This window comes from Telmatherina bonti (genome assembly GCF_933228915.1).
Source record: "Telmatherina bonti genome assembly, chromosome: 4".
NCBI lineage: Eukaryota > Metazoa > Chordata > Actinopteri > Atheriniformes > Telmatherinidae > Telmatherina > Telmatherina bonti.
The window spans coordinates 13,804,762-13,876,850 of NC_136622.1; the positions used below are offsets into that span (position 1 = coordinate 13,804,762).

General features: G+C 38.5%; 3 protein-coding genes across 3 annotated transcripts; 1 reads left to right on the forward strand and 2 right to left on the reverse strand.

Moving 5' to 3' along the window:
- Positions 1–3,619: 3,619 nt before the first annotated feature.
- Positions 3,620–19,030, reverse strand: tti1 (TELO2 interacting protein 1). Its single transcript, XM_079239853.1, has 14 exons — positions 18,901–19,030; positions 17,717–18,474; positions 17,288–17,625; positions 16,912–17,197; positions 15,149–15,326; positions 14,750–15,042; positions 14,146–14,565; positions 13,243–13,402; positions 12,745–12,912; positions 12,400–12,551; positions 11,429–11,569; positions 10,867–11,071; positions 5,496–5,583; positions 3,620–3,971 (listed from the first exon to the last, which is right to left on the reverse strand). The coding sequence occupies exons 2-14, from the start codon at positions 18,440–18,442 to the stop codon at positions 3,752–3,754; spliced, it is 3,375 nt and encodes a 1,124-aa protein (XP_079095979.1). The 5' UTR covers positions 18,443–18,474; positions 18,901–19,030; the 3' UTR covers positions 3,620–3,751.
- Positions 19,031–19,841: 811 nt separating this feature from the next.
- On the forward strand, positions 19,842–24,795 carry zgpat (zinc finger, CCCH-type with G patch domain). The gene is made up of 7 exons (XM_079239855.1): positions 19,842–19,973; positions 21,258–21,907; positions 22,217–22,350; positions 22,469–22,627; positions 22,733–22,855; positions 23,640–24,051; positions 24,342–24,795. The coding sequence occupies exons 1-7, from the start codon at positions 19,947–19,949 to the stop codon at positions 24,478–24,480; spliced, it is 1,644 nt and encodes a 547-aa protein (XP_079095981.1). The 5' UTR covers positions 19,842–19,946; the 3' UTR covers positions 24,481–24,795.
- Positions 24,796–34,685: 9,890 nt separating this feature from the next.
- On the reverse strand, positions 34,686–46,854 carry chrna4b (cholinergic receptor, nicotinic, alpha 4b; the record flags this gene model as incomplete). Its single annotated transcript, XM_079239854.1, has 6 exons — positions 34,686–34,811; positions 39,954–41,385; positions 43,094–43,203; positions 43,287–43,331; positions 44,465–44,616; positions 46,803–46,854. 6 exons carry the CDS (start codon positions 46,852–46,854, stop codon positions 34,686–34,688), a joined length of 1,917 nt encoding a protein of 638 aa, XP_079095980.1.
- Positions 46,855–72,089: the final 25,235 nt, after the last annotated feature.

Consider the following 72,089-nt stretch of genomic DNA (forward strand, 5'->3'; position numbering starts at 1 on the left):
AGTACTCACGCAGTGTTTCAAACACTACTGTATGTGCAGGGGCCGCAAACAAAAGAGCCAGTGACTTGGTTTGGAAAGCTCTGAGAGGCCATTGTATTTTTACCATTTTTAAGTCTGCGATAAACTCTTTGCTTAGATGCTTGTGCAAAGCTTGAGCCTTGTCTGTAAAGTCGATAAGGAGCACACCGTGTGAGGCATACTCCCAAAAACTTCAGTCTGTGGGGATCGGTCAAATTGATGCTAAATAAAGCCCTGAGGAAAGAGGGTGAGATGTGAGATGAAGATGTTAGCGAAACATTGAAATCAGCTTTCTTTTCTGCTTCACATCAAAGTCCTCTGTCTCAAAGCTGTGAGTGGTTTTACCTCTCTCCTTTCTGTCAGAGGAACAACAACCCTGCTGTTACTGTGGGTGGCCGCTGTATGTAGCCTGCAGGGTTGAGGTGATCAGTGTGACTGGGTCTTTTTCAACCAGTAACTTTGATTTGATGTTTTGTAAAGAAGAAATCACTGTCAGAGACATGAGGGGAAAATGTACATTTCTGTGAGAATATTTGGTCCCACACTAAATGTATGCCTTTATCAAATGAAATAAATTGTATATGAAACAGCAGATGTCTGGTAAGTGTGATTATTTAAAGATGGAATTTGTAACTTTGGTTTTACAAACTCGTTTGGCGTTTTACTGGGTCAGATATTAGTTTCTGTTTGGTTTCATTTCTGAGTCAAAGTTTTTATGAGTGGAAAATCAATAGAGGAAAAACAAATTTATCTGATTATTCTTTCACTTTAACTAAAATTAAAAAAATAAAACGCTATCAAGTCGCTTAAAATAAGATAGGTGCTCTAAATCTGATCTTTTTGACAATTAGCATCAGGCTCGTCACACTACCATTTACAGTAATCAATTAACACCCCTGCAATCACACAGTAACATTGTGGCCCTTTTAACATATAGATATAACGCTGTCAGTTTACAAGTGATTCTCATTTATCTGCCACTGTTCCCACTTGGATATGAGAGAGAGGCAACTCGTGGTTGCATGAATACACACACAACAAATAAACATTGCATAACCAAAAAGTTACTACAACACACAATGTTTAAACAGCCTTTTACTAACCAGTCTGGATATAAAGTTGAAGCCCTGCATCACATTTCCTCTTTTCCATATCTTACCTTTTCTTTCGCTGAAAGCGTGTTTTTTTTGTGAGTTTCTGGCAGTAAAGGTACATTTGCTTGCCAATAACTTCTGTCAAGTTTCTCTACTGCTCTTTGAACCGACTTCTAGTCATAACTGGGCTCTACTTGTCCAAGTGTGATGGCACTAGCACTGCATCGTCCTGCAAACTGGACACAGCAGTGACTCCTGTCCTGTTCAGCAGTATTACAGGGAAACATGGAGCACCCAGGTTAAACGTCTCAGCCTCACAGAACATAAGTGTTTTGTATAACATTGTAGATGCATACATCAAGTTTGTTTCTAGCTAAAATTGACATATTGCTGTTTCCAAAACCTCTAAAAGATGTAAGAAAGGTGAAAAATTCTTCAACACATTGTTTATTCCAGGGTGTATTCTGTGTGTCTGTCTGTCCGTATGCATTAAGGAGGAACAATGTTAAGCAGCTGACTGCATGTAATGGGTGCTGCCAAAGGCTCCCCTCCCATTGCTGCTGATGACTAATGGTGCTCTTGTCAGCACTGGCAGCAGGATAAATAGCAACAGCACAGGATGAGATAAAGAGGCGCTGTGCCGTGCTTGCTAGCATTAAGCCAGGCCAACTAAATACAAAACACGTGGTGATCTTGTTTTCCCACACCTGAAGCCTCATACATTCATTATGGAGTGGTGAGGTGGGGAGCCTCGAGGTTCCCTTTCCAGTGAAGGGATACGATCATGGAGAGGATTTTCTGTTTCCTTCATTTACCCGTCTCATGAACTTTACAAGCCTTTGAAAAGAGTGACAGATTAGATACGCTCTCCGTCTTTATGTATTAGATTTGGCCAAAGTTACACAATCCTTTTCCTTCGGCTGTCCCTCAATAAGAGATGCTGTGCATTTGTTTGTTTTTTCTTCAAAGAAAGATATGAATATAAAGTATGTAAGTCGCTTTGGATAAAAGTCTGCTAAATTACTGTAGAATAGAACAGAACAAAAAATACAAGTATATAAATTTAAGTTTAGACTTAAAAGTGTCTCATTCTAAAGAATGGTTGCAAAAACAATATCATGCAAAATGACATACTTGTTCTCACATTAATAACAGGTATGCATTGGTAACAGTAGTAGATTAATAAAATCATCACTGAAAGTTTACAAAGCTGCTTTTATCCATCCAAAAAAGGGTTACACAGTCAATGTGCACTAAACGTATCATCATATATTGTTACAATAATGTGAGAAAGCTGTGACTATTAAATTATAAATTATATCATGTGCTATCCCATATTACGTGTTGTGATTTATTTAGTCACCGTCTTAGACATGTTTGAATGAAGCATGAATGAGATTGACAGAAAAGTGGCCATAAACTAAATACCATTGCTCTAACAGGGGGATGAGGACATTCATGTCATGAAATGAATGTACTTTTGTTATATCATCACTGGGAAATAGGAACATAGAAGACAGATAAAAGTTGATATTATGAAATGAATTCCATTTATTGTTGTTGCTTTTACTGCTTTAATGTGTGTACATGAAGTAAAGCTTCACATATATTATCTTATAACTTACTCTATAATAACTCTATAATTACTCTTACTCTATAATAATGCCATTTATCATATTCACAATGCTAATAATCTTGATAGTTAATTGTTAAAAAAAACATTTTCTTCTTTGTAAACCAGTTTATTGATATGTACCTGTAATTGCCTAAATGATAACAGCATGTCAATATACTTAACTGTCTTATAACCTACAAGACAGGCAGCAACGGGCAGCAACCTGCCTTGCTGCCCGTAAGAAAGTTTTAATTTATATCCCAATCAACCAGCCATTACTACAGAATCTGATGTGAGCTATTTTCAGCCCTGACGCCTTACAAAGTGCTTCGCTCTTTTCCATATAACGTGAATGAACTTGTGAGGCACAGTGACGATGTGTCTACAGGTGACTTTTCTGATAAAAGAGGAGCTCTTATCCACAGAATTAAAAATAATATCCACACTATTCTTAATATAAAATAATTACCCCAGGTGTGCTCCAGATGTCTCTATTCAGACACTCTTGGGATGAAACCTTTATTAAAATGTCAACATACAAATGACAGATTTAGACTTCTCTTCACTAGACAAAGTCAGATGATTACACAAATATTTTCTGTTCATGGGAATCATATTTTGAGGGTTATTTTTACAGTTTGCAAAGCAAAATCAGGACCGCTATCAGCTACATTTGGGAGGTTGTGTAAGTCAAGCAAGCAGGGTAAGCCAGAATAACAGAATAAGGCATCTCTTCGAAAAATAAAGAAATGACATAAAGAGAAACAGTAAATGTAATATTTGCATGTTGTACATCTGCTGAAGTGAGAAACATGAATGTTGCGACTGCATGTAGGAAATCTGATGGCTTTGTTCATGGTTTGGCCAACAGCACAACAAATCTAACGTTTGTATTCCTGCCCTGCTGCCTGTAAGAAAGTTTTAATTTATATCAAAACTGGATGCTGTTTTTCAGCATGTTTGTCAGATTTTCTTCCAGTTAATCAACATATTGGAGTCAATGGTTGACATTTTTCTCAGCTCATTAGCTGACTGGCTGGTTAATTGTCCCAGTGACAGAACCGAATTCCTCCCGGAGCAGTTTCAACACATTGTCCGAGTACTCGTCTCTTGGTCTACCCATCCCATTCAGCTGCACAGGCTGGAGGTCTGGGTGGGGCGGGGTGTAGGGCGACGGGCAGTGCAGCTCATTAAGTGTGAACCAGAAGGTGTCCGGGTCCACTTGGATTAAGTGTCGGAAAACGCTGCGTAGAAAGAGAAAAGGTCCCAGGGTTAGCTCTATCAAACAACAATTTCATGTAATCCCAACTGGCCAGGTTTGCTGGTTTGCAAATATTTGATATCATTTAATGGGTGACAAGGGAATTAGGTATCCTACACGAGGCATAAAAGGCATTTCTCAAACACACTGTAACTAAAAACATATATATCGTGTAAAATGAAAACACGAAACACTTCTCTGTTCGCTGCATACGGAGCTTCGCTTTCAACAATTCCAACCACGTCGCATTTGTCTGACAGGAACACTACAGCGCTTACATTCACTAGAAAATGCTGATGCAGGTGCCACCAAGAGCTCCGCATTAGTCGCATCCATGGCAATAGGTGAGATCTGAACTCACATCTTGTTGTGCATTTTACCCTATTACAGCTCAGCACCTCAGACATGATATAGTGAAGGAGGACATTTCAGACATGTCACAGTGTAAGAAAGGACCCACAGGGGACCGGTCTGCAAGTCTGAGACACTGACATTTGGAGTGGATTTTGTCGTTATGTCTTGGTTCATCATGTCAGGTGACCATCTGCGAGCAAACCAGTAGCGCAAATTTACTTAGACATTTTTAAAATGAAAAGCAATTTTTCTAATGAAGCTTCAGCAGATTAAAAAGGATCCAGTGTCAAACCTGAAAATCATCCCATCTAATGCCAAAAAACCTTTATCTAGGTTCAAATAAAAAGAACAAAATAAGGCAATGTTAAAAGATTAAAAATAATTATTATTCCTGTCACTATTGTATTTATCACTAAAGACTTGAATGAAAATTTTCCTTCAGGGAGGTTTGAACAGTGGCCTTTCTGTGTGGAGTGTGCATGTTACGTGTGTGTGTGTGTGTGTGTGTGTGTGTGTGTGTGGGTTCTCTCCAGGTACTCCTGCCTCCTCCCACCCACAATGCACGTTAGGTTAATTGATATGGTTGATTCATCACATCGAAGTCACTTTGTAAAAAAAGCATCTGCAAATGACTGTAGAATAGAATAAAAGAGAATTTTACTCATTTTTCAGGATGCATAACTGCTTTCATGCATCTGCAGCACAGACAGCTCATCAAGCAGAGTCCAGGGGTTTCCATCCTGCAAGTTCTAGTGGTTCCCTGCTACAACCTCTTTGATTCATATGAAAAGGTTCACCAGCAACTTGTTGTCATCTTCTGCACCTGCACATTAATGGCAGGTGCAGATGATGTGTCCCTGCTGCAACACACCCAGGTGTGTTGCATTAAAACCTGCAAGATGGTAGCGCTTAAGGACTGGAGTTGGAGATTGCTGGTCTATTCTGATATTTACATAAAACAGTCCAAGATTTTATAAAACTCACAGCATCCAAATAGAAACATGATGCAAACAAAAGAGAATAATCAATAGATATAAATTATAAAACCATAATAAGAGAAAAACGGGTTTTAATTTGGTGAATTCACCACTGTGTGCCAGCTTTTTTATCCAAATTCCAAACAAACTGAAAATAACTTTAATAAAAGTCCTACCTTAGGCAGGCCTCCTGCAGTCTGATGGGCTGCCTGCAGCTCAGGTAGGGAAGACATGCTTCACAAACAGCATCGAGATCTGCTTCACCTGAGCCAAGACAACACAAGACCTTCACTGGATTTTTTTTTTTTTTGAATGCAGACAATAAAATGCATACAGCTTTTTCATGAAAACAAACACCTATAAAACATAATTATGGCAATGAAGGCAAGGTCTGGAAACATTCCAAAAAAACAGCTTGATTAATCCTCTGCTTTCTGGGTTTTAATGAATGTGTGGCTGCGTGAAATGAAGCTAAATAAACTGTCTCAGTTTTGAGAATACTGGGTAAAAATAGCAGATTGGAAGGTGGAAGGATAATAGAGGAGGAGAAGAAGAAAAAGTAGTCCAAGCCTGGACTTTACCTGTGCTAACTCCTAATGAGCTGAGAGAAACTGCTGAGGCAGCTGAGGAAAAAATTCACAGCAGGTTGTCTGTACATCTCCAGATTTCACACATCCACTCTTAATTGCTGGGGGAAAAAAAGAACTTGCTTTCTTTCCTCTATCCATTTTTTTCCCCCATCTTTGTTTCCTGAATGCGAGCATCTTCATGTACTCTGACACACGGGACTCTGTTCCCTTCTCTGCCTCTCTTCCTGCTCCCTCCATCCAACTCACTTCTCTCTACTCTTTCATCTTCTCTTCCCATTTCTCTCCCTCTGCCTCCATCCTTCCCAGCAGACATTTAGCCATTCCCTAAGCGGCAAACTGGGCTGCCTTTCAAGCCTCATTTCAAAACATGTCTGTCTCCCTCTCTGCTTACTCTATTTACCAATTCAAGCCACACTCAGCTTGAGCAGGTCTGCTCACTGTGAGTCAAGAATAACAGCAGAAGTGCACATTTCAGAGTTAAATGGGATTATTTAGCAACTGCGTTTATCCCTTTTCTTCCCCTCTTTCTGATGCTGCACTCATACCCTGTAGTCTTTTGTGGAATCGAGGTGGTTGTGGGGTGAAGCAGAGAAGTGAGAAATACCATGGAGGAGAAGGCCAGGTGTCGTTAGATTTGGTGGAATTGAAGTTGAAGGTAGATCTGGGGTTGAAATGTATCACTGGCTTCGTCAATCCGCGATGCTGTCTTTCTCTCTCTGTGACTAAGGTTGGTAATTGGCTTGCTGCAGGCATCCCAGAGGTAAGCTGTAGCCAAATCGGTATTCACACGAGTGAGGCTGCAGCCGCCGACTGTTTCTCTCCTGCTCTTTCGCATTCTCTTCATCTCTAACACCAAATCTCTGTTCTTCTGATACAAAAAAGGAGAACTGCAGCAAGATCCAGAGAAAAAAACTAAGTGGATGAACATTAAAAGCTACAGACTATTCCTTCCTTAATGTAGTAGAAAAAATAAATGGTTCCAATAACCTCCTTTATTTAGAGACCAACTTTTTGATTTGGTTTGAATCTATGAAGCCGATTACCAGACATAAATGGTTTTCAAGTGCCCTCCTAGATGTCAGTGAGTTATTGCAAATTTCTAATGAATTAATAAGTAAATGAAACAAACCATGTGTTGTCTTAGTTTAAAAAAAGAAAGAAAGAAAGAAATGACAGGCTCAGGTAATCTAAACAGATGGGCCCATATTAGCCATTACCCTACAGTGGTTTTTGATCAAATCTCTACAGCTAGCTAAAAAATGTTTTAATAAAAAAAAAATAAAATGAAAAAATATATATTTTTAAAGCAAAATTCTAATGAACAAAAGATACAGATGATTTTAGAGTTTAAATCGCGGATGCATTTCTTATTTTAGGCCATGGTTTGTTTTTCTTACGAATAATTCAAGTTAACTTAGAGCTCACGATAAACCAGAGTAACGATAACATGTCCCCGATTGAAGGCCATAGCAGTAACAGTTTGGAAATAGTTCATAAGAAGCTATTCAAATGTGTGATAAAGGACACAGTTAATGTTTTCAAAATGATCTATAAAATGTTTTGTATAACCGACTGTAATGATGACCCATTCAACAGGGAAAAAAAAAGCTCGGAAACAAATGCTAGTCATCTTCCAAGATGTTTTCTGACTGGTGGGGAGTTTCAGGCATTCATTTACAGCCACTTGTGGGTCATCATTACTCACCAGTCTCATATGAATCATTAACGATACACTTTTAATGAATCCAGGTGTGAGCGACGTGGCTCTTACCAGCTCGCTTCTCCGACCACAATGCATACTGCCATGCTGTGAACACATATTTTTAATGCTCCTAAACTGCTTTAAACACTGTGACAATACCAAAGAGTAATGTGTAGGTTATCCTGACTTTATCAGATCGCACAGCAAATCTCACAAACATTTTCACTGCTGCTAAAGACATGTACAGATGGCGCACTTGGCTGCTTTTCTCACCCTTCCTTTGCACATTGTTTAGCAACTCCAAGGGTGAAAAGCTCAGAAAAGCGCAGTGTGGTTAGAAATGATAGCTTATTGCTGCCTACTGTGTCAGTACATGGGAGCTTTTTGTTCCAGACACCGCACTTTGCCACTAACTACCACTTCTGCTTCACTACTGCCGAGTCGGGTCATTTCATGTTAAACAGAGTCCTGAACTGAAACTGCATGCTCTTAACTACATGAACAGCAACTTCACAGAGCAACACTTTTATACCCTAGGATTGCAAACAGATGTACGTTGTTTATGTTTTTCTTCTCAGCTTCTACATTTAGGGATAAATTACATTCTGTACTGAATGGATGAGTTTTCTGCAAGATTTAAGGTCATATTGCACTGCATTTCACAATATACTTCATGTATTCCAGTGTGTAAAACACACAGATTTACCTTTTAAAAGAATATTGAAATCCATTTTTAAAGGCAAATTTTCCTACAGAAAATCCTGAATTCTGCAAAATTCTCCAATTTGGAGAGCCAAATTCCTGTTTCACTGCATTCCACACCATTAGAACCAGTGTTGGCTGAGCAGAGGCTGCAGACAATCCTGCCACCTCAGTGATACATGGTGTCACCAGCTGATAAGTTTTCATCTGTCGGTGATGAGCTCCAGCTGGTGGGTGTTACAGTCATGAACGTAGCGCTATCATCCATTTCACTTCCCTGCTGTGTGAGTGACCAGCCTGGTGAATCCACAAAGCAAAATCAGATCCCAGTTTTACCTGAAAACCACACCACATCTATAATCTGGTATTTCTACAGATTTGCAATTTGTTTTTCTTATCTACGCACCAGCTGTACATTTACGCTTCTGCTGCAACCCTCCAAATCACTTTAAAAAGTGTGAAACAGACATATTTATTCTTTACAAATGACTGTTGCATGTGTTTCATATGGTATTTCTCTGACATACTATGATCAAGTAGTAAATATTTACACACAGAGGATAGGAAAACAGGAAAGAAGCAGTTCTAACCTACATGAAGAGGCTAGTAGTTCCAGTGGGAGTACAGTATTTCCCTTAAGCAGCGTTGGATAAACTGGACATCTGAAGTCAGTATGACTGTTACAAGGACGTCACTGACTGATGAAAAATTAAACACGCTGCTTATTCAAACCTCAACTAAAAAAAAAAAAAAAAAGAAGTTGGGAAGCTGTGTGCAGCGAGACAAAAAACAAACTAGTGTCTCCAACTCCGTTTCAAGAAAGATACCATCCTGCAGGTTTTAGTGTTTCCCTGCTGCAACATACTTTGCCCATATCAGTGGTTCATTAACAGGCAGGTGCAGAAGATGACAACAAGCTGTTCGAAACCTTTTCATTTGACTCAAGTATTAAATCAGAGAAATACTAAAACCTGTTGGGTGGCAGCTCTGGAGGACCAGAGTTAGTGACCCTTGTCATAAACAGATATTTAATCAGAGAAAAGAACATAAAACACAATAATATCAGCTTATCTAAAAAAAAAAAAAGAGCCATTTTTGCTACCCACTGTGTGACATTGTCATTTGTTTAAAACCTGAAAATACATAGAAAGTGAGGACACCTGCTGCTGGACTTCTGAGGGAGGAATCTGAAATGGGACTAAACCTGCTTAACAGTCCTGGCTTTTCTTTGTCATAATTTAAATTTTATGACGCTCCAAACTTTTTCAGTTTTTGAAAAGTCTGAACTGCAGGCAGACCAGTCCGGCACCCAGACTATTCTCTTACAAAGCCAGGTCAGCATTATCGTGATCAGTTATAAAAAGCCTATATCTCCCCCTCTGCATGAAGATGTGGATCTCCAATGGTCACCAATGCATCAATACAGTTAGAGATGCAGGCTTCAGTCTGAGCACAAATAACAAGTCAAAGCTTTCACCTGATTAATGGATGACACGGTGAACTGTATTCACAGACAATGACTTTTCATTAATGTTCCTGAGAAATGGCATCAATCTCATGAAAAAATACATTCCTGAGGGCTGAGAGACAACAGGTATTTGATAGGACTTTTTCCTGTGTTCCATTTGCACAGAGATTTCATTTTCTCATCGTCTGTTTTTCTCTATTTTAGACTGTATATTATTATAAAGTCAGTCTTACAATCTTAAGTTGAGGAACATTATTCTGTAATAACACCATAATTTTAGATATATATTGGCAATTTGCTAAGACTGTCAAACTTTACTCCTGAGGGACTCTTCATCTCTAGGGTGCTCTTTTATATCCAATAATGTTACTGATCTGTTGCCAACTACCTTTAAACAGCTGCGTCTTCTCAACAACACTTTCTGGATTTTTCGTGATGCCCTCCCAACTTATTTAAAATAGGTTCCTATCACAAATTTCAAGATGAGAAAATATATTTATTAAAATGGTAAAATAACACGAAGCACCTGGCAGGTTTTCTACGTTCTGTGAAAAATATATTGGTTTATGAGATTTGAAAATCATCACTTTTGCTGATTTCACAGTTTACAAACTTCCCTTGAGCTACTGTGGTGAAATGGGGTTCAAAGAAGAACCGTTGCTTGGAAGGATGCAGCACCACCCTGTATCATCTCATTTTTCTTTAAAATAAGTTGAATCCAGTGTCACAATCACATTCATAACAACTGTCTGAAATAACAAAATGGAAACAGTGAAATGAGATGTACTGACTGATGTGATAATCAGTTTCCAGTGTTATACAAGACTGTCACCTGGTGGTGAAATAAGAAATAAAGTCACAGGGTTGGGAATGTTTCTGAATGTTTTTTCCCTGGTAAACTGTGTGTGCAGAATTCAAATGCATCTTTTTTTTTTTAAAAACAACTCTGAAGACTGCATTTCAAAGCACTAAATCATTCACTACAACAATATATCATACTATAAATTCTATTTCATACAATCATAACAGATGCCTCCACATACTGCCTTGGAAATTGTGTGCTTGTGATGTTTCTGTTCTCTCACCCAGATCCAGTCTCTGGCATAGTGAGCCAAGGCCCTGCAGTACAGCCAGCTGCAGTTTGTATGCCAGGGTGTGTGTGTAGACCGGCCCAGCCTTGACGCTGATTGGAGCCTGCCTTGCCAGAGAGGAGCTCAGCTTGGGAAGGACATCCTTAGAGACCCGTCTCCTCAGGAAGTCTCCACATGTTTCACCCAGCGTACACAGGACCTGATGCGTCACATTCAAATTCAGACAGTGGTTAAAAAGCAGCAAGGCAACCGTTTCACACGCATGACCAATGAAAGACTAATTCATGCCCAAATTTATACATTAAGAATAAAATAGGAGAAGATATTAAACAAATTCCAACTTCTGGTGCTGGATAAAAAAAGAACCTGAACCTAAATATGTAAAAAAAACAACAACAACAACAACAACAACAACAAAAAAAAAGCCTTTAAGTCTGCAGGCTTGGTCACAACATCAAACTACAAGTGTTCCAGCAACAACTTTCTCTTCAAAGATATGCAGGAAAAAGCCATTCTGAAATCCATTTCAGTGTAAAGACAGATTTGTTTTACAAACCCTGAAGGCTCTGAGGACTGCTAATGGGTCATCAGCTGTGAGTCTCTGCAGGAGGGCTGGCCAGCAGCGATGAGCCATGGGCAGAAGTTCATTTTCTTTCTCACTCAGTACATGTACACACAGCTCGATCACATCCAGAACCTTTGGACAAAGACAAAGCGCACACCCAGGACTGATGTATCTTTGGTTCACACATACATACAACAACCTGGGAAGGTTATATCCGAAGCCCTGAACACAGACACACAGTCGGCAACTGTTTGGCACAGACAGTCTGCCCTTGGCTTGTAATCGCTTGAGTTTGATCGCGGTAATTTGTGTAGACCTCGTTTAGTAGTGATTTTGTTTCCGACAGTGTTAAGACTGTGTGGTGCTGTGTTCTCTTTTGTTTATTCTTTTTAGTGAATAGTCTTAAAGCCCTTTTGGCTCCATATTCTGTCCGCTTATAGATGGTGTTTTAGTTAAAGTTAGAATCTGTTGGGTTAGTTAAGGATTTCTGTTTGCATAGCTACTGCCACTGCTTCACTTTGTGTTTTAGCTTAGCAGGCCAGTTTTGTTTCGCACATTTTCTACTTTGTTTTCCCCTTTTGAACTGGTGGCTTTTTTGAGTTGAGTGTGTATCTACAGATGTTTTGTTGCTTTCTTTTTCATTAAGCAGCTTGACTAAACCCAACACTTGTTATATTACCACCATTTGTTTGGTCCCCATCTCCACTTGTAACAATAAACTCTCAGCACTTCCACATTGAACACCTGTCCACAGTTCTCATTTGTTACGCCTCACATCCCCTTGCAAAGTGGAAACGTAACATTTGTGCTTCTGGTTCTTCACAGCTGAAGGATGAATTGTGCTTAACATAGAATACTATCATCATGCTTCAAAGCTTGTGCATTTTGATAATCAGAACAATCCTATTGGATCTTTAATCATAAAAATCCAATATCTATCAAAACATCCCATTATTTGGTACCTTTAGTCGAAGCCTAAGGCTGGGGTCAGACAGCAGGTGAATACATCGCTCCATAACATCTTTAGTGATGCTGAGGTGTAACGGCAGCTCTGCTTTCACATCAGGACCACCATCATCTTCAGTATCCTCACATTCTGCAGGAGGAGGGATCTCTGGAAGGACAGTATGTGGCGATGAATCCCACAGCAGCCACCCAAAATATTTTATCTGTTTATGTTCAAATGCTATGTTCACAAGACCACTTTTCCCCTTGAAAAACAACAAACATGATCATTCTAATAAAAACTTCACAACATTACAGCGATTTTGCAGCTCTGTTTAGTCCTGGAAGAGACTCCAAATTACCAAGGTCCTCTGTGTCTTCCTCCTCTATCCCAATACCCTCTGCCAAGTCTTTCTGCTTGCGATAATCCAGCAGGAACTGGCGAATGTTGAAGTCTTCCTGTTCAGTGGAGGCTTGCTTGGAACTGGCAGACTTACTGATCCTGCTGCACATGCAGGGGAACCATCTTGCTAAAGAGATTAGAAGAAGAAGAAAACAAAAAAAAACAGTATGACCTACTAATGTAGCTTAAATTTAGTTCAGAATAAATCAATTTAAACAAAAGTTTTTATTTTTCTGTTAGTTAAAGATAAATGAGGTGATACAGCTTTATGCCATGTAGTCCAACATGACCCCTGAGGTAGTGTGCAGTACAAACATTTTTATTGTTTCTGTGACATGTGAAGCAGACGGCTTATAACGTCCATGAGGATTTATAGCTATCCTGTTAACACCAAGAATGAGGCTGTATAAAAATGACTCGCTCTATGGGATAGACGACATCACTATGGAAAACTTACCCAGTGCCTTCATGAGCGTGTGCAGCACAGAGCAGAAAAGAGCAGCTGAGTGGTGATAGCTGAGATCTAGAGCCATCAGTACATCCTGAACAATGTCCCCGACCAGCGGCAGGAGGCTGCAGTCCGAGTGAGTTAACATCACTGTTAACACACGCGGAGCCTGGCCAGCACAAGAGAAGAAGATTTCTTTTTTTTTTTTTTTTTTTTAAAGTGAATCCTACAACTACTTTCCAGTGAAGTTTGGATGTTGAGATAAAAGTAAATAACAGAATACAAAGATTAGCAAATCCCTTTGCACCTATATTCAACTGAATCCTCAACAAACACCACATATTTAATGTTCAAACTGATAAACTTCATAACAGATGATATGATAAATGGAAAAAAGCTGACAGAGGCCTGTTTGCCACTGTCTTGTATCACCTTTCCATTGAACAAAATGGTGGACTTCACCCCCCCATCCTGGTCTGTGAAGGACTGAGCCTTTTGGAGGATGGTGCTTTTATACCCAATTATGACACTTATGTGTTTCCACTCAACTTGTCCACCTGTGAAATGCTCCAAACAGGTGTTCTTTGAGCATTTCTCAACTTGCCCCGTCTTGGAACGTGTTGCAGGCATCAAACTCGAAATAAGTGAATATTTGCTAAAAACAATCAAGTTGATCAGTTTGAACATTAAATATCTTGTGTTTGTCGTGTATCCAGTTTAATACAGACTAAAAGGATTTGCAAGTCATTGAATTCTGTTTTGTGTTTTACAAAACGTCCCAACTTCATTAGAATTGGGTTTTATATAACAGTCATTTTCATGTTTATGTATTAAATCCCTAATTTCTACAATTATTGTTGATGCATGCACTGATATTATGCTTTTTAGGTAAAAAAAAAAAAAAAGCTCTACCTGTGGGTGTTGAGTAAGTCTCTGCAGGTTTAGTGAAATGTCATTGAGCAGGTAGTCTGAGTTCTCATTGATCAGCTCCTTTAGGGAGGAGTAACCGCAAGCTTGACTGATGTCCACCATGGAGTTCAGCGCTGCCTGGCTGACAAGCAGCGTTTCTTCACCGGCTTTCTCCAGCACAGGGTACAATGAGGTCATCAACAGTGGACAGAAGTCCCGGCCCAGAGCCTGGGCAAAGCAGGCGATGCCCTCCAGCTGGATATACAGCTGCCAGATGTTACTGTTGAGCTGGTGTATGGTGGAGGTGGATGATGATGATGATGGTGGAGGTGAGGTAAATGCAGAAGGAATCACTTGGAGAGAACTTGCAGCATTGTTGCTGGCATCACTGGATATGGAGAGGAGTCCGGATGGACTCAGCAGCTACACAAAGAACAAAGATTTTAAACTGGTGAGTTTTGTGGAAAAATAGTCAATTCAAGCGTATTCACAAAATGAAAAAAATAAAATAAAACACTGATTGCAAATCCCTTTCCTCTGAAACGCTTTTAGATTTTAATGCGAATAACAAAGAAAAAAGGAGAATTGTGAACTTTTAAAATCTCACCTGCTGATCCTGACGGTCTCGGTCTGTCTCCACACTGACAGTTATCAGGTGCCAGTTGTTCACACTGGTATATTCCTCCATGATTGACGTCACTGCAGCTTTCAGGTCTTCTTTGGAGGCAGGATGTCCCTGAACTTCAGTGTCCAATCGCTGACCTTGTGTTGTCAAAGCAATGCCTGCAGCGCCTCGAACAATCTCATTTAGCACCATGGCAGCCTGCTTTCTGTACACCGAAGACTGGCGGTACAAGTCCAGGAGGTGATCAGTCAGCAGGTAGATGTTGCCATAGAAACCTGTAAATAGGAACAGAAAAAGCTAAAGCAAACTAAGTACAGTTATGCATGCATGAAAATAAAAAAATTTATGAGCAAAGTTTACAAATGATCCATGAGCGCACACCTAATGTCCGACAGATCTCCATGAGCACACAGAAGATCTTTTCATCTGTGAAGTAGAGAAAATGCTTCCTCTGTCTGTGAGCAGTGTAGGCATCATGAGAGCCTGAGCTTGTCCCAATGGTACCAGCGTAACTCCTTTCTTCCACAATACGAACATCCATCACATCCAGCTCAAGCACCTAAAGGCACAGACAAGAGTTTGATGTGTTTTTTTTAAAAAATATTTTACCGAGACTTCCTAAAGACCAGACTACAAAACAGGCAGGGCTCTACCTTATTCACACATTAACTATGACAACCGCTGAAAGGCCAGTGTCACATTTGTACTTGTTTTAGAAAAGAAATTATTTTGATGATGCACTTTACAATATATTTATACATGTGTCAACATGTAAACTTTTGCAGAGTGACTAAAAAGCGGGCAGCAGAGCTCAGGTGGTAGAGCAGGTTTATCATCGTCTGTGAGATGTCTGATAGATAAGCTCAAATGTAAACGTCTCTCAAATGCTGATGTTTTAATGTCAAAATGTCCTTAGGAACAACATGGAACTTACGTGCTGCCAGCTGCAGGAAACTGCCTTTCATGGCAGCTGCACAACAGCTGGTACAGTATGTGACACGAGAAAAGCTTCATTATAAGGCTGGTTGCTGCTGTAAGCTGGTCTCAAATATTCTGACTTACATGGATGAATGATGTGATATTAAGGGAAATCATGCAGTAATCTTTTACTTATGTAAATATGATGTAAACCTTGTGATAATGAATGTCAGTATAATGGGATTAAAGAATATAATCCGTTATCTGAGCAGTTCTCACCTTCTGTACTTGAAATCAAGCTGAATTATGGGATTTTCCTTAGTTATATCTATATCTATATATATATCTATATATATATATATAGATATATATATTTCTATATATATATATATGCTCTGTAGAACTTTATGGGGTCTTTTCCCCACATTGACAAAATACAACTATCTGTTGATGCTCCAGGTATGAGTATTTGCCAAGATTCTCTCAAGTGACAAAGAATTTATACACAAGAATCCACTTTCTGCACTTTAGTAAAACAAACACTGTCAGATATATTTTCCTGTCATATTAGATATGTTATGATGACTTTATTACAAGTAACTTATATTTTTACGTCTTAATTAATTTTTTTGGGGCATTATCAGAAGGCTTTCTATTTGCCTTCACATACACCTTACCTGGTTAAATTGCTGACTTCATATGATATACTTGGACATGACATGTTTCGATATTTCAGTGCATTAGGTTGAACTGCATCTGCATTTTCTGGTTTCTGTTCAAAGCTTCGTTCAATATTTCACTTTGTTTTAAGGATTTAATGGGTATCAAATTAAAAAAAAATTCAACTAACTTGAATGTTTCAAGGTTTACATCACAACTAGCTCCTCATCTCAAGTGTTGTTGCTATTGGCTTAGCATATCCTCCTAGATTTCCCCTCAGTGTACATGTTTGAATAACACCAGCATCATATTAAAAACCTTTATATATTTAAAACTGATAACCTCCAAGATGATGTAACTCAACATAACATGAAGAGAAAAAGAGTTGTGCTGATAGGAACAATGGGTTAAATATGGAAGGAGAATCATTCATGAGAAGACCAAATATGTAGAGATCATTGTATATTAAAATCTTACATTTAAATTCATGATTGCTGTTAAATAACACTAAAGGTGGGGGATTAATCGTTATTCAAATTCAAGGGGAAACCTGGCTGTGACATTACCTGCATCAGTGCTTTTGAAATCCTCTCCAGATGTGCAGCAGAGTTTAGCACCACAGAGATGAGTGGCCCCAGGATTTTTACATACCCCAGAAACACATTGAGGACAAACAACTTCTTCTGGTCGTCAGATGTCCTCATTAGTCTGGGAAGGGATGTTGCTAAAGAGTGGAGGTTCTCAGATAGGACATCGGTGAACGTCTGACTGCTGTTGTGCTGACTAGTGACATCACTGCTGCCACGGCAGCTCTGATTCCTCTTGGAAATCTCTCTGAGAGCAGCCTCACACCTTGAGGAAAGAACAGGAACTTTAGTAAAAATCTTGTGACAATTCATTAGGATTATTGTTATTTACGCAGCAACTGATGAGCAAACCAACCTCTCTCTGACTCTGTGTTCTTCGTCATTGACTGCTCCCACCAGTGCTTCCAGCAGCGGTCCCACACACTCTTTCAGTGACTGACAACACCTGGCTAGCAGGTGGTCAGCCAACTCCACCATCCCAAGTCGTACCCTCCAGTGCAGGTGGGCTGAGGTGCAGGAGATGATCTTCTTCAGTAGCAGAGACAACTTCCCTGTTGTGTTTTTCACCCAATCTAGTGTTCGCTGGACTACAAGCTGTCCAACCCTACCCAGTTCTGATGGGGGAGACTTCCATTGCTCATTTGTCTGCAGCTGGGCATCTTCCATTACCAACCCTACAGAGCTGGACCACACCTAAGTTATAACAGGAAGAAAAAAGTGGTGATTCCCCTAAACATTTAATTATTTAAGCTCCATTTAGTAGTTAATGCAACACTTAATGTACCTTGATGGCCCTCACTGTAACAGCATGTCCTTGTCTTAGATCTCCTGTGATGATCCTTGCCACAGCTGTAGTGATTCCAGGCAAGAATGAAGCCATGGTGTTCCCGACAGCATATCGCTCATCTGAAGTTGGGACTACATGGTCCTGAGCGCAGTCACACTGCAAAGCCAAAGCTTGGAGGCACTTCAAGGCAGCTACCTGTATATCCCGAGACTTCTCCTTCTCACCTAAAGCAAGCAGCAGTGCTACAGCAGAACCCAATCCAGGCAGCATGACCGGTTCGTAGAGTCTGAACACTATGTCACCATAAGCCGCGTGAAGCAGAGCATCCAGGCACCTCAACACAGCCAGTTTCAGCTCCTCTGACGTATCTGCAGGCTTCCCAGGGTCCGTCGGACAGCAGAGGCAGAGACAAAGCTCTGAGAAGAGGTCCCGGAGGGTTTCCCAGTTCTGAACACAAGTGTTCTCCAGAACATAACCCATGGCTTCAGCCACAGCCTGCACCAGCTTGTCCTTCTTGGTCCCAGGCACTTTAAGGCAAAAGCGAAGAGGAAACAGAACATATTCCAGGAGTTGCTGCAATGTGGCATCATTAACTTCTTTTAACTGGCCACTGAGCGTCTCCACATTGGTGACAGTGGGCTCACGGGTCAACAGGATACAGGCCGGTCGCAAATAGGCAAAAGCAATTTTTGGATCACTTATCTGAGTCATGGTTGGAGGCATCACAGCAAGGGCCACTTCTGTGAAGGAAGAGACTAGAAACACAACAGCAATTAGTATCAAGTAACTTACAGTGTGTCTTAATGGTATGATCACTTTTTTTTTTTTTTTTTTTTTTAATTATCTTTATGGAAAGATTCCAGTTTATAGATTCTAGTTGTAAAAATTATGGAGGGGGAGTTTTTGATTTAACATAATGCATTAAATTCTTTAAATTATAACCAGAATATATATTATGGTATGTATATATTAGCTAATGTACACTAGTTAAATTGAAAGACAGAAAAAAGACTTCAATGTATTTTGAGTTGCAAATTGTGATGGATCTAGAGGCGGGGAATGTAAACAACGCTGGTTTTAAAACTTCAGATCATGCCTGAGAAATGATTGTGTCCATGACAACATCCAACATGCTGCTGAAACTGCTCTGGAAAACCAGAGACATAAAATAAACAGCCTACCTTCACGTCAGCGGTGTCGAGATTTGTCGCTGGAAGGTCATTGGTGGGGTTTTACTGGAAGCTATATACGTGAAGAAATGTATAATTGCATGTACTGGTTAAGTTACTGGTGCAGTCCAGATAGACAACGTCATGACTGTGCGTCACCGACGCGCAAGTTTGACGAAAGCAATGCTTCCGGATATTTTCACAATAAAAAGAGGAGTATTTATTATAGACAGATTTTAAACTATATTGGCAGCATTGGTCTGTCTGTTTGTGAGCAGCCTTACTCAAATAGTTATGGGTGGAGTTTGGTTAAATTTTCGGGAAAAGTCAGAAATGCAATATGGCTGGAGTGATTAGATTTTGGGGGTTTCTTTATTAGTGGCAAAATTTTTTGCCAATGCTTCAAACTAAAAGCGACCGTCTATTATCAGTGACTTTGTTACATATCTATTATCAGTCTTTGTTACATATAACAGTTTTATAGCAATGCAAAATACACTACTACAGTGTGCGATGAATCAGGATCAGCAGCTTTACTACATGCCAGAATGTTCACTTTTGTGCACAATTGGAACACAGCTAAATAACGTTCTCTTACGTCCAAGGCTGGATTATCCCATGTGGGGCCCACATAAGGCCAACACCAGCAGTTTGAACATGAAAAAATGTATATAAAAACCAGATGTTACACCACAGTGTCTAGTGTATTACTACTGGTACTACTGGCTGAGAGATGTTAGAAACGTCATTTTGCAGTGTATCATTCACAATTTTTACAATGTTATGGTGTGGATCGGGGCCGCTGGAACACTCTGGGCCCAGGGGCCTGTGCACTTTTAATCCGGCCTTTCTTACGTCGAATCCAACCATGTTGATAAAACTTTAAAATTATTGCTTTATTATGAAAGAATATTTTTGTCAACGGAAGTCCTTCTTTTGCTTACTTTCGCTAACTTGCTATGAAGCTATCGTGACTATTTTGTCAAGCTTACTGAACTGCTCAAACGTCTCAGACGAAGCAACTTTTATGGTCCTTACTTCTTCTGTAATATCAATGGATGCCAGACAGGTTCACTAGTACTAAGGTAATGAAATTGCTTCTATAATCTGCAATAAAAGTTAGCGTAAAGGTAGCTAACAGCTAAAACAATGTTCTATTTCGTTACATTTCCATGATAAAACCATTGCTTGGTCAAACCTTTGGGGGGTATATGCTTGTAATCTATTTAATATCACTGGAAGATCTTTAAATATTTCAAATATATTTTCTTTTAACTGTCAGCACACCAAGCAAATCGTTCTATAGTGTGTGCATATACATGTACAAATGTATGTGTATATTTACATGTACATATGTGTGTGTATATATCTATATATAATAGTTGTGCTCATATTTATTCATACCCTTTCATTAAAGAAGGAAAGAAACAGCTGCCTGTAAAATGAAATTGACTAAAGTAATAACAAATAAAAAAATTTAAAAAAAAAAATCCTTACATTTTGTTCTAATTCTGGTTCAATAGAAATATTTTTTTAAAAAGCAAACAAATAAGATAATTTATTATATATTACATCACTCATAAACTAATATTTTGTTGAACAATCCTTTAATGTTTCCCCTACAGTCAGGTGTTTTCTCTTCCTCTCAGTCAGACTTGACAGGTATTTTGTCCCACTGTTCAACAGAAGAGTGCTCTAATTTGTCCAGGACTAATTTGGTTTTTTTTTCCTTTTTTTTTTCTCTCTTTCTTCAACTAAATTAAATGAAAAAACAGTGTCTTTTATTACTAAATTATATTTTTGCAAATTTTAAAGTTATTGTAATTCTCCAATTATTTGAGTGACTGTTGTAAATTTAGCCTTTCCTTTAATGAAAGGGTATGAATACATATGAGCACGACTGTATATATACACATATATATATATATATATATATATATATATATATATATATATATATATATATATATTTATATATATATATACATATTTATATATATACATATATATATATATACATATTTATATATATACATATATACATATTTATATATATATATATATATATATATATATATATATATATATAATATATATAAATATTTTGTTCATTGTGACCCAGTTTGGCTGGATGCGCGCTTTCCCTACTAAAATTTCAGACAATTTCATCCTTGTTGTTATCATATGGCCACCGAAAAATGACTGAGTAGATGGTGATCTGTCTGCGGATATGATGAGCAGCCCCTCCTTATCTTTTTGTTTACTCACTTTACTTTTCTACACTTTCCACAATTTCTAGACTTTTTGTTTTTTTTCTTTTCACTCAGGCCTGTTCGGTTGTTAATGCTCACCTTTCTTGTCGTACCCAGTGCCAAGTTGTCAGCATGGATGAAGAAACCCTTGAGGCTGCAATCGCTGCCTATGGAGCCCAGCTGCAGCAGGTGGAGATAGCCCTGTCTGCTGGCCTGGACCCAAGCCAGCAGCCAGACCTGCTCAAACTAAAGGAAGACCTTTGCCAGTTGATAGAGCTGACGGAAGCCAGCTTGGTGTCTGTGAAAAAGAGTCGACTTCTGGCCAGCATAGAGGACAGTAATGGACTGCAGGTACACGCCTCAGAAGACACAGCGGATACCAGCAGGGGAAATGATAGTCTGGATGCTGAGTTTGCTGCTTTTTACTCTGAAGTGGGAGAGTACTCTGGTAGTAGCTCTGACACCAGAGAGAAGGATACGGAAGAGGAGGAAAGAACAATTAATTGTGAAGAGGAGGATGACGAAGAAGAAGAAGAAGAAGAAGAAGAAGACGACGAAGAAGATCCTCTTAGTGGTACAAAAGTGAGAGCACCCTACAGGACGACTTGGGGAACACTGGAGTATCATAATGCTATGGTGGTGGGATCCGAGCCACCAGATGGAGAGGAGGCACAAGTAAAGGTGCTCTACATCTACCCCACACAGAAGTCTATGAAACCCTGTCCATTCTACCTAGAAGACAAATGTCGTTTTCAGGAGAATTGTAGGTAAGATATTGTTGGGTTTTTCTTTTTCAGCCCCACAACTGTGTCTATGTGTTCAATTACTTTAAGTGTCAGCAATCTGTGTAATTATTAGACAAATACACTCTACACTTAAGTATAGAGTTGCAATGTGTGTGTGTTTGTCTATTGGTCCCTCCCCTTTACATTGAAGAGTTTTGCTTTCGGGGTCATCCGACTTGGAATGTGATTTTATTTAGAGTCAGTTCCATCTTCTTTATTAGTAACTTTAATTTGTTTGAATGTCCGTTCACTCTACAAACAAGTTCTTAAGGTTTTATGTCGTCATTTAAGGTTTTCTCATGGTGAGGTGGTGTGTGTGTCTGAGCTCCGAGAGTTCTTGGAGTGTGACCTCAGTAATCTGGAAGAGGGCTCGTCCTGCTTGGTTCGACACGAGGACGGTATCTGGTACCCAGCCAAAATAATAGGTGTTTTATTCACAGATTTATTTATTGAATTGTTACAACTACGTGTTTATTCCTTAAAAGAACTTGCAAGTCATCTGAATATGGGATTTATTGAGGTGGATGTTTCCTGTCATTGTAGAAATTGACAGTGGTTTCTACACTGTGAAATTTGACTCACTGCTGCTGAAGGATGCTGTGGTTGAGGCCGACTGCGTTATCCCGCCTTTGAGGGAGGATGACCCAATTTCTTCTGACTCTGACGACGCGGGTGACGGTGACATTGTGGCGTATGCAAAAGGTATTTGACCTTTTTTTTCATGTGAAAAACCAACCTGTTGCAAACCACAGCTTTTTAAATCTGTCATTAAAAGGTAGTGAAAGGTTTCTATTTTTATCCTTCCAGTTCTAGACGCTGCAGCGGAGTCTGCCGTAGCCTTAAGCAGCGATAACTTTGGAGGCTGGGAGGCACATACAAGAGGAATCGGATCCAAGCTCATGCTTAAAATGGGCTATGAATATGGGAAAGGTGAGTGTAAATGTGCAGCAAATGGTTTATGTCTAGATTCACTGAGTTCTCTCCTGAGCGCAGTAATTTTGTGAAAGATTCCCTGCTAAAAAGCTGAATGTTACTGATTTGGTAACGTAGTGGGATAGGTAGCTACTTCTCTTGTCTTAGTATAGTCAGTGCGACTCTTGTTGAATAAGAGCTGCAATGTGGCATAGTGGTTAGCACTGTGGCCTCACAACGAGAAGGTCGCTGGTTCATGTGTGGATGTTCTCCCCCGTGTATGCTTGGTTCTCTCATGCATGTTAGGTTCATTGGTTGCTCTAAATTGCCCATAGGAATGAGTGTGAGTGTAAGGGGATTTTTGTCTCTGATGGACTGGCGAGCTGTCCAGGGTCCCTGTCTTTCGCTCAAAGACTGCTGAGATAGGCTCCAGCTTCCCCGTGACCCTTCATTGGATTAAGCGGCTAGGAAAATGAATGAATGAACACTAAATAAAGCATGAGAATGAAGCATTATGAGGTGTACCAGTATTTACTGTCCACTTAGATCAGCACAATATTCTAAGAATGGTGCTTGACAACAGATGTAGTCCCTAACTCTGAACGTACAACACAAGCAACCATGCAGTTTTTGAGGATGAGTGAGAATTTTTCAGCCTGAAACATGACCTCCGTGTGGACAATCTTTATTTTCAGGAAAACATAAACAGCAACTATAAACAGAAATTGCCAGACAGAGATTAAACCAAATCAACATCCAAATATTAAGATTGTATGTTCCTCTTGTTTCTCTGTCTACCCAGGTTTAGGAAAACTACAGGAGGGTCGAGTAGAGCCAGTGATGACAGTTGTCCTGCCGAAAGGTAAGTCTCTGGACGAGTGTGCAGAGCTCACCCAGAGACGCACCCGGAGCAAAGCTGCTAAAGACGGCACACAGACCGGCCGTCCAAAGCGGCGCAGAAAGCCTCGGATCACCAGCAGAGGGAGCCATACTGTCTTTGACTTTCTAAACCGCAAGCTGGGAGGCAGGAGCTCAGATCCTGCTGGTGGGGTTGCTCCTGCACCGATGGCGGCAACCGGTGTGGAGGCTTACAGGGGCGGCAAAAGCACCAAGAGGACTCTGAATGTGAAGCTTTTCCAGGCGGCTGAGCGGGTGTCCCAGACTGAAAGGGAGATCCAGAAACTCAATGAGTTACTCGGCAGACAGACGGGCAGGTCAGTCCTGGATTCTGAATAAATTACTGGAGTTTTATATATTTATATCTAATTTTATTTTGGTTTAGTTATGGAACTGATCACAAATGAATCAACATGTTGTGCGTAAATAAACTACTTACACAACTATTAATTATGAGTTCCATTATGATGTGACATTGTAATTATACGCTCTGAAGAATAGACCGAGGTAGTTGTGTAACTGTAAATAAATTGCTGATACGGTGAGGAGCCACTAAAAACAAACTTGACTTCCCTCCACCCCCACCCCCTCTTCCTTCTTTTTAAAGGGATGCATCCAGAGTGAAGCAGCTGGAAGAAAAACTGTCGGCAGCCCGACACCTGTTGGCCCAGCAGAAAGCGCATGAGCTGTCCATCCAGAAAGAGCACAAGAAAGCCGACACACACAAGAAGATGACTGAGTTTTGAGCTTGGCTTTTGTAAAGACCTGGCAGAGAAAGGGAAGCAATGCTTGCCTGAAATGATTTGTTCTCTCTTCCTTGTCCGTTTGCTGCAATACTATTTTCTGTTTCTTCTTCTTAAAAAAAAAGAAAGGTTTTAGCTTAATTTCTCACCATCATGGATCTGAGCAGGTAACAGGGTTGACTTTCCGCTGTGTGGCCCCGTGCATGTCAGATGTATTCAGTGAAAACGACTGATTGCATTCAAACTGTACAATTTGCAATAGTGTTTAAAAAAAAGTTCTTTTTTTTTATTTGTGACAAACTTCTTTTATTTTGATTTTTAAACCACAACTAAACAACTTGTTTGGAGAACTTTTTTTTTTTTTTTTTTTTTTTTTTTTGTATTTTAATTTCTTTGTCAAAACTACCCTGTACAAAACTGAACTACAGTGAAAATCAACCTGTGCCCCATCATTTCTAATGTGTTTTTTGTTATTCCTTTATGGGAGAGATTTCAGTCCTTCTGTCCAGTTCCTGCTGCAGCGCTTACTGTAGTTTACTTTGACTTTCATGCTGATTTTAAAATGACATCCTCAGTGGTTGGGAGACCTTTCCAGAGTTTTAAAGTCATGCCCACGCCTCACACGGCTCATACAAAGTATCTTTGAAGCTACAACTACAATATTTCTATTAAATAATACATTTGGGGAGCAGTTTGTCTGCTTTCCAACTTGGCACACATTGTCCGGAGGCGGGTCGGGTAATTACTGCATCCAACTTGCAGTCTTTCAAAAAGTCGGAATCCTAATGTTAGCCACCTGTATGTTCATATAACTTTATAACTATATTCATAGTAATATAGCTTCCCTTTTATTGGCTTTTTCTCATCTGACTGTAGTGGGATATAGTAGCAGGGTGACATTTAAATGCCCAGAACACCTGCACTTAAATCACTCCTTCCTAAAAGAATTGGGTATGTCTGACAGGTATGCCAGTTCGCTGCTGCCTGAGTCCATAAAAGGCAAGTTTGAGAAACCATCAAATCACTGCAGTTCTGCTCTTCCTCAATGGAAAGAGATAATACTAAACTTCACACTAAAGCAATAATAGCACGACTAAGATACAGTATGAGCCACCTATGAAGTGTGTGGACGGAAAGCCGAGGGTGGAAACGTGCAGAAGTAAACCTTCAGCCGTACCCTGAGGGAAGCTCCACTTTAGCAGCACAAGTTGTGTTGAGTGGCAGCACACTGACTGCCGGTGACAACATGGAATTTGCTGATTGTTGAGGAAAATTGAAAACTGCGCTGTGGTGGTGGTGATTTAATGGGATCCTTTGGGGGTATGTGGTGCACACTTCACACCATCTATACACCTGAGGTCTGAGGGAATTGCTCCCCCAGCTAGGCAGATTCATGGTATGTGTTGTCTGCGTTGTTTGGCTTCTGCATGCTCTACACACTCCTGCAGACGTCTGTCATATGAGTGGATGCAGACAGACCTGTTAGGGTAGTTTTCGCTGCTAATCGGCACTCATCAGAGCCTGGATTATGTGATTAAGGAGGTGTGATGGGAGAATTGATTGGGAGGCTACCTTCCTTGACAGGCATGTTACTTGGGAATTCTTGTCAAGCTGTGGGTTGCAAGGCTGTCAGGGTTAGTCTCAGATTGTTCTTAAGTTTTGCACAGAGCTCTGTTGTACATTTAACAAACCTATGGTATTGATTAGCTTCAGTAGAGTGTAAATTAATTTAGTAGCACTTAATGATTTTTGAAAAGAATGTGAACATTTCTGAGTTATCACTGAGCATGACTCGTGTACTTATCAAAGAAAACACTAGTAAATATACGTTGACCAAAACTGTTAAAACATCCGGTTGCAATTCCCCTTTAGCTTGACAATTATTAGTGAAAGTTATTAGGGCACCACAGATTATTAAATGATTAATTATATAGATAATTCTGCTGAAAATGATTCATGCAATTAAGGCAGCACTTATTACAGCACAGTTTCATTTTAATAGAAAGCTTATGATCAATCATACATCATTCAGTCATAGTCTAACTACGTCCTGCATGGTAATATCTGTCAGGTGGTATCCTATGTAATTTCATCTGTGGTGCTGCACGATATTCTTTTTATCTGTGTCCTGAATAATGTCCTCAACCTGGAAAGAAGCTTCCCTGCAATCTTCAATCAGTCATGAAATTTTATTTTCAGGATGAAGCACTTTTCATACACGAGTATCACAAAGTGCTTTACATGAAAAAAAACAAAAAAAAAAAACAAACAAACAGCGTTTGCATAATGTAAAGAATATAAAATAACAATTAAAAGTGACACCTACTCATACACACACACACACCTAAACACCCCCTCCCCCCATGTGTAATTGGTTCATAAAACAATGTGCCTTTTGGAAACAAAAGTGAAAAAATCACAAAATAGACCATTATACATATATATATATATATATATATATATATATATATATATATATATATATATATATATATATATATATATATATTAGTACATTATTAAATAAAATAAATAAAAATGACAATGAAATAAAATTGGAAAAAAAAAAACCCAAAACAATAAAAATAAAAGTTCAGTTAAAAGCTAAACTAAATAGGTTGGCCTCGAGCTGCTTTTTAAAAGCATCAACAGTCTGTGGAGTCCTGAGGGTCTGGCAGGCTGGTCCACCCTCCAGGGCCATAACGATGGAACAATAAGTTTTAGTTTTCACTTTAGGAACAACCAAAACGCTGTTACCAGAAGACCTCAGGGTCTAAGAGGAATTTAAAAGCAGATCAGATAAATAAGAAGGCTCAATACTGTTAAGACATAAAAAAAAAAAAAAAAGTCTTGTTCTTTTTTTCCCCTCCATCACTTTTGCCTCTTTTTTATGACAGCATAGTTGATCCCTATATATATATATTTTTTTAAACACTTTAAACGGATATATATTTTAAAAAAAAAAAAAAAAACATGCTGGATTGCTGTTTATTTATTTGATTTTTCCTCAGCATTTAAAGCTGTGCTTCTTTGCTCATTATCCGGGGGGGGGGGGGTTAGTATATTTGGAGCTGAATTAGAATAATAGATGGTTTGATACCGAAACAGATCGCGAAAGTTGAAGAACACTTTTTAATCACCTGTTCTATCTTCTGTTCCTTTGTCTCCTGGTTCTTCCATGATTTCTTCTCCCACCTTCTCTGTGTGCAGCGTTTCACACACAAAGATCAAGTTAGAAGTAAACATATTGAGACTTTATGAAAGTGTAGTCATTGTGTTTCTGCAGCTGAGTCCAGCAATGACAGAGTCTTTAATAAATGTCTAACCTGATGTGTTAGGTAGCCTAAATATGTAGAATGTTACAACCACAGATTTCATATCTAATCCTTTCATTCATGTTGCTGAATAATTTAAAAAAACATTATAAACTAAGCAAGGTGATACTTATCTGAATTCACAGAGCACATCATGAAAGTTGCCTCAGTGCTTCTCCTTTTCCAAAACGGAACTGGCATCGGGAAAAGTTTCATAGAGTCCTGCCAAGGGCTGCAGGCCCTTACACCTGCACTGGCTTATCTTACAGCCCCGAAGCTGAGCCCCAACCTGCTGCTGTCTCCAGCCTGATTTTTTTTTTTTCTTTTTTAACTTTTGGCCATTGCACAGCAAATGATTCTCTTATGCTGGTATGGTTTTTCTATAAAGTATCTGGATTTGGGTTGCTTTAGATGAAAACAGTGACAAAACAATACAAACAGAAGATCTTGACGAATAATTCAAAATTTAAGATGATTACTGAAGTTACACAAGTACGTTCATATGAAATATGTGGTCTTTTTGGGAAGTAGGGAATATTAGCATCTCACAAGAGGAATAAATCTGAAACAACACTTTTCTATATTTTAGTTTATAAGTAATACGTCAACTTGAGCTTTGGACATGTCCACAAGTAAAGTTTTATCAGGTAAAATATTCCCTCACAGGCGTGCATTTATTAAAGAAGGGGCTTGATGGTTAAATTTACCAATAACTCTTTCTAAAAAGACAGGATGTTCTTGCCTGTCCATAAATCTTGGATGCAGATGCTGTTTTCATGCAAAAATCTGGCTTGTGCTACTGCTTTTCAAATAGAATGTTTCCAAGGAAACATTCAAGGCAGACCTCTTAATGATCTACCTATAAACACAGGAGAGAATAAACAAATGACTGCCTCACAGTTACCTTAAAACAGTGTTTTAGAGATAACATTAATGTCATTATAATGCCTCACAACCCTGAATTGCATTGGTCATTAATGAACTTTGATAGATACATATAAGAGATATATTTGTTCATACATGTCAGTCAGTTTGAAAGAAAAACAGAGACTTGACATGTGGCCTCTCCTGTTTTTTCTTAGTTGGATGCTTTGGTTTACTGTCATAGTGCAATGTGAGCGGCCATCAGTATCTCAGATATCAGTATTCCAGAGCAGATGTTCTTTCAGCAGCTCTCTGTTTGGCAGGATGCACCCCTCCCCACACAGTTTTGACTTGTCCTAGCCACCAAGAGGCACCTTCCTTCTGTCACTATCATGTAGCAAAAATCACATGACACATTGCACTGGTGATGTGCAAAGTTGGGGATTTTTGCCCAATTTATTTTAGTCATTATTCTTTTCTTTACTCTGATAAAACTTTTGTTATGTCTCATCTTGTGCACATTGCCGAAGGCATGATTGATTGAGCTCTGCAGAGACGGCTGCAGCGCTTTCTCACATTCTTTCTTTTTGGACCTTTTGTTTTTTTGGAACTTAGGTCAGTCAGATTGCCCACACAGCCAAGAAATAAAGGAGTCCTGATGGGTTCAGATTTTTTTTGTTCCATTTCATCATTGCTCTGGTCATGGTGCTCCTAGGACCAATCAACGCTTTAGAAATGGTTTGAGAATACCTCGACCACAAGACAGCTCCTTCAACTTTATGGTTTATTTTTGTCCTGACCTACACGTGGGTGGCGGGACCTTGTAGGAAGCAGCTTGTAGGGTTACCATAAGGGTCATAGTGGGCCAAACATCTAATCACTCCTCATTATCATTTAATTAAAACATCTCACCAGGTCTAAATTAATTATCCCCTTACATATGCATCTTCATACATAATAATTGAAATTGGCACTGGGGGTGATTTTCTTTTCTCAAGGTAAATTTAATTTCATGACATTTAGTTGTAATTAATAACTTTGTGCCCTTGCTTGCATGGTATTCTGCCTTTCTTTCTTTGACAAGTCAACACAGACAACCTTTATTGAGTTCCACTGTCTGACATCTTCTGTAATTGACATTTCTAAGTATTTAATACTGAAATTATGCAAATGAGAGCTTCAGTGAAAAGGCAGGTCTTATCATGGAAATGAGTTTGTATTTTAATAAAGTCCACTCTCATTCATTTCAAAATTCAATTGATGGCATACAGTAATCTTGTACTTGTATAGAGAACTAGAGTTGCAAATTAATATCCATTCATACATTAATCTTGGCTCATACTAAAAAGCAACCTTAACGCGTATTTTGTTTATGACATAACTGCCTTTTATTCTCCAAATTACAAACCCAAGTTGATTAAAAAAAAGGCACAACACTGCAGCTATCTCACCTTGTTCAAAGTGCTGCGTTTCCATTTTTGCACTAAACTGCCATTTTCTCCTGTCTGTAGATCTAGTGATCAATGGTTGGTCGTCTGCTGAGCTTGTGGAAATACAATAGTTTGTTAGCTGAGGTCAAAATTGAGGTCATCACTTTGGGCATTCTGGCGTTACATTAGAAGCTTAGGAGTATGAGAGCAGAATTAAAGTTAATAACAGTTAATGCAGAAATTAATCATTTCTTGATTGAAGGAATTAAAAAAGGCTATGTGAAGAACTACAGATGTAATTTCATCTGGAGTTCAGCATGACGTCACACACTGTCCCTCTGCGTTGATCTCCCAGCCCGTATTTATCAGCCCTTCCTGCTGCACGTTCATGAATGTTCACATGAATTGTCACATCCTCTGTACTCTCAGAACCATCGGCCTTACTGCCACATAAAAGGCTACAGCCAGGAAGCAATGGCAGCCTGCAATTTTGAAGAGAACTGGCCGACAGCAATACGAAATGTTCAGCTGCAGACGACCAGGATCCAACGTTCCTTCTCAAAAAGACAACTGCTGTTGGCACAGAAATGAAAGAAGCATTTCATCATTGCTCTGGTCATGGTGCCCACAAAGGAGAAGAAACATTTTACTGTACCAAGTCTGAGAAGAGAATCAAATATCTTTACAAGATCCTGGATAAACATTGGCTGCATATTTCCAAAGTGGAGAGCACTGGGATCACTAAAGAGGCTACTTTAGCTCGTCTCTTTTTGGACAAGTAAGTTACAATACATACATTATAAGTCAGTTTGACATAAAATTCTATTCTAATCTGCAGTCATTTAGCAGACTGCAGCTCAGGAGGAAGAGTAGATGTCTGCCAATCTGAAAATCAGTGGTTGAATTCCAGGTTTCTTTGACTTTATGCTGACAAGTCCTGAGATAAGACACTGAACCTCATGTCCCAGTTGTAAGTCGCTTTGGAGAAAAACATATGCTAAATGACTGTAGAACATTTTAAGTTACTTTGACGTCGTCTACCAAGTAATGATGTTTTTTTTCAGTGTGTTCCCATTTGACACATTCATTTACAGACAAAGTGAGTGGGGGGTGGGAGGAAGAGGAGCTAGAGGATTCATGACACACTTTATTTTGGTCCACAGGCAGTGCAACAGCAAACAACAACAAACCATAGTGTGAAACTATTTCACTTTTTGCTCTTTTGGATTTGGCTTGTTGCTTTACTATCATTTAAAATTTGTTTTATTAATGAATACAAACCAGTCTAATATGCTGACTTTGTTCCAGGCATCTGTGAAGTTCTTTATTACTTCTAGTTTCTATCTGTGTGTGTGGTTAGGAGCTGTTTAGCCTTGTTATTGATGACTGTATGCAGTATTTTAGGTACGAGGGAAGGTCACACACCAGCATCCTGTTAATACTTTAGATGGAAATGATCCCGTTTACATGCACATAAAAAATCTGATCTCTGGAATCTCATTTCTGGAATGATAAGATTATTCAAGTGATCACTACAGATTTATTTATTTATTTATTTTACATCTGGCTATGGACAAAAATAATCTCATTTCATGGTAAATTATAACAAAGACAGATAAAGAATGCACACAAAAGAAAAACACAATGGTGTGCAGCAGCAGGAAGTAAACAAAAAAGCATTTATGTGTCATCCCACATTAGTAGCTGACGTTAGGGACCTCCATGTTCAGTAAAGACCTGATGTTATGAAAATATCAGGAAGTTTAAGTCTCGTGTAACTACATGTGCATGAACGAGTAGAAGATTGAGACTAGAGTGTTTCAGAAGTATCTGATTACTCACCTGTAGTTGGACTTTGATGCTCGTGTAAACAGACTCATCTGCTCTTTGGAAAAAAAAAAAAAAAAAAAAAGTTATTTCCATAATTTTAACCAGATGGCATCTGCGTGTCTCAATGAGAACTATGGTCACTTTTCTAGAACTGCTACAGTCAGGAGACACATTAGACACTTCCTGAACGCATTAGCATACATATGAACTGCTTCACATTCCTTAAAGGGACACTTTTCCTTGAATGAAAATGAGAAAAAAAAACCTGAGCATTTGTAAATATTTTATGAAATCACTTAAACAGTTGAACCCTTTTGTTTATCTTTAGTTTATTATACATGAATTAATTCAAACTGACAGTAACTAGTCATACAAGAGAACAACAGAGATTTTAACCAGGGAGAACCTTACACACAGATATACAGAAGCAAAGACATGATAGAAAAATAAACAGCATGGCATGAAGAGCATCTGAGTCCATAAACTGAAGTAAACCATCTAAACTTAAAATCGTTTTGGAAATCATTGTAAAAGTCATCAACATCACATAATGATATGTTGATGACATAAGGATATGTCATCAACATATCCTCCTTGTCTGACAACGCTGCTTTGTTTCACAATAAGTTTCATGTCTTCTTTCATCTTATTTTCACTGACCAGCACGTTTTGCTCAGCTGCGCACTGGTGGATTTATGCTCTGAGTGATAACAAAGATTGCTTTCACTTTAACATTTGCTTGTGCAAATTATGCAAATAGAAGGAGATGCTTGATTGAACACCACTGAAAACAAATTAAATGTAAGAATTCGATCGCGAAATTCTGCAGATTAATTTCCAACCTAAAGTCCTTCAAAAATATTCTGCAAGGCCAACTCCGACCAAAAGGGAGAATATTTTAGAAGACTTTTTCCTTTGCTGTGAAATTTGAACAATCCTTGCTGCTCTCAAAGCATCCACAATCCTTTGCACATCTCAAGGATGATGCAGCTAGAAAATGAACCAATGTTGGCAAAATATGCACAAACATTCTCCTGTTTGTTTTCACCATTTGCTGTGTCCGTGAAGCTGTAAGCACAATCATGGCTTCCATCAGTTGACAGCAAAGTACAAATTGGTTGTGAAAGTGGCTGTTAGGATGCCAACTAACAGCTAACAACTGTTTATTAGCTGCGTCTGTTGTCTAGCTGTTGTTTGTTTTCGGTCTAATTAATGGTAGGACTGTTGATGTGACTTGTTAGGGCTTTCTCATTATTAGCTTTTAGAGCGCAAGGAAGGAGTCTTTCGTAGTCCAAAAGGATGTGATTTGTAAGGCCCCATTGTATCAAAGAAAATTCCTTGATTTTCAAAAGCATTGATCTTTCCTTTGTTTTTTTCAGCTGTATTTTTCACATATTGTAATTTGAAGTTGTTTCATTAAATACCTGCAGAGAGAAGTCAAAGTATTTGTGGTTGGAGCTGATTATGTATTTTAGCTGAAACATTGGACACACCAGGGCTAAATATTTTAGTTTACTGTTTGAGTTTTAAGGTCATATGCATATTTCTAGCCAAAAGTACAGCTCCTGCAAATAATAAAATACAAGGAGATAAATACTGCAGAGGAGTGAAAGAGCACCAGTTCATAAAATGACCTGGAATCAGTGTTTTAGCCTTCTTGCTTTTTAAAATGTGCTCCTCTGAAAAAAACAAATCAAGTTGGTATGTTATTTTTGTCCTATTTCTATGATGACGGTGGGACACAAGTTTGCTTTTTCCAGTGTATGGAAGGTCTAAAGTGTGACTCATTACTTTTTTGTGGAGATTTAAACACCAAAAACATAAACTAGTACTGGTATCCTAACCTGGAGCTAAACTGTGCCCTGGCTGTTGCTGAATCTTCACTTTTACATAACGCTGCAGGCATCATGATGTGATCTCGACGGTTGCAAACCTGAGGGCTTATTTTTTTCTGTGTTTTCTTTGGGCTGTTATTTGGTTAATGTTCAGAATGAGTCATATTGTTAAGTGTGTTGTCAGCAAATAGAAATAAAAATAACGTCTCTGCAAAGAAAATTCCTGACATTACTTATCTGCAAATCTCCAAAAGTCAAGCTTGAATGAACAAATAACTAATTTATGGTGAAGTAAGCTTCAGCAATACCACTTCTCTTTCTGGGTGTGACAATGATGCTGCTAAATTTCTGGATTTAAAAAGAAAGAAAAAGAGATGATGACGTAACTAAATGTGTTGAAGTGATGGGAGAAAATAAAAGCAGCCAGAAATCCATCTTAAGAAAGAATTCTGACAGGGTTCAATAGAAATCTGGTTCATAAATTTATGTATATGAATATTTGGTATAAGCAGTTAATGTTAATTGCACTGTTGTGTAAATATTACAACCCTGGCATTGTTGCAGTTTGTTTTTTTTTGTTTATTTGTTTTAATTTTGGGTGTTATCAGCATTTCTAAATTGTTAAAAGTTTCATTTTCTTTTTTTTTGCACAAAGTGACAACTAAAGCTTTATAGCTCGATGTTAAAAAGAAGTGGCACAGTGGGATATTTTTGCTGTTGCCCTTTGCCCTCATAAAGAATTTATATGTCCAGTGGGATCGGTGTTAGATATTTCATCTCGTTTCTCCATGGGTAACTTTTTTATAACAACAGATGACAGCAAGGAATGTGACTCGTAGTTCATATACAATACAGAAAAAGAAGAATGATAAACCCTTCCATGTTTTTACAACATATGCAGCTCGTCCTCTTGTACTGCACTTGATGCAGAGGTTTTAGATCATTCCAGCCAGCCAAGGAGGAAGAAAGAGTCCCACAGATCCCAGAATACACACCAATACAAACATCCAGAGGAATATCCTGTCAATGACCATGGCCACATACTTCCAGTCCTCCTTCACCTAGCAGAGAGAGAACACAACACAGGGGGGCTTTTCAAATTTCACACCACATCACCTTTCTTTTTATCAGCTGTCGGTTTTCATTCTTGATTGAATGGCAGTATTTTCTTCCCGGTGTAAGGCTGCTTTCTGCTAAATGTCACTCAAACCTTGTTTGTCTTTCTCATAAAAAATTCAAGGACAAATCACAGACATCCCATTGTTTTGACGACTGGCCTCTTCTGGCCAGAACTAGCTTCACATGTCATGTTTTCAGACATCCTGCCTGTTTTTAAGCAATATGGGAGTAGCATTGGATCACTGCTATACATGCATCATGCTCAGTAGGTTTATGGTAACAATGGTAATGCTGTTTTTTTTATATACTAAATGCTTGATTATCCTTTTGATGGCTGTTTCTTGAGTTATTGTTTATGTTTTCATTCAGTTTCATGTTTCAGTGTTGTCCAAATCATCAGTAAATCGTTATTCCTGCAATGACTGTTTGCAACAGCATCATATAACTATCATCAACTATGATCTTTTAGAAAACAAAAATGGAAAATTGTTCTCAAGAGACAGATATATTTTATTATAATGCTATTCACATATGTCATCCGATGTTTGGGTGTGAACCTTTTTGTTTGTTTGAGCCCATGTATTAGAAGAATTAAATGTAACATAAACTGTGAGAACTTTTTGTAAAGCATAAATAAGTAATAGTATCAAAAAAACAAACAACAGGAGAAAAACAACAAAAACCAAATGCACGTATCAGATGATTTCATGCCTCTGCATACATGTTGATAACAGGTGTGTAGGCGAAGTTGATCAGATGCTGCAGGAAACGGAGTGTTGCACATTGGAGCAATGAGCACTTTCAAATGTTCGCAATTTTAAGAATGAACACAAACGCAACCAGATCTTTCCTAAAGATAGGTGTGTTCAGATCTGGTCCACGAGGGCCACAATCCTGCAGGTTTGCTATGCTTCCCTGTTCCAAGACACGTTATTCAAATTCATTCATTCATTATCCTAACTGCTTAATCCAATGAAAGGTCGCGGGGAAGCTGGAGCCTATCCCAGCAGTCTTTGGGCGAAAGGCAGGGTACACCCTGGACAGGTTGCCAGTCCATCGCAGGGTGTGATTCAAATTAATGAGTCATTATGCAGGACTTTATAGACTGGATCCATTTCATTTGAATCTGGTGTGTTGAAACAGGAATACGTGGAAAACCTGGAGGACTGTAGCCCTTGAGAACTGACTTTGGACACCCCTGCTGAAGACATTCACTACATCAGGGCTCACCAACTCCAGTCCTCGGGAACTACCATCCTGCAGGTTTTAGTGTTTCCCTGGTACAACCCATCTAATTTAAATGAAAAGGTTTCCAACAACTTGTTGTCATCTTCTGCATCTCCCTTTTGAGCCACTGATTTGGGTCAGATGTGTTGCAGCAGGGAAACACTAAAACCTGCAGGATGGTAGCTCTCGAGGACCAGAGTTGTAAATTTTTGCTGCTAGTTGGTTCAATGACACATGTGTTGTAACAATAGTTTTTCACTTTAAATCTGGTAGGGAGAAATAAGAAGATATGAGTTATTTTGCATTACTTTACAACAAAATAGCCAGTGACGAAAAACTATAATCACAAAGTTTCAGAGCCAAAACGGCGCTGTGTCTTTCCCACTTCATCACATGATGACGCTTTGTGAGGATCACACAGGAAATGTATTTTTAAAAAATGTATTTCACACCAGACGTGATATTTTCCTGGTCTCACTGGGAAGCTCACGTTAAATTTAAAGGACCAAAAAGTAGAATGTTAACAAAACTATTCCCACTCACTGGAACTGTTCGCTTGTTCTTTGAGAGTATGTTTGGTAAACCAATAAATTATTCTTTATTTCTAAAGCACTTTCATGCAAAAATTTGCAACACAAAGTGCTTTACATAGTCAATAATATCAGAAAGGGAGAAAAAATAGCATTAACCATCCAAATTCTCCAAAACACACAAGTTACATGCATACACAAATACCCACAGACACATACACTATTCACAAAAAGTTAGGGATATTCAGCTTTTGGGTGAAATTTCACAACAAGCCTAAAATGCATTCAAACCTGTACAGGTGAACTTAATGTGATCTTCTCTAAGCTTTTAAATGCACATGTCCAACTGTTAAATGTTTCAATAAATTTAGCACAAGTTGCTGTTCTCTAACAAGGAGCTTAACGGCAAAAATCACGGCAGGTGTGTGATCCTTGAATTGACCAATAAATGTCCTGGTTCAATTAGAGCTGGTGTTTAAACAGTTGTCCTCATCATGCTGTTCACATTTTGACATCATGAGACCAAGACGACACCTAACAATGGAACAACAGTCCCTTGCCATTGCGATGCTTCAAACAGGACGTTCTCAGACAGAAGTGGCCACTGAGCTTGGAGTGTCACAGAGTGTCATCAGCAGGTTGCAACAGAGATATGGAGAGACTGGACAAGTCACAGAAAGGCCTAGAAGTGGACGTCCTTTGGCCACATCCCGTGCTGATGACCGCTACATTGTGAACACTGCCCTGAGAAACCGGATGATGAATGCCACTCAACTCCAGGCACGTTTAAGAGAGGTGAGAGGCACCCAAGTGTCACGTCAGACCATTCGAAACCGTTTCCATCAGCGTGGTCTGCGTGCTAGACGACCTGCACGGGTACCTGACCACACCACCAGGCACAGGCATCATCGTCTTGCATGGGCCAGGGAGCATTTACGCTGGACGAGGAACCAGTGGGCCTCAGTGCTGTTCTCTGATGAAAGTCGATTCACACTGAGCAGAAATGATGGCCGGCAACGATGTTGGAGACGTCAGGGAGAGCGCTATGCATCTGCCACTGTTGTCACCAGGCGAGCTTTTGGTGGTGGCGGTGTTACAGTGTGGGCAGGGGTGTCCACTTGGTACAGAACTGCCCTACACTTTGTGAATGGTACAGTGACAAGCCCATACTACCTGAATAACATCATTAATCCAGTGATTGTGCCCCTACATGAACAGCATAGGCCCAATTTCATCTTCATGGACGACAATGCTCCTGCTCATCGAGGCCGCATCATCAGGGAACGGCTGTTGGAGACTGGTGTACCTCAAATGGAATGGCCTGCACTCTCTCCAGACCTGAATCCCATTGAAAACCTGTGGGATCAGCTGAGCCGTTGTGTAGAGGCTCGAAACCCTGCACCCCAGAACCTCAATGACCTGAGGGCTGCCCTTCAAGAAGAGTGGGATGCCATGCCTCAGCAGGCAATAAGTTGCCTTGTGAACAGCATGAGACGTCGTTGTCAAGCTGTAATTGATGCTCAAGGGCACATGACGAGATATTGAGACGTTTTTTGTTGTGGTGTAACTACCATTGTTGTTACCTTTTGTGTTGAATAAATTTTTTGAGATGAGGAAATCAGTAGTGCATCCTTCTACTTAAATGTCTTACTTTTATGATATTATATCACTGTAGCATGAACATATTGCATTTTCCATAAATTTCACCTGAAAGCCAAATATCCCTAACTTTGTGTGAGTAGTGTATGTACGTGCATGTTAAATGATATAAAAACAAAATATTGTGAAGAAATCTAAAATGGCAAAGTAGGAAACAATGATAATTCTACTCCTATCTGAGGTTCTTAGACAAACCATATGACAGCATTTCATAAGGCAACAGATAATGTTCTTAGAATAAGAACACAATCCTCTTGTTTACCAGATTATGCTGCAAATGGTCTTGTTGCACTTGGATGTGTACAGAAAGAAGGTTGTGGTCCAAAAGAAGCGTTTTGCCTTCACATTGTGAAGGAGGTTGAGGAGTGTCAGACTTCTCTGCAATGTCAAATGTTTCTTTTTTTACATTCTTATAAATACTTCCTGTGTATAAACATCTGTAGGATACTACATAAGAGCAGAAACCAAAACACCAGTATGCACATGAGAGTATGCAGCAGCAAACTTCAGCATGATAGCTCTAAAGTTTTCTTTGAGACTCTGTCACAGGGATCACGATGTACTCTGATGGGCGAGTTAAAAAAAAAAAAAAAACTTATTTCAAACATTATTTGTTTACATTTGCCCTAAAATTAGACTATGTTAAGCAAATTATGAAGAGGAAAAATGCAGCTGTTTGGTTCTAATGAATGTGACTTCATGAAGTAAGTTTGCCAAAGTGTATGCTTCCATCCCTCTGCATGCTTCTCCACACTGCTTTTGGGAAAATACAACATTTATCCAGTCTAGCTGTATTGTAGGTAAAAGTTGTCAGGTCTGATATTAGACAATTACCTTCTAAGTAATTACCACAAAATAGTACAATATATGGTCTGTTGTGTTTAGATTTTGCTATAGATTATAAATGAAAGCTGAGGTAGGTAATGTTGGGAAAGAGGCACCCTGTCTTGGCTCCTCCCCCTCTGGTTTTGCTCCTTGTGTGATCCAAGGCTTTTTTATTTGCAGCTTTTTCCACCAATGATTTTCTCTTTTTCGGCTGTTTAACGGGAGGAGGCAAAGAAACTGAGCCGGGTCGGGGAAATCCTTCTTGCATTTTCTCAGCTGTGTTTGCCTTCCGAGTTTCTTCTTCACTGCTTTGTATTTTCATCCTAACGCTAGTCATATGCAGGTGTGGCTATCAGGCACATGCTGCAGGAGGGGGAGGAGGAGAGCCGGGACAAGAAGCTTACGAAATATAAGAAATGAACACCTTCATTTCGGTCCAAACGACTGGATTGGTCAGAGTTTTTACAGATTTAAAGTAAACTGAGGGGTCTAACTATATTTCCTACGGCTCATGATTACATAATGTATAGACTACTATCAGGAAGACACTTCACCCAGAGTAAATAAAAATGTCTCTTAGCAAGATTACCAACTATGCCTTTGAATAGTGGGTTTTGACATATTGATTAATTTTGATTCTACAAAACATTCTGGGGAAAATTCATGCGTAGACTGTATGAAGTATTTAATGTATCGTACATTGCTCTATAAAATCCTGAAGTTGCTCCGTTTAACAACCTTGATATTATCACAGAACCTTTTCAAGATGAAGATTTGAAAGTTGTTAGATTATTACTGCGGCCATGATTGGGACTCTAATGAAAGTAATATCAGTCAACTTACTGAAAAGTCTGCATCCTCTGCCCTTAGATGATCAGCGATGTACTGAACTCCCTCTATGGCTCGTTGCATAGCTGGAGAAACGGTTGGAATTGCAGAATCCTGTTGGACACTTGCATCCTTACTGGACTCTGCTGTTCGGATATCTGGCAAGTGTTCTGTGGGGGCTGCTTTTTTCACTTGCCCTGTCATCCCCACGACTCCATCACCATCATGCAGGCAGCAGTACTGGAAGCTGTGGGAGCGGCATAAATGTCCAGATCTCTGAGGGAGCTCCTTCTGTTGGTTGCACATGTGCTCTACACTAAGAGAGCGACCATTTGGAGCCAGTGTATTTTGATGTTCACTAGAGAGGCTGTGAAGTGGGCCTAGCGGTAAAGTTGGGGGCAAGGAACATTGTGATGCGGACAAGGTTGCAGAGTTGTGCACGCGCAAGGGCTGTTTCTCTGATAGAACTGAATACTGACCAGATGTTGTTTGGCAGAAAATGTTAGCTTTCAGTGGATTATCATCCTCACTGTGATCTGCTAGAAGTGAAGACGGTGGAGAGGGTGAGCAGACAAGGATTCTTGGACTGTCCGAGGGAGTCTTTGGGAGTCTATCGACCTCAGTCATTTGTCTTAACCCTGTTCCTAATCCTGCCCAAAAGGCCTGTGAGTTGCCCGTTGAAGATATCGTTGTTGGACAGTGCATCATCTCAATGAGCTTCTTGCAGTGCTGCTTGGCTGTGCCCAGCGGACGTTTCATGAACAAGATTCGAGGTACCAAGTCCAAGAAAACTCTCCGCACCCAGTGAGGCATGCTGTGTGTTTGTGGTGATCTGTGATGTACGTTCAACACAAACACCGTAATAATGATGGAGAGTGTGACAAACACCATAGTGAACAGCAGATATTCACCAATCAGTGGAATCACCAGCGATGTAGATGGAATAATCTCTGTGATCAGCAGAAGAAACACTGTCAGGGACAGTAAGACTGAAATGCACAAGGTAATCTTCTCTCCACACTGCGATGGCAGATAGAACACCAGTACAGTCAAACAAGAGATAAGCAGACAAGGAATAATCAGGTTAATAGTGTAGAATAGGGGAAGTCTCCGAATGATGAAGTAGTAAGTGATGTCTGCATAGATCTCTGTGCAGCATTCGTACTTCTTTGTATTGTACTTGCCCACTGCATTTATAATGACCCACTCGCCACTCTCCCAGTAGTCCATCTGGTCCACATCACTGGCCATGCTGATCAGATCTATCTTGGCACGGTCATAGGTCCAAGAACCAAATTTCATCTTGCAGCTTTGCTGGTCAAAAGGGAAAAATGTGACATCTATGCTGCAAGAAGACTTATAAATGGCCGGAGGCATCCACTTTATCTGTCCATCATAGAAGAGATGCGCCTTCGTGAGGTGAGTTACTGCAAAGTCGCCATCAGCACTACAGATGAAGAACAGGACATAGACACAGAGGAGAAATTTGTCAAATATTGTTTTCATGTTTGCATCCTTTTAAAGTTCATCCTGCAAGACTAAAGAAATACTTTGCGGTGAAGTCTTCCCTTTGCTTTCACATAAACTTAGACAAAGATTGCTCATTTTTCATGGATTTTTTCATTTTTGTTTTATCTCCAAAAATAAGTACCAGGATTTCATGTAATTTGTTTTAATTTATTCAAGATGATAACTTTTATAATTCAGAATTCTAATCATGGCTTAATTCAGTTTTGAATATAAAAAAAAAAAGCTTTTTGTACCCATTAAACAAACTCTTGTTATTTTGTCAGTCACTTGCAAATCAACGTAGACAAAACTGACTTGCAGGAAAAGTGCTATAAACACATATTTATTTATACTGCCAAATCTTTAAGTCTTTGTGGGTTGTTTTTCCTGTGAATAGATGCTAATACATTGTACTTAAATTGTAAGTTAATACAATGGTATAATACGTATGGTCAAATATTTTGCGTGCAATTAAAGAAAAGAATCCTGTTTACTATCCCAATGAATGCCTTGAAAAGGAACCTCTTATTTTGTCATATTTTTCTCCAGAATTGACCTTATAAAAATTTAAATTTTGAAGCAACTGTGTTTCTCATTAGTGGTAACACAAACACTCTCATGCACAATCAATCAAATGGCCCTTGAGATTTTCCATTCTGAGCTAAATTGCATAAGAAAAATAAATGGGAGGATAAGCAATTATTTTCCCTGATTAAATTATGACAAGATTTGGGTTGTGCCAACTCAAGGCACAGTTTCCTATGTCTGTCCTAGCAACAGCTACCCAGGTTCTTTTCTTTTAATCATCCGCCTCTTATTGGTTTGATTAATCTGTTTGGTGCAGGGGAAAACTCTCCCATCATTGCAGGCTTCTATTAGACACCTGAGCACCCCCACTTCTTACCCAGTTATTTCTAAATTACAACTAGATTCAACTAGATTACAAATCAACCACTCATCCAGAACTCCAATGCTAATCCTAAAAAGGTTTAAATAATTCTTACATATTTCAGGTCATTCCTGAATAAAGGACTTAGAATAACAGTATGACTACTTCATCTGCTTATCACACATATCTTTAGTTACATTTGTACGATAATTATATATAACATGCTTGATTTTTATCGTTTTTTTTTTTGGGCGTTTTTGACATATTGTAATGTGAAAGTGCTCTCTTTGGAAAAGGAAACATCGGGTCTCGGTGGGATCATCTGCATAAATAGATGTTCAATGGAAAGAAAAGTAATGAGATTTAAATTAAAATTTAGAATCAAATGAATAGATGCTCGCTTGGGGCATTCTCACTTTGTTGCATTATATCTGCAGCCTGTTGAAATACATCCATTTAACTTCATCCTTTTATTCTGGTCCTCAAGAACTACTCTCTGTGATATTGAACTTTCTTTGTAAGCTGACCTTGTTCATATTTATTTCAACTAAATTACTTGGCGCAGGACAAGATGTTTGGCATAACAACAGATTCCTCATGTTTTCCCTGCAGTCATGCCATCTGTTGGAATGCAGTCATCAAAATCCAAACTTGACATATGATTCTGCTTTGATAATGTGGCATTTAAGAGTCCAGGAAGCACATTGTATGCCTGAAATGGATCAATGAAGTGTTGTGTATTGATACATATCCTCACTTGTTGTAGAGGACAATATCAGGCCTCCAGATAATCTCGGAGGGTATACGGATGGAGGTGACATTTTCGTATTCCTCCGGATTCCAGCGGAGTTTGTAATCATTCCATTCCTGCAGGATAATATTGATCATATAAATTAATACTTTATTGGACTGCATTGTTATCAGTGGTTTTATCTCTTATCCCTTCTTACCTGTTTCACCCAAACATTTGTGGTCATCATCTGGTTCTTCTCATCCTTCCAATGGAAACAAAATAAAAGAATATATGTAATGTATAATGTGGGATAAATTTTTATTCAAAATGATGTCCATCTCAGGTAGCTTGTGTAAAATAACATGGATCAGCCCATGCCTTAAAATCTCACTGTTACTGTGCTGGCAAACTGCCTTCTCCAGCTATTCCACAGAAACTTTTTCAGACACAGCAGTCAGAGAATTGGTAGGAGAAGACAAATTCATCCAGAGCTGACACTCACCATCAGCATGTGGAGCAAGCCCTGTCAACGAACTAAATGACAAAAGGCTGGAGAATCATCTCCATGCAGGCTGCACTATCTATAAGTTCCTGCAGACAACTTTGTGAGGATGTTTTAGGCTAAAGCTGTTTTTGCATTAGTCAACAAAATCCTTAGTTGCTCAAAAGGCACGCTGCATGCACACATTTGAAGCCAATTGTCTGAAAGGCAAAGATACTACAGGGATGAGCTGGAATAAAGATGTTATTTTGGCAAGACCTGCTGTGACTGGATTGTAGTTCAGCAGACAGCTTTGGATATTTACTGCCAGTGTAAGCATACTTGACACTGAATTTAATTTAGGGAAAATAATGCAATGTCTTCTGTTGTGGTTTCATTTCCCCTGATAAGCAATCTGTATTGAAATGCATCTCACTTGCTTGGTGTAGCGTTATGCTGATTATTGGGAATCTACATACAACAGAAAGGGTACAACTGAAAAGTTATGATTCATACAATTATACTTCATAGCGGTTTTTTTTTTTTGGTTTTTGTTTTTTCCATAAAACAATGCAGTTAAATGTGCTGACGTTAATCCGCTAATTAGCTATGGAGCTTTCAAGCTGATGTTAGCTGTAGAGTTTTAGCTTCTATTAGCAGCTGCTGAGGAATTTGAATATGAAAACTTGACTTAATTAATGAAGCTTAAATATTCAGAGAGATGAATAATCCAATTTCCATCTGTTTTTTCTTTGTTTTTTTTGTCCCTTTCCTGTAAAATATAACAGAATCTTGAATGCAGTAAAGTTTAAAAAGAAAAGAATACATATAATTTTCATTTCAGCTGGACTTTCATTATGACGTTCCATGCTGCCTTTTGATTAAACTTAATGAACTTGTGAGGTTTCACTCACCACATCAATTAGCTGGGCAATAGACAGTCCGAAGTGTACTAGCACTGTGTCTGAAGTGTTTTTTACCGGCCGTGAGAGCTTATTGTAATTTGCAAACAGATTCTGGAGCAGCCTCTCTTCAGCATGGGCTCGAGGTCCAACTTGGGAAAAAACTGAGGGAGAATGAAAAGATATTAAATTAATAAAGAAAGCTCTGACTTTATGCACACTTTAGAGCCTCCCATAACCATTTAAAATGAGCTTTTTATTCACATTCTTAGATAAATATACCTATCTTCCTAAGTAAAATCCCTCCATTTACAAACATTAAATGAATCTGTAATGGATTAGTTTATGTAGCCATAAATGTGTAGCCAAAGAATACAGTGTCATTTAAAGGTAGGATGACCTCTATTATACAGGTGGCATTTGGTTACATGAGACAGTATCTGAGGGAGGAGACAAGTGGGGGTGGTGGGCAGGCAGGAGAGGAGGGAAAACAAAAGAGGAAGGATGAATCTGAATCTGAGGACATCCGTTGTGTTCCTGAACAGATGTGCTGATCGAGCTGTCGAGACATCGCATCTCTTCCCCTACCCCCTCATCCACTCTCATCCTCTCAGCGTGGATGTCTATCTGTCACAGCAGCTCTGATAGAGCAACTCAATCACATCCGTCTGCACTGAAGGCGACCTAAACATGTCGAGTAACACTTAAAGAAACAGAGATCATCTCAAGGACTTTTCTGTGACTTATTGGCCATTTTTTCCAGTCTGAATCTTATTTATTTGGATGGCATCACTTTTTCTTCAAGCTTACCACCTTTGTTGTTGTGAGTGTCTTTCCTATGTGTAAAGCATCATGAATCTTGATTAACTTGGCAGGATATTAATTCTATTTTATAAAATATAAGTGTAGTTATAAAATTGAACAGGAACTAAGACAGCAGGCAATGTTTTTGTTCGTTTAAAACATATTATGACATGCTGTATCAAATATTCTAAAAACGGGTACATAAGTGCTGCCTTACTGCTGGCCCATCTCTCAGGTCCTCCAGCCCAGTCATTCAAAGCTGATTGGCAAATACCTGACACTGCCATCCATGAATATAAAAGAATTGGAATCAATATATTATTAAATGGATGTAGTTCCTCTAACTCCCCTCTCTAACCCCCCTCCCCAAACACACACACACACACACACACACACACACACACACACACACACATTTTTTATGTCTAGACACCAAACAACCTTAGAATGCCTTAGTGTGCTCTGATGAAAGAAAACCCATGTCGGTGATATCTTGTTCAGACTTGTTGAGTTAGTCATGTGTGTTGCTTTACGCGTTAAGCAGAAATGCACCAAGATAATTCTCCAGCAGCTTTCATGCTGTTTCCTGTGGAATAAGTTTACTTGTAGTTGATTAGCTTTACAGTAGCTACATCATGGATGGCACTTGCACAGATTGTGGCGTTACCAGTCCTACTTCGAGGTTGAAATAAATAAAATAATTACTGAAACTTTGTTTTTCCATTTCCTGTCATCATTGTTGATGGATAGAGGAGATGACAAACTGATAATCATCTATAAAGCTTGAGATATTTTACATGAACAACAAGCATTTGTTGACATGTTTTGCAGCTACATGTAGTCATGCAAAGCACAAGCAAAGCAGTTTTATACTGGTTTGTTATTTTAATGTGACAGAGCTAGTGAACCCAAATCTGTCCTCTTTTGATCAATGTACTCTCACAGGGCAATCCTGCACCAGCAGCAAATACCAGTTTTTATCCAGCTAATGATGAGGCTTTTTACAATGTTGAAGCACTTGAGTGACAGAAGCATGTTCTGCCCTCATTAATTAAAAATAAAATATTCAAAACAGGCTTTTGTGCTTGTGTGTTTTTGTCAGTGATAATAAAACTCATCTAGTCAAATTAGGCTTGAGCGAAGATCTTTGCTTTTTTAATACATAGGACTGGGGCCAGACTGTTAAAATGACTGGGGTTAATGAACTTTTTATTTATCAGAAAAGCAAGTCCTGCTGCTGTTTTTGTACCATACCAGCTAATTTAGCCAGAAATAATAAAGTTCATATCAAAGTGGTGTTCAGCCACGCGCTGAACTTTGCTGGTGCTGATGGACCTGGACAGTAACACATTTGGAATAAAAATGCTACTATAGTCTGAGATAAGCAAAAGGCTGAAACATCTTTTTCGTGCCCTGTTAAATAAACACAAGTCCTCAAAAATAAAAACACACTCTCATCCCTCCCCTCTGAGCACCCAATAATTTATGCATGAGGCAAAAAGAAATTCAAAGATGACACAGCTGTAATTAAGGAAAAAATATCTACCTTGTGTTGGAAGGCTGATGAAAAGCAAGCCAAGACATTTATATAAATCCATAGCGGCTCCAGGTGTATCCAACTAAGTCAGTAAACTCCCTCCAAGTTGATTTCACTGCTGGTGGTCGGTCATCCTGAACGTAATAAAACCTTGAAACCTTCTGTTGTGTTTGCAGCAGTTCTCTGAGAGCTTCAGCTCAGCTTAAACAGCCAAATCATGTCAGTCTGTGTCAGCCGGGGGTCCGGTCTTCCTCCGTCTTCCATCTGTCCGTCTTTTCAGTTCAGTCACAGCAGCAAGAAGGACCACAGTTTTGAAGTCTAGTTCTCCTGATCCGGCACTTCAAAGTCCCTCCTCATTCAACTGGAATCCTTCACCCAAGTGTGGCTGTTCCCTCTCTTCGTCACCCGTCCCTTTCTACATCACTCCCTCCCTTGCCTCTTATCTCCCCGCCTCCTCACCTCATCTCCGTCTCTCTCTTTTACTCACACACACACACGCACACACTCGCTCTCACCAACACACCCCAGTCCTTTGCATTGTCTTTCCCTCCCACTTATTTTCTTTTTTCTCTTTTCCAGTTTTCTGTCTCTCCTTCACTTATTACATTAAACTTTCTCATCAGCACCTGTGCAGAAAGTGTGTGCATGTGAAAGAGACAGGAAAATATATTGGAGATCTTCTCATCAGCATGTACGGTATACGAGTCTCACGGTTTATTTGTATGGGGGCTGTGTTGCCATGTGCATGCATTCTGCTACCTGTCAAAATGCAGCATAGTAAAAAGTGCCAGTGAGTCACACATGTAGGACCTCGACTCTTCAGACCTCCCTCTCTGCACTGACTCCCTGGAGCATATCATCCCTACTTCCCTCTCTTTTATCTTAACCCATCCCTGACCATCACCTGCTGTCAGTTTTTCTCTATGTAATGTCTTCAACACACTCACACAGATTCCTCCTCTCGAGCATCTCTCCTCCCCACACAGGCTCCTTTTTTTACAGCTTTTGTACGTCAGAGTAGTTCAGTGCCAAGGCCAGCCATCTAGTTTAGCTTCAGATGCATTGACTGATAAAACACTTTTTCCTTCTCTCTCTTTTTTTTTTTTTTTTTTTTTTTTTTCACCCAGCAATCAGCAGTGACAGTATGTCTTTTTTTTTTTTTTTTTTTACACAGGAAGCAAGTATACCTAAAAGTACTTTTAAAAAAATGTACCTTATAAAATATGCTTACTTGAAAACAGCAAAGCCAGACCAAAATTTCTCAACATTTTCTGACTGTTGCATGTTTGTGTGCAACAAAAGAGGTCTGGGTAGAGAGATATTTTACTGTGGTAGATATTTAGTCAGATTTACTTCTTTTTAATGCATTATGAACCAACAGAGAAAACATTGATTTCTTTCTAATCAAAGACACGGTCTTCTTAATCTGGTGATGACTAACAGTGGCTTGGCAGATGAAGTGATTCTTCTCACCGGTGTGCCGCCACAAGCACAGATGTACATTTGTGCCATCAGAGACTTGATTGCCGATTATTCAGTTGGATTGCTGACGGGAGTCCAGCCGGAATTTGTAAGTGGGACAGCGCAGCAGCAGGAGAGGCCTTGGAAGAGGAAATCTCACTTTCAATTAAAGGGCAGGGTGCACAAATAGGCCACTACCGCCTTGTGGCTGACACATAAGTTAATCTTACACCCACTTGTAGACACACATAAGCTCCCTCTGTGGCCATCTCTGCTGATGAAAAGAGCCATCTGTGCTTTGCTGCTTTTCAAATAGTTAAGGAGGATATCATGCAGTTTCTGAAGGAGCCGCCTTAATAATTCAACTCTACCTGATGTTGGTAAACTTTTGGTGATCCCCATGTAGACACTTTGACCTCTGCTTCGGATGGCCACAACCCGAACACACTCATTGACATTTTCTGACCTGCACATGCTCAGCTTGAGAAACTTAAAGAGAACAAAGACAACATTTTGACAAAGGAATGTATATCATAGTCATTTTTCCTTAATTTATGCTAGCACAAAAGATGAAATGGCAGGGCTAAAAAAGAAGTGACATCCTTAAGAAATGGAAAAGTATCCAGAAAACTCATGACACAAGGCCTGAGATATACATCTGGGTCTGTTGATTGAAGCCTCATTTGACATGGTCTCTGTGGAAGTGTGGCTGTCAAAAAGCCATTTTAAGGCAGAGGAACAGGAAGAAAAATCCAGGGGAAGCTAGCTGACACAAATACTGGACTCAAAATCAGTGGCATCGGGTCTTATGGAGAGATGAAACCACCCGAGAGTCTGGATCTTGTCATTGGGAAAGCAGTGTGGGATCATTTTGACAGAGAACAGAACAAAAGACAGCCAAGATCTAAGGATTTAGCTCTGGAAAGTCATTCAGGAAGCTGGGAGAAATATTCCTGAAGATAATTTAAGGAAATTTCAAGTAAGCCTGTCTAAGATGGTCCAGGCTGCATGGAAGAATAAAGATAGTTCCATCAAATACAGACTTTCAAGCTTGTTAGAATTGCACACACCACCTGTTTTTGGCAAATATATGCTCTCACTTATGTTTGTACATTCTATAGTGAAATGTTGCAAGTGTTTCTTATCTTTCAGACTATCTGCAAAGAAATGTTGAGTGAATTACAATTTTGGCAATACTAGGCAATTTCTTATTTCCTAGAGCTGAAAATTATGAAAAAAAAGTGTTAAAAAACTTAAATATTGTTTGAAACATGTTAGTCATATTTAACTTAAATATTCATACTGTCTCTTTATAATTATTGGCAAAGCATTTATTTGTCATCACAGCAATCAAACAGTTCTTTCAATTTCTAACAGGCTCCATGCACATCTCCACCAGGATTTTGGACCAGCCTGCACTTGTTTATACAGTTTGCAGCCAGAAAAACCTTTCAAGCAAACAAAAATCCAAATCTAAATTTGGCATTGGCATGCATAATGTTGGACTCAATTGTAAAAATGTGCATAACAACAGGACAAGTAGGAGGGGAGATAAAGATGTAGTCACACAGCCGTCAGTAATTCATCGGGGGACTGACTCATAGGTGAGAAAAGTTGCCTTACTGATGGGCTTCCAAAACTGTGTGAAGTATCTGTAGTATTGATCAGATGACGATGTGTTCCAGCTCAAGCCAACTTCTGAAAGGAGAACTCCCTGAAACAGCCCCAGCTTCTGAGATCACCCGGTCAGCTTTCACTCAACGCTGCCACAGTGATTCACGCAGTTTCCTTCCTTCTACTCGTACTGACACAAACCCACACAGATGTAGGGATTCATCCCGTGCATGCATAAACACATAGCCTACTAGGGGTTGCCAAGATCACCTGTCAATTATGGATACTGACAAAAAATTCCCCATTGCAGTCTTCCTGGACTGTCTGCTGAAAATGAAGAGATTTCACACATCACCCTGAAGGAATATGAGCATAAATAATAATGAGAGTGTTGTCACAGGCTTTTTACTGTCAATTTTACTTTAAGAATAGGGTAAGTTTGGATGCAACAAGCGCTGTGAAGCAGTGGGTGGATGATGAAGCCATCCAGAAGGCTGTCAGCACAGGTAAATATTGACTATCTTGGATACCAACTATGAATGCGCCTGCAAGTTTCCATGAAGAAGGTGAAATGCCCATTGAACAGATATAAAAAAAAATTTTAAAAAAAGATGGAAAAAGAGCAGCACAGGGTGAGGTCCATGTGTTTAATAGATACACGGTGTGTAGAAAAACTATATGTAAAAAGTGCATACTTTCTGATGATTTAGTTGAAAAAAGGTTTTCATGGATCTAATTCTTTTCCCTTTTAAAAGACAGCAAGGTCTTCATTTTATAATGGAGCAGCGTGACCCCAGTTCGATATCATCCCTTTTCATGCCGGCTGCTGATATTGCTGCTTGAAATCAATATTATTTTGATTACAGTAAAAATCAATTGACACAAACAACATTGAAGCAAATGATGCTTTGTTCAGGAGTAATAGTCCTCATGCCTTTATGTATTTGTCTTGACTAATAATAAATCAGTCATCAGCATGATGAAGACCTACCAGAAATCAGTCACAGAAATCAGAGCTACATTAATAGCAGACTAATTAGACATTGTGTAAGAGTATGAAAGGTCGCAGAAAAATTACCAATAGGTGCTTTGGCTTTTCCTGCTTACCGCGGCTGAATGATTGGAAACATTTTTAGCTTCTTACCCTAATACTTCGCTTGTGTGCCATAACGTCTGCATGTGTTGCCTCAAAAATTAAATATTCTTGATCTGCTTGTTCAACAAGACACCCGGCTATCTCCTATTATTCTTGTAAGTAAACAAAAGTGCATTTAAACAGTTTTTTTTTAATTTATTTTTTTATTAAAAGTTGAACATTAAAGGTGGGGTATGTAAGATTTTCAATATTTTCAAAATACATTAACTAAAAAAATAACTACAATCATAATTAGATTTATTAGATTTATTAGAATAGATGTCCATATTTGATGTGTTATTAAATTAAAAGTTTAATTAATGACAAAGTCCCTTCTCAAATGTTTGCCTACCAGTAAAAAAAAAAAGTGCTTTTTGTCATTTGTCATCAATTAAACTTGTAATTTAATAACACATCAAATATGGACAGACTGGAACCTACATGTTCAAAAAACTATCTAATTATGATTGTAGTTATTTTATTAGTTAATTTATTTAGAAAATATTGAAAATCTTGCATACTCCACCTTTAAAGTAAAAGAGAGTGTGTTAGAAAGCTTTGCTGTGCATCCACAGGTTCTTTAAAGTCCACGCCAAAATGATCCTCTCCCAGAGGACGCAGCTTCTGAACTTCCTGACTTCGTGCTTTTTATCGTCCTTTTTATTTATCCACTTATTGCATGTTACACATTTGCATCCACTTTCCTGATGCATTACAATTTTTGGCAAGCGATGGCCAATCAGTCAACCGTGTGAGCAGACAGGGCTTTGTAGGAGGCTTTGAAATAGCCATTAAACACTGATGCTGAGCATCATGCACCTGTGCATGGTTTCACATTTAATGATAAAACAGGATGGCAACTCTCTGTTCATTATAACCTTGACCTCTTGAAATCAATCATTTCTTTCAGGATTTTATGGAACACAAACTAAACTGCATGAGCTTTTTTTCAGAAAGTCCAACATATATGTGAAAATGTAGACAAACCTGGATCCTTCTATGTCACTGTCAGTCTATATTCTGGTGCATAGGTGAAAGTCCCATTATTTAAAAAAAAAAAAACTCTGAAACAACTATTTTAATTTCTTGAGGGCTTTCAAGAGATAATTTACTGCCAGCTTTAGGTCTTCACTGAATTAATGGAAAATAATACAAAAAAATAATTTTTGTAAAAAAGATTTTGCTTTAAAGGATTGTACTTATCAGCTTAAAGTGGTTTTATTCAGTTTACACAATACCCACACTGGACTCTGTAAACTCCACAACCACTTGAGTGAGGTTTAAGCTAATATAGTACAATCAGTTTATACTCTGTGGAAGCAGCTATGTTTGATTACAGTTTAATTACTTTCCACAAAAGAGCCCTACGAAGTTGATACTGCTGACTTGGTACATTTCTATGCATAGGCATGTGGTGTGAGCAGATGACTTTAGCTGAACTGCTTAAAAAGAGACATTGTGTGTGTGTGTGTGTGTGTGTGTATGGGGGTTGGGGTCGGGGGGCTTTATTTTAAGTTGAAAGAAGACAAATCCAGCAAGACTGACGCTCAACTTTTCATGCTTCAGTGCAGCCCTGAGGGGGAGTAGGGATCTGTCACAAATATAATATTGCTTTTCCTGACACACGTTTGCATCATAGTGAGTATGTGAACACTTGGGGTGCAGCATTATTACAAATGGGAAATAAGAGGAAGCTGTAAGTGTGCCACTATTGTTGCTCCCAAAGGTGCACATCTGTCCGCCTTAGTAGAAGAACACCCAGCACAACGTTGGTTTGATGTCTCTTTGAGTAAAGAAGCCAAGAAGTAACTCACTTCCAAGTAAAACTGTAACCCCTCTCTCTTAAAATTATTGTCTCTCTATCTAACTTTTTGCTTCTGCCATTGTTTAACTCTGCCAGAACAGTAGCTTGATCACAATGTGAATGTTTAAAGTAAATGCCTTGTTTTTTAATACACGGTCTATTCCGATGTAAATATCATTGAATATTTCATTTGAATTTTGTATATTAACTACAAAAACCAGTTAGCATTATTAAACTTCCTGGTAAACGTCCCGCATGATGTTCATGTTCACTATATATACACATCAGCACAGGGTTTACCGGTTTCTATATCTATCTAAAGCAAAGATGGGTGTATTAAGTCCAAGTTTTGCAAAAATTGTCACAATCAGCCTTGCTTCCTCCAGCATTGCTGCTTGCCATACCCCTAATCAGTTCACTGCTCTCACCTGCCTCTGCCACCTGTTCACAATCCCCATCAGTTCAGCCTGCGCATATATGCAGCCTCCACCATTCACTCACTGCCAGATTGTCATTGCTCTCATGCCTCACCTTCCAGCACTCCGACCGCAATTGCCTGCCCGTTACCGACCTGATCTGTCCCCGACTTCCGCTTCCTGCCTTGCCCTTGGAGCCTGCTCCCCAGTGGTTACTGGGTTTCTGTCCTGGAGGACCCCCAACCGTGAGTTGTGGATCTTCACTCACCTTGTTGTGCTAGGTGTCCACTCTGTCGGCCCAGAGGAAAGTTACTCTGCCCTGCTCTGCTCTACTCATTGGGAACCAGAGCTCAACTCCAGCACTGAACCTCACCAAGTGGCTGAAATAAAAACTGTTAATCTGCCCAGATCTCTTGTGCTGCTTTTGGGTCCTTTCTCCGATCATTTCAAAAATGGGTTTTGAATACAAGCACTTTTATGTGCAAACTTTTAATCTTATGTACGTCCAGTCATTATTTGATCATTTTAACGGCTTAAAGATAAAAAGTATTAGTTGTAAGAAAGACATTTCTTAAAGCAGACTCCATTAAAGACACACAGAAAGGAATTGCTAATGCGCTGCACAAACCTTCTGTTTTTCAACTTTATTCAGAAAACTATGTAATTGCACCCATTTTGTACTATCCTTGCACAAGAGCTTTCACATACGTTTTTGACATGCAGATATCTGTTGTTTGTTGTTTTTCTCTTTTTTATGGCATCATAATGAAATGTAAATGAAAACTACCCTGCAGTATCATGTTCTCGGATTATATAAGCAGCCATAAATATTTGCTCCATGCATCAGCTCACTGATATAGAGGCAGAAAGTGAAATGTGTGGGGGATGTGTTTGGAAAATGGTGTTGTATGTGGGGGAGTATGGTGTGAAGTCCCTGGTATGTCAGCAGCATTGGTTAGAAAACAGCTGAAGAACCTCCTCAGGGAAACTGTTCTCAAAAGTTACGTTGTTATCTGTTTCTGTTTTATTGTGTTTTGGCACATTGGTAAACATACAGTATGCAACAGCAGAGTGGTTTAATGAGAAACATAAACTGCCAGAACTTGCTGTAAATGATGAAGACTTTCTTTTATCTCAGTATTTGCACATAATAGATTTTGACTTAACATGCAGTTTGTACTTTGCATATTTGCGTATTTTGTAAGTTTTACTGTATGTTTTATTGTTGCCTGTGGCCCAGGTTATCATTGCAAATGAGAATTGGTCCTTAATTGACTAATCTGTCTAGAAAAAGGTCATATTATTATGAAAATGACTGAACAAATTGAAAAACATCAAAAAGCATATTCCCAAGTAATTAATATGTCTAAAAGTATAACTGAATGTCAGTCTTTTCTCATCAAATAAATTATTCCTCATTTTTATTCATTTTAAATTATATGAAAAAATACTTGTATATTGTGTTTTCGGTTGCCTAGCTTCATCAGTCTTTACAACCAAATATTCTCTGCAGTCATTTAATAGATGCTTTTGTCCAAAGCAACTTTCATGTGAAAAGTGATCATTTACCCATAGCACTCAACCTAACAAGCGAGTCTTGAAAGAAAGATTGATATTAACATAATTCTTCTTCTTGCCAAAATTCTTTTAAAATAATGGTCATATTTAATGTATGAAGAAGGATGAGGAGTTGGACCTAAATGCAGCACACCAGGATGGGTTATCTTAGCAAATGGCTTTATCACTACACAAAGCTTCTGCAGCAGGTTGAACAAGGAACTAAAGAGCAAACAAATGAGGGGGAAAAACACCTGAAAAACAGTTCACAGCCCAACTGATCACTGATTGATTTGAAAGTTTTGCCATCACATGATACTCATTTTAATTTAATTAAGCTGTATTTTTATTACGTCACTTCACAACAATGTCATCTCAAGGCAGTTTACAGCCCATCAATCCAAGTCAATTCATAATAAATAACCTAGCTAAGAAAGAAACCAACAGTTTGCATTGAATGTTAACATCTGCCTCCACTGGTTGGGATGGAGAGGACAGGAGAGACAAACCAACATGCATTGTAACTTTTAACCAGGAAGACCTTCAGAAAAGGAAAAATATGTTAATGATGTCAGACGGTCTTATATTTATACATGGAGAAAAAGCAGCAGAGAAATTATTGGAAAGTGCTTAATGAATCAGGTGACGTCCCCATGGTTGCATAATTAATAGATGGCTGAACTACCCCAAACTATAAGAGCATAACCTGGACAGTTGAACCCCACACATGCAGACTCCAACTCAGGAGATATAAGATTTGTTAAAAAGGAAGCTATTCAGCTTAATCTTAAAGGTAGACAATGGGGGCTGGTTCCACAAGCGAGGAGCCTTATAGCCAGCGGCTCTTCCTCCTGTTGTACTCTTAGAGACCCTGGGAACAACAAGTAAACCTGCAGTCTGAGAGCAAAGTGCTCTGTTTGGAATATATGGAACTATCATATCTTTGATGTACAATAGAGCTTGGTCATGGAGAACTTTAAATGTGAGGGGAAGAATTTTAAACTATATCCTAGATTTAAAAGGGAGCCAATAAAGAGAGGCATTCTCTCTATCATTATATATAACACAATGTATTTAGATATGAAAGGTTTCATATATATGTCATATGTATGAGAGGACAAATATTTCTATTTTCCAGGTTGCTGATAAGCTGGGATATCTATTTCCCAGTTTGATTCTTTGGAAATCCTGCTGAAGAAATTTTTTTTCATCACAATACAAAACAAGGCAACATTTCATTTTATTTTGTAGAGCCAGCTCATTATTAGCTTCAGGGTGAATGTTTTTCCTGAACAGTGGAAATTTAACAACTATAAACATTTATTCCAAACAAAGAAAGAAACAGCTTTTCACAAACTGTTGGATTTAAAGGCATTGCTGTTCATAAAATTTGGTTTTCACTCCCACATTTGTACCTGAACCACCATACACTACCTCACCTCAAGTTATATGTTGCATACACGCTAAATCTCTCTGCTGAGAGTGAATCAGCCCTGCAGGATTGCTGCATATGGACGTTCTTCATAGGGGAGACAGGATGGAATTAACGAGATGTCTCTGAAATGTCAAGCGAATTAGGGGGGACTCTCCAATGCATATTGAGAGTCATTTGTCTTAGCTGCAGTGAACACCCCACATGGTGACACCAGGATCCTGAGCGTCTTTAAATGTCCCAAGCATGTAGCAAGACGTCGCTCATCCATCACCAATCCACTTGACAACTTGACACAACATGAATGACTTCTATGACTGGTGGCCCCTGGTTCATCTTCTACACCCAACTGTTTTCGATCAGCCATGCATTTTCTTTTTCTTTTTTGGATTTTTCCAGTGGCAATCCATCAATGATATTATTAGAACAGGTAAAATTTCATGTTGGCAACCATGTCTTGCTGTATTTTTCTTCAGCAAGCTGCAAAGCAACAGAACAACAAACCGGTTGTGTTTGCAATACAACTGGTGAGCTTTAAAAACGTTGCACTTGTGAATCTATTGTACAAGAAATGTGTACATGTTAGTTTGAAGCATTTTAGATCCATCATCAGCTTCTTCATTTATGTTCTAAAAGTTTTATTGCATCCGTTATATAGCACAAGTCCGTTGTGCTATGTAAACTGAGTCTAGTTGAAGGTATAATATCTGAGATATGTATGATTTGCAGGCTGCATGGTGGCATAGTGATTAGCGCTGTGGCATCACAGCAAGAAGGTGATTCAGTCCTCAGCTGGGGCGAGGTTTGGCCAGTGGGCTTTCTGTGTGGAGTTTGCATGTTCTTCCTATCTATGCATGGGTTCTCTCTGGGTACTCCGGCTTCCTCCCATCATCCAAAGACATGCATGTTAGGTTCATTGGTTACTTGGTTAAATTGCCCATAGGAGTAAGCGTAAGTGGTTGTTTGTCTCTGTGTGGCCCTGGACTGGCGATCTGTTCAAGGTGTACCCTGCCTCTTGCCCAAAAGACTGCTGGGCTAGGCTCCTGATACCCTTCATTTGGACTAAGCAGTTGGGATAATAAATGAATGACTGATTTGCAATCAGTGCACTTCAGCAAATTGAAGAAGAAACTGATATTCAGAATGTACAATTATCACACTTTGGAACATTTCTGTTTCAATTTCTTATTTTTAAGCTTCAGGTGGTGAGTCCTGGCTGCTCTATTAATAAAACACACAATGTGGTGCAAGCAAGAACGCAAGTTTCAATCAAAAATCAAATCTCAGTTTGCAGTATTCATCTGCAAGTAATGGAAAATGTTGCACGTGAGAAAACTTCTGAGTTGAAGTTTTCCAGACTTGCAGTAGGCTTAAGGACATCTGAATTCCTGATATCTTAGAGTGTGAAGATTGTCCAAAATATCAGAGCAACAGCAAGTCCGCAGGCAGTACTCCTTTACTCTGCTGAAATCTATCAGTATTTACGTCATTTTAAGTAGATACAACTTTTTCTGGGCTGAGTTACACTTATAGTTCGACTGAAAAGTTAGGAATTCATTAATAATGAGGTAAAAAAAAAAAAAAAAGGAGAAAAACAACAAGAAAAGATTGATGCAAAGTCATTAGAACTCCTATTGTGATCTGTGTTAAAAACAAAAGATTTTGGACAAACTTGTCAGACTTTTATATTGATTATTGACTTTGGGTAATTGTTAGGAGCTTTGTATAGTTTGTAGCATTGGAGGTGCTGCACCACTAATGTAAACATTGCTTGATTTTTGTCCTCAAAGTCTGATTTTGATTGAATTTCTCTCCACGTTTCATGCACTTTATTGTAATTTATCTTTATTTGATGTGAATTCCCATCAATTTGCTTCACCTGGTAATGAACCGCCACTTTAAAGGCAATGTGTGGAAGTGAGTTTTGCAGTGATTGCCTTGTTGCATCATCAAAAATCCAACGCTTTGTCCCCCTAAACCTGGAAAGTAATATAATTTAGCAACCCTTACATTATCAAAAATGTAACTCAGATATGTGCCTTGCAGCTGGGGAAATAAATATAATGGAGTCCATCTCATTTTCAGCTTCGAGAGAGAAGAGGCTACCAAACTCCAGGCAGCAGAACTCCTCAGAGATTGACAAGAAAGGATTTGCACTACTCAGCTTTTTGGGATGTCAACAGCCTGGGAGCTTGTTTTCTGTAGTTTCCACTTTATTCAATGGTTGGCTAGAGTTTTAGATCAACAAAGCATAGACTTAGTTTTGTCAAGCATGCACTTCTCTAACAATTGTTTAGTATATTATTCCTCCTTTTAATACATTTAAAGCAGTAAAATATCCATCGAGGCGAAAACTATTTATTTTGAACAACTAACAAAAACTAAATAAAACATTTTGAACTCTTTGAGGCTTTGAGGACTGAGGACTGAAGACTGACTGTTCCAGTGAGTGATTCACAAACAATATTGTAAAGTCTCTTGGATCAATATCCTTCTGAAAGACAGATGATTCTCACACACATACCGCTTGGCCTTGGCTTTGCTGTCTGCGCCTATGTTACTTTTCTACCTCCTGCCTCCCTCTTTTGTCCTTATGTTTTCTTTCCGCGTTGTCCTTCCAAGCTTTGCCTTCTCTTCTCTATCTGTCCCTGTTTGGAACAGCATCCATCTCAATATGTCACTCAGAATCCACCTGCTGTCATCCTCTCAGAATAAGGATGACCATGGGACTGAGTACACTTCTGTTTTCTTGTGTGTGTGTGTGTGTGTGTTTGTGCTTTTGTCTGAGTGTGTTTCTTGACCAGTTTCAAGAATGTATCAGTGTATCAGTACTCCAGAGAGGATCAGTCGCTGATTGCAGTATTTCACAAAATGAAGCCTTGGTGTCCTATTTCACTATATTTGAAACCCCTGCAAAAAAAACAATATAAACAAAAAACAAAATCTGAAAAAAAAAATGCTGCAGCAACAGCCTGTATGCACAAAAAAAAAATCTATGTTACAATACCCAACAGATGTTTTGAGCTGCAAGCATTTACTTTATCCAGTCTGACATGACAGCTGCACAGAGACATACTCACACTCAAGTCAGAAGGAGTTTAGGGGGACTCTCTAATAAAGGAGTTTTTATACAATAGGCAGAATAATTTTCTGGATTATCACAGAATTTCTTTTCAATAGGCTCTTTTGAAATGCAACACATTAGGAGCCAAATGCTTAAAATGGTGTCTTGATTCAGGAATAACATACACAAGAGCAGAAAGGTGCATGCACAGATTTATAAAGTTGTGTGTGTATGATTCTCTTAAGAATCTCATTCATTGTGAAATAGTCCACAAGTTCATGAGTCTATTTCCACTGCTGTCTTTACATATGAATGGATGTACCTGCTCCATTAATGAATCATTTGCATTCAAATGGACTGTTTGCGTAAGACACGGAACAGTACACAGCAGTGAAGAAGTGCGGTTTCACATAAGGCTACACTGAGACAGTTTTCTAAGAAAAGGTGAAAATGAATAACTGAATTACTTTGCAGTTTAAGTGCATTGCTGGTGTCATTTTTCTTTTACTTTTTTTTTTTTTTTCAAAAAGAAGTCATGGAGATGATGAAATGGCTTCAGAACATAGGAGCTGGCGTGTATAATCAGAGATGCTTGAGAAAGTTCCTCAAACAATGCTGCTTGATCTGATGTTGCTCAATGGTGTGAGAGTATTTTTATGCCAAGCTCAGGACTTCTTTTTATATATGTATATATGTGTATATATATATATATATATATATATATATATATATATATATATACATATATATAATCCAGCACCTCACAGCAGGTTGCAAGACACTGGCAGGCAAAGAATACATGGAGCGCCATAAGCAAGTAGCCGGCATAGCGTACAGGAACATCTGTGCAGAATATGGACTGGAGACCACTAAGTCCAAGTTGGAAACTGCCCCCAAGGTGGTGGAGAATGAGAGGACTAAGATCCTCTGGGACTTCCAGATCCAGACAGATAAAATGATGATGGCCAACTAACAGGACGTGGTGATCATGGATAAGCAGCAGAGGAAAGCCGTAGTGATCGATGTATCCATCCCAATGATGGAAATATCAGGAAAAACGAGCATGAGAATCTGGAGGAGTACCAAGGCCTCAAGGAAGGACTGGAGAAGGCCTGGAGGGTGAAAGCAACAGTAGTACACATAGTGATCGAAGCACTGGGGGCGGTGTCCTCCACACTGGAGAGAAGTGGCTTCAACAGATACCTGGTAAAACATCAGACATCTCTGTCCAGAAAAGGGCAGTCCTGGGAACAGCTAAGATGCCGTGGATGTAAGATGTATATGGATGGATGGATAGATGATATTGCATAAAAATCTCTATCATTTCTTGTAGGATGAAATGTAATGTAGTTGAGTCACATGGAGTGAATCATATCACTTTGCTATTGTAGTCTCTATGTATCTCTTATAAAAAGGATTTTCTTACAGTCATTTAAAATGTGTGTTGCACTGACCTGAACTCAGATTCACATTCCTAATCCAGATCGGAGTCCTTTCACTGTTCATTTGAAACGTTTATTTTTACCAATACTTCTTGAATCCATACCAATTCACAAAGTATCAGAGGTGAGATTACCTGTACTGGACCTCTTTAGATTAAATGCATTTCAAGCATGGTGGGGGAAAAAAAAACAATTAAAATGCAAATGACTGGATGTAAGAGTTAGAGTTAGAACCACTGAGAACTTCACTTTAGACCTCAGCTACACAGTTGCAGTCCAGTATGTAATTCATTTGTTCTTGATCATAAATAAGTAAACAGAGTCTTGAATAACTTAGTGTTCTAGGTTTGGAGAAAAAAAGCGCTTGGCAAGCGCATCTTACACAGATGTGGCCCCCAGCCTTGCCTGGTCATGCATCATGTTTTAATAAGCAACCCATAGACATGCAGGACAAAAGGAAAGTTTGTAATTTCATGTTGCATTATGGGAGCTTGCACATTACAGCAGAAACCGACACATTGCTCCTGATCTACACTACGTGGAGACTGAACTGTCCACAGTCTGACGCCTGGGGTTTTCCTTTCCACTTTTTCTGTCATGAAATATTGGAGATGCTGTCGTCCAAGGTTTTGCGTTTGTTTGTTTTAAGAAGATTTTTTTTTATTTATGAGGATAAATCCCTTCGGAATGACACTGAGCCAGTGCAGTCTTTGTGAAAAAAAACTGACAAGAAAACTGCAAGAAACCAGAAAAAAGTGTCCTTCCTCTGACTAAGACCTCAGCACTCTAAATCCCCAGTGAGGTACCACAGGTAAGGTAAGAGGATGCAGTTTGGAGATGGTGTTTTTGCAACTCTCAGCTGCAGCATGTTCAAAAGATAATGGGAGTAAAGTATTTATTTCCTTAGTTTTAATTTTGCACAACAGATTTTTTGAAAGTTCATTGTTAATTTACTCCTAATTATTGTTCTTGCTTATAAGGGGCACCCTTGGGACCATACTATGAAATAAATTGCAAAATTTTACTTTAATTTGCACAGATTATATTCCTAAAGACCCATGCTAGTCTGAAATATGTATCCAAATAAAGTATTTAAGGTTATATTATATCCATCAGTACATATATAGAAAATTATGATGGTAACATTCTGATTTATCAAACAAATTTAGTAAAATCTTAGATTTATAGCTCCAGGTATGTATGATTTCCCACTGTTGCTTGTTTTGAATTATTAAATGTCAAAAATCAACATCTTTCAAATTATGTATTTCTTTTCATAGAAAAGCATAAATAAGTCATTTGCTTACTCAAGATCTTGACATTGCCCTAAACCGATTTAATCAATTAAAATAAACTAACAAAATAATTGATAGAAAGAGGAGCGGATCTGAACATATTGCACATTAATATCACAAATATCCTAAATCGTTGAGTCTGTTTTTGTCTCTTCTTCACCCATCTCAACAATTCTTTGTCTTCTTCTTTAGACTGTGCATGTTTATTACTGGCAAAGTAAGTTCAGTGTGAGTTTGTTCTTAAGTCACCAGTTGCTAGGCAACATTGACAAAAGCAGCATCACATCTGTGAACTAGAAAATATAACAGAGTTGAGACACTAGTTCAGATCACATGTCTGAACACATGGGTAAGCAGCAGATGAGACACAGTTTTATTCATCTAAAATAATAGTTAATATTGTTTTTGACAAATAAACCAAAAAAAAAAAAAAAAAACCACACACAAACTGACCTTTATTGCTGCTCCTTCAAGCTCTCCTTTAATTTGCCAATTGTGATAAGACTTTGAGTAATGCTTACGGATTGCAGAAGAGCATCCCATTTGATAGCTTTAATTAAATGGGGATTTCTTAAGTGCAGCTTGAGTGACTAATCCTGTTCCCCTGATGTTAAGGTTACCATCCAGAGTCTAGTGCGGCTGGGCTCTCATCAATACCTCAACAAAACCTCTAGATAAGTGCTTGTGCTCTCCCCCCTGAGTAAAAGAAACATGTAGCGAGGAGTGGCCACATTACAGGTACATGCAATAATTTCATCCCATGTTCGATCCCAGTGGAAATGACTTATATGTAATCAGAGTATTTTTAGTCATGCAAAGTTATTCTGTGATGCATTTAATTCAAAATTCCCCCAACCAAAGCCCTTGGTCTTTATACACCTTTTAATTCAATTGATGAGTCTTGGGCACTCATGCTGTCAGGCTCTTATCCAGTGACACTTTTAATTTAATGAAAGTTGTTTTAATGGTGTCCAAACTGACGGCAAAAGCTGTGTTATGCTTTACTTGATCCCAGAGGGGGCCAAGTTCAGGCTGAGAAGTTTAGAAGTTTAATCGTTTGTGTGTGCTAGGTGAGAAAATAGTTCTTTCATGTTTTATAGAGCATTGTGAGAAATAAATACCTTGAATAATGAAGATGTTATTGATATTATCAAAAATTATCAAAAAATTACAATCTAGTTTAGAAGGCTAAGACACAGTCATGCACTAAAAAATTAAATTGAATCAATGGATCAAAGTGTGGCATAAAGGCATCACAAATTCACTACAATCTTATCTGACAGCTGTTCTGCAAGCAGCCAATAGGTGGATTTGGCCTGAAGCCTGGATGTGTATGCCCTTGTTGCTGCATTAGCAAAAAGAGCCTTCTCATAAACTAGATTTATGATTCTCCATCAATCTGTTCACAACCAAGATGCTACCATTGCACAATTTAATTTATAGCTCAGTTTAGCACTTCACTTGTTGATTGTCACTTAGTTCCATGCAAGACCAGATGAACAGTAGCAGTCAGAAGTTTGGACCCACTTTCCCATTAAATACAATATGAAAGTATGTTCTAACTTTTCACTGACAGTGTTGCACAATATCTGGTTCTCATTCACTGACTGTGTGTCAAGTTTTCACTCTTTTCTTTCATTTGTAATATAAAAAACCAATTGCAGCAGAGAGAGAAAAACATTTTTATGCATTTATGTCCTAAAAAAAAAAAAAAAAAAGGTATTTTAGTGGGGTTTTTTTTCCAGAATATAGCAAAGCTGCAACTCAGAAAATGGGACTCTATGACAACTAGAAAGTTGTTGCACAAATCTTATTTGAAAGGGCTGAAAGAATGGGCTGAAGGAACCATGCAAAAAGAAGAATATGTGACTGATGGTATTAGAAAATGCTCCATTTAAGCAGTTTTATTTATATTCACCGCAGAGACACATCTAATTTCAACCTGTAAATATCCAATCCCTGCTGAGTGCTCAAAACAATAACATATTTTTGTTCAATTGTATTATTTTTATCCACATCAGTCATGTTTGAAGGGCAGCAGATCTGATTCCATTTATTCCCCAGCTGTGATAATAATTGAAAGGTGAGTACCTCTCCGTTGGTGAAGATGAAGAAAATAGATAAGATATTAAAGATAGATGAGCGATAATTGTGCTGCAGAGCTTGAAAAAGACTTCCTGAGGTTCCCAATTGTATAGTCCCTGACCACCCACTGAGATCTCAGGCACGCATCACAACACACCATGTTTTGCCTGGAGAATGTCGTAAAGTTCATAAAGTTATGTATTATTTGTTGAGTGCTATCTTGCGCAGATAGAAGGTCATTCTTTTGGATCACAGAAGTATATGTGTGTTTGGCTGCAAAAATCTACAGCTGACTGGCTGCGAGGGTCACTTTAATTTTTTAACAGATGTTTGAACTGACTGTTTGGCCCAAGAAATCTTTGCTGGATATCTGAAGATGTAAGTCAAAAGGGAAAGTAAAATCCATTCAACATATAGATGCTTTGAAGAGTTTTTGTTTTGTTTTGTTTTGTTTTCTAAAGAGAAATGTTCCATAATAATGTGTTCACCCTTCACTTTACCTTACAAAAAACTAACTAACAAACAATAAACAAGTAATTATTTAGGTGACATTGGTCTTATTTCCTCATTCCCATGTTCTTGCAATCAAACAGGAACACTCTACACATCCCCCCTTTGACCCACTAGAATCTGAAGAATAAATTCTAATTGAAAAATTGTCACAATAAGCAAAAAAAAAAGTCTATTAATTTACAGCCATTTACACTTTCATTTATGACATTTGAAATTTTATGAGATTTTAGAGTTTTCCTTTCTGTGTATGCAAGACTGAGGTTTGTGCCATCCCATATGAGCTAAGTTTTGTCTCGTCTCCTTTTGATCGTCAGCCAAGGGCTTGGAACAGCATCACTCTAATCACTCCAGACCTTGAAAAGTCCAGGGACACAATGTTGATTATTCTTCCAAATCTTCAAAACAGCCATTGTCTGTTTCCATTTAATCTGGTATCAGATGCTGCCAAAGAACTCATTCGCCCCGTTATGCTTGTATACAATATAAAGTATATGTGAACATAACTTACTTACATCCTGTACCGTACTGTAGATTAATACAAGCGAGCACTTTATCAGTCATGAAATCTCTATAAACAAAGCTCTTAATTAGAACCTTCCACATCTTATTTTTTAGCAATATTATTATTATTTTAGTTCACTTGCAAGTTATTTTCACTGTTATTTGTTGTTTGATATTTTATGCACCTAAACCACCTGGTTAGGTTTAGGCATTTAAAAAACTACTTAGTCAAGAAATTATGTCTAGATTTGAAATAACTTCTTTTAAAAACCATGCATGTTAGAAAGCTTAAATTTACATATCTGAAAGTTGTCAAATCTTAATAATATTTGTATGACTTGCATAGCATGATTGTTCTTTTAATCTGGGACATTGGATTTATGGTTTAAGTTATGAAGATATCAGTAATGCATATTTTGATTATTTATTATCTATTTACTATGTTGACTTGTAACTTTGTTACCCTGTTTGCTAAAATGGTGTCTGATAACTTGTCACCTTTCAGCTTTACAGTTAGACTGCAAAAGGGCGGTGACATGGTTAGCGCTGTCTCCACACAACAGAAAGGTTCCTGATTTAAATTCATGCTGTATTTTTGTGTGAGTTGGCATGTTCCTCCTTCTCCCAAATGCACCGAGCAAATTAAATGAATGAAAGAATGAAAAATACTTTATTTATCAGAAGGAAAAAAGTGTATTATCTTGCATGTTTAATTTCTAGAAGCTACAGTTAGTTTTCATCACTGGTGTGTTGTTGCTGTTCATGTTTTTCTCAGTTTGTTCACCTTTAGGTGCTCCTGATGGTTCACTGCAAAGGCTGTAGGATGTTCATTGATCTTACAGATGTTGCTATTTTTTCTGTCTTTTGTATCTTTGTCTCTTTTTTCTTCTTCTCTTTATTTTCGTCGATTTTGCTCCCCTTTAGCATCTATATTTAATATGGCAAAAACCTTTTTTTTAAGTGAAGAATAATACTTAAGTATCAAGAAATATCCAGATTACATCCACATTTTCTGACACATCACCTTCTAAATGGAAAACACTGCTGTTAAGTGACCCAGGACCCTGGATAAGATATTTTTAGAGATTATGATCACATTGACGGTCTTAACCATGTATTCATACTGTGACTATCACAAATTTGACATCATGTCAGTATTAGCTCATTTCTTTGATAATAACATTGCCATAGAGAACCATAATGTCATCCATACTCATTTACACTTCGTTAGTCAACAACTCTACTCGCTTTTAGTAAGACAACTTGTCATTGATTTTTTTTGTAACATTGAACACACAATGTTATAAAAACTGTGCACATCAGCATTTTTTCAGCTCTACTTGCAAAAGCTCATACTTTTGACTGCAGAATGCTTCAACTACTTGCAGCACTGTTTTTCTAAAAATAGGCCAAACTGAAGGCAAAACTTTGCAATGTGTGGACTATTTTGACAGCTGGACAGTCGTTGCAGTTCATATTCACTTGCATCAATCAACTAACATCCACACAACACTGTCAGCAATGTGCAAACCATCCAGGAATGTGTGAGTGATTGTCAGCCTCAATTTCCTCTTATACAGTTTAGTCATTGTTGCCCCAACCCATATTTTCCATTAACTCTATAAGCTACTATTTCTAAACCCTAGCTCAAGTTCTGTGTGAACACACCACAGCATCAACCCTTATGCCACTTCCATGTTCAACTATCAGCTGAACAAAGTACAGACATTCATCTGCTTCATATAGCAGAAGCATTGAATGACCTTCAGTCTGCCCATTTCAATGTCTTCACATCTTTTCTGTCTTGAGCTTCATCTGATGTACTATGACCTATTTCTCCTTTTGAGCCTTCTTCATCCACATTTATCTTCATAGCACACATTTCTTCTGTAAAAAATGCTGACTTGTTCTTTGACCTTCAACTTCTCATTTCCACTTGTGACAATCAGAAAAATTACAATGAAAAAAAAAAAGAAAACTATGCGTCCTCACAAAAACCTTTTTTCTCCAGTCAGATTTTACATGTTTTATTCAGACTACAAATACTTCTGAACCATCCATATTCTTTGACTCTTGAGAGCTTTGCAGCTTATTTAAACCGTTGTGAAATTGTATTAACACCACATGTGCAATCATGCCTTTTTCCACCATTCCCTTAATCACACATTCTGGCCAGGTCAGCACAAAACACACACTTTCACTTCTGCCAAGCTGTTCATTAGCACTGGCATAACATCAAACTAATAATCCGCCCATAAATAAATGATCAAACTACTTCCAATCAAAGCACAGCAAAGAATATTCTACATTTGCTCAGAGGTCATTTACCCCATATTGCTATGTTTTTCATTCTCTCATTTTCTTTCTTTTTTCAGTCTTGTCTAACATCAAAATGTGCAATTGTTACATAGGTTCATGATTAAAGCAGTAAATAACTCCAAATAATATATGTTTTATTACTATAGCAACAACAAAAAAAGAGAAAAATGAGCATGTTAATACAGAGACACGCTCATATTAAGTCTTGTCTTTTTAAACCCTATAATTTAATGCACAAAATATTTTTATTTGCATCCTAGTTGCCCTACAGCACATAAGTCTATGTTCAAAACTTGCATATTCAAAACTCATTTTTTAAAAAATACTTTTTCACATTACAAAAATAAAGTAATCATTAAATTTGACAATACTATTAGTATTTATTGTCCACCCAAATGTGTGTATAGCTTCATTTAAAATACAATATGCAAGATTTAAGGGTTCAAAAGTCAAATTTGCTGTTTCTACAAAAAAAAAAAAAAAGTAAATTAGCTCATTTTAAAATTTGTTTTAATCTATCAATTTGTTTTTATATGCCTGAACACCTGCTGAAACAAGCAGATGAAATCCTCTACTGAGCTCAGCAGGATATTTACAACCAAGCAATACCTCCCAAAGGACAAGCCTGTAAGCCTTTGCTGCTACAACATAAAGGTATGACATTATTCTACATGCTGCAGACTGTGGTGGAGATGGAGCAGTTTCCAATAACCCTGACTTTCTGAGATGCACAAGAACCGAACCATATAAAAGTCAGAAAAATTGAGTTTACCTGGATAATGTTTTCATCTGTGTAGATCGGTGTTAGAACTGATGAATACTGGTCACCACGGCAGAGTCTTCTGATGCAGGGCTGAATGCTGATCACGGATTTTCCCTCTGCACTAAATTGCCTTTTCTTAAAAAAGACTTTCAAATTTGAATCAAAATTAGATCTAAAAATGAAAGAATATGGACGTATAATATTGACACATACAAGGTTTTTACTCAACAGTAATAAGCCATTCCTTCACACCGCACTATTGAACCACTAAACATAAAATTTTTTTTTTTTTTACCCTCAAAGAATATGGACGTTGACCTTCTTGTGATGTGAGACTGGAGTTGCTATCAGTTTCTATTGAAACCAACACAAAACCCCAGAGCAGGTTCAGGTGAACCCAACCCTATCAAAATCTAAGACCATCCAGAAGCCTCCCTCTAAGCCTAGATGAGATCAGCCATGCTACTCAAGCTGAATACTAATGAAAGAAGGGATACCTAAAGCTACATCGCACCTGCACTGAGGCTGCTTTTGCCCTAGCTTCCACACCAAGGGGGGCAAACAAAATGATTTTTCTGGGTGTTTATCTTCTCTAGATATTTTTAATTCTGAAATTAGTCTACACAGTCTCAATAGTGTCTGAAGGGGGAAAAAAATCCCACAAACATTTTAGAAAATTATATTTACTGTCAGTCCGACTTAGCTATCAGGTGGTCACAATCAAATCTATTTACCTGTTCGGATCAGGCAGCGACGAAGGTCACCTTTTATATTTGTCCATTTCCAGACAGCCACAGACATTTAGTCATTTGAGCTCAAGTACATATATTATGCCCAGTGCAGACATTGGCATCTTTCCTCCTAATGCTGAGTTATAACAGTTTCTTCAACTATATTCTTTTCACTTTATCTGATTCATTTTAACAAATGAATTTAATTGTGTTTTATTTGCATTTATATTATTATTATTTTGCATGGAATTTAATTGTTTCTGTTTACTTGGAGTTCAATTAAGTTTCATTTAGTTGCTGTAAAACATTTATTGACTTGAGCTGAGCAATATTAATGGACTTTGCAACTCTTAATTTTTAAACTGATTTCTGTCCCTTGAATAATGTAAAAGCCTTTTTTAAAAAAGTAAAATCCTTACATTAGGTATCCAAAGTTTGTCCTCAAGGGCCAGTGTCCTTCAGGTTTTCAATATATTCCTTTTCTAACACACCTGATTTAAATGATATAGATCTAACAGCCTATGAAGTTCAGCACAATGACTCATTCATTTGAATCAAGTGTGTTTGAGCAGGGATTCATCGAAAACCTGCAAGATTGTGGCCCTCGAGGACCGGAGCCGGACACCTCTCCCTTATGTGGTTGTAATGTGTCAATTTGTATGAGGCATTGACTTTAAAAAGCGCGCACTTAAAGATAGAATATAAGTTGACGTCAGAATGTTAAAAATGCACATTAGTCTTGATTCTTAGTGTAGGCTATGGCCTAAAAAATGGTGGTTTAATGTACAGTTTTTCTTATCAAAAGTATATATTGGCAAACACAGACTCATGATTTGACCAAGTACTTCATTTGCATATCCCTGACCAATCCTTAATTAATGTAGAGGCTTCAAGAAATATGAGTAATTATGATTGGCATCAGATATTATTATACTTTAAGTATGAAATGAGAAACTGTCAACATCAATTTGCTGCCTTCAATCTCAGGGGTACTATCTAATAACTGTACTCATTTTCCTGTGCCTTAAATATAAGAAGTCCTCAAAAGTAAACTTTGTTGACACCTCTAACTGAACGGTCATTACTTCTGAAGATCTCAGGAAGGTATGAAAGACTGTGAATACTAAGAAAACTGCTGGGGCAGGTGTTTGGACCTTTGGCTCCAGTGTGGTAACCAGTTTGCTTCCTCTTGCTGTGACGCATCAAAAGATAAGAGTTTACCTTGGTCATAACCTCCGCTTACCAGGGACAAATCTCTCATCACTTTAACAATCTGACACCACCACAAATTAAAGGTGAAGAATTTTTAACATCCTACGCATGAACACACATCTCTTCTCTATCATTAAGATCTTCTCTACCTCTAAAAGAATATGGCAAGCTATTCAAGGCCCCTTATTCAGAAACGTCTGAGTAACGTGTGAACAGGTTTTTTGTTTTTTGTTTTTTGCTACCATGACTGATTTTACAGAGCCTGCTTTTTATAAACAAGCACATAAACATGACAAATGTATTTAAGATGAGACTCTGTTTCTATCTTCTTTGTATAACTTTAAAATATGTTGTATACATGAGGTTTCCATTCAACCATAACCAGCAGAAAACTGTTACATACATATGAAGATTCCCAAAGATGTATTTATATTCACCTCTTTTGAATTGGGATAAAAATACATGGTGCCTTTTTCGACTTGCTCATCGAAAGCTGTGTATTTACCTGCTCACTCTTTCTACCCTTTAATGCAGGGATCACCAAATCTGGTCCTCGAGAGCCAGTATCCTGCAGGTATTGAATGTTTCCCTGCAGCAACACACCTTATTTTAAATGAATGGGTCAATAACAGACATGTGCAGAACTTGACAACAAGCAGTTGTTTCAGTAGGGAAACATTCAATACCTGCAGGATACCGTCCTTCGAGGACCGGATTTGGAGATCCCTGCTTGAATGCATCGTTGCTCTGCTGTAGTTTCCCTCAGCTAAACCAAGATTTATCACATACCTTATTGCTTGTTTCTATGACCAGCTTTATTCGATGAGAAATGTTTAAACAAAAAAAACTTTTGCAGCATGTTTTGTAGCATTAGCAGTTGAAGAGCCTCATATTTTTGCTGTTAGGTGGGAACCAAAACAAAGAGTGAAAAGTGCCAGCTTGACTTACACATGTCTTACAAGGTGATGGTTGAAGCATAAAACAATACACCCAAATGACAGAGAGAGAGAAGCCAATGGCAAATGAAGATGAAGAAGGAAAGTGAAAGAGGAAGCAGACAAACTAATCCCAAAGGGTGGAGGCAGGTCACTGTTAACAGGTGGGTTTTCCAGCAGTGAACAAACACTGCTGCTATTTACACTGTGGAGCTAATTAAGGTAACAAGAGGCAGGTGTACTGGGTAGAGCAGGCTCGGTACTGTCAGAGGGCAGAGACAGAGACCCCTAATAGAGGAAGAAAGAAAGAAGAGAGAGATAGCTAAGGATTAGAGGGAAAGGGGGTTTGTTCTCTGTCTAACACATTGTAAAGATTTTTTAAATACTTTTACAAAGTTGTCAAACAATTTACTGGTCTTTTCATGTCAGGCATATTTCCTGTCACCACTTTTATATTTTACTTAAACTTTAGATTGATCAGTTACATATTGATAGAAGAACAATGTGGGAATGTCCAAATTCTTTTCCCCTAAGGATTTGGAAGTGAACAACTCATTTACTAAATGACTAAAAAAAAAAATAAAGAAAATAACTGAAGTTCACATGGTAATATTTTATGGGACCACCCATGACTGGCATGCGCTGTGGAATTGTTTAATAAGCTTTTTTTCACAAGATTTATTTCCTTCCTGTCGTGTTTATTTTTCACCAAGATCTTGTACTGATAACAGGAGAGTCTGACCACTTTACTGAACCCTTTTCTTTAATGGCGGTTCAGGTCTGGACTCTGTGGTGGCCAATCTGTGTGAAAATGATGCTCACTGAACCACTCTTGCACATTTTCAGCCCAAAGAATCCCAGCATTGTCAGCATCTTGAAATACGTCTGTGCCATCAGGGAAGAAAAAAAAAATCCATAATCCATTGATGGAATAACATGGTTATTCATTATATTCAGGTATTCAGCTGACTTCTTTAGACACATATTGTTGTTAAGCCTATAGACCTAACCAACTGC

Excerpts from the sequence above, each read along its gene's own strand:
- tti1 (XM_079239853.1), bottom strand. The coding sequence starts at position 18,442 with ATGCCTCCAACCATGACTCAGATAAGTGATCCAAAAATTGCTTTTGCC. Across the intron at positions 12,913-13,242 it reads CACGCTCATGAAGGCACTGG|CAAGATGGTTCCCCTGCATG; the intron begins GTAAGTTTTCCA and ends TAATCTCTTTAG. Across the intron at positions 11,072-11,428 it reads CAGTCCTCAGAGCCTTCAGG|GTCCTGTGTACGCTGGGTGA; the intron begins GTTTGTAAAACA and ends GTGACGCATCAG.
- zgpat (XM_079239855.1), top strand. The coding sequence starts at position 19,947 with ATGCCAGACAGGTTCACTAGTACTAAG. Across the intron at positions 21,908-22,216 it reads CGTTTTCAGGAGAATTGTAG|GTTTTCTCATGGTGAGGTGG; the intron begins GTAAGATATTGT and ends TCGTCATTTAAG. Across the intron at positions 24,052-24,341 it reads CTCGGCAGACAGACGGGCAG|GGATGCATCCAGAGTGAAGC; the intron begins GTCAGTCCTGGA and ends TTCTTTTTAAAG.